At 41.6% G+C, this 71,835-nt stretch overlaps 5 protein-coding genes across 6 annotated transcripts in view; 2 read left to right on the plus strand and 3 right to left on the minus strand.

Annotated features, from left to right (window-relative positions):
- Window positions 1–5,086: 5,086 nt before the first annotated feature.
- FAM187A (family with sequence similarity 187 member A) lies at window positions 5,087–6,649 on the minus strand. The gene has a single exon (XM_072113636.1). The coding sequence runs from the start codon at window positions 6,568–6,570 to the stop codon at window positions 5,305–5,307; it is 1,266 nt and encodes a 421-aa protein (XP_071969737.1). The 5' UTR covers window positions 6,571–6,649; the 3' UTR covers window positions 5,087–5,304.
- A 2,181-nt stretch (window positions 6,650–8,830) lies between these two features.
- On the minus strand, window positions 8,831–17,955 carry DNAAF19 (dynein axonemal assembly factor 19). The gene is made up of 4 exons (XM_072111220.1): window positions 17,591–17,955; window positions 15,455–15,599; window positions 13,576–13,708; window positions 8,831–9,391 (listed from the first exon to the last, which is right to left on the minus strand). The coding sequence occupies exons 1-4, from the start codon at window positions 17,607–17,609 to the stop codon at window positions 8,984–8,986; spliced, it is 705 nt and encodes a 234-aa protein (XP_071967321.1). The 5' UTR covers window positions 17,610–17,955; the 3' UTR covers window positions 8,831–8,983.
- On the plus strand, window positions 17,848–35,357 carry EFTUD2 (elongation factor Tu GTP binding domain containing 2). Its single transcript, XM_072111219.1, has 28 exons — window positions 17,848–18,006; window positions 19,187–19,308; window positions 20,584–20,749; window positions 21,210–21,288; window positions 21,369–21,444; window positions 21,572–21,637; window positions 22,004–22,039; window positions 22,303–22,393; window positions 22,652–22,734; window positions 23,424–23,590; window positions 23,681–23,805; window positions 25,817–25,880; window positions 26,016–26,106; window positions 26,189–26,324; window positions 28,601–28,728; window positions 29,157–29,350; window positions 29,433–29,544; window positions 29,704–29,844; window positions 30,050–30,151; window positions 30,261–30,343; window positions 30,434–30,520; window positions 30,602–30,728; window positions 31,702–31,789; window positions 31,875–31,993; window positions 32,566–32,660; window positions 32,751–32,904; window positions 32,998–33,105; window positions 35,003–35,357. Exons 2-28 carry the CDS (start codon window positions 19,198–19,200, stop codon window positions 35,096–35,098), a joined length of 2,925 nt encoding a protein of 974 aa, XP_071967320.1. The 5' UTR covers window positions 17,848–18,006; window positions 19,187–19,197; the 3' UTR covers window positions 35,099–35,357.
- A 2,602-nt stretch (window positions 35,358–37,959) lies between these two features.
- Window positions 37,960–45,852, minus strand: HIGD1B (HIG1 hypoxia inducible domain family member 1B). Of its 2 annotated transcripts, none has more exons than XM_072111222.1 (4): window positions 45,730–45,852; window positions 45,373–45,477; window positions 43,941–44,075; window positions 37,960–38,835 (listed from the first exon to the last, which is right to left on the minus strand). In XM_072111222.1, the coding sequence occupies exons 2-4, from the start codon at window positions 45,467–45,469 to the stop codon at window positions 38,741–38,743; spliced, it is 327 nt and encodes a 108-aa protein (XP_071967323.1). In that variant the 5' UTR covers window positions 45,470–45,477; window positions 45,730–45,852; the 3' UTR covers window positions 37,960–38,740. The 2 variants fall into 2 exon arrangements, with proteins under 2 accessions (XP_071967323.1, XP_071967322.1); XM_072111221.1 differs by having other exon boundaries at window positions 45,373–45,522; window positions 45,730–45,839.
- A 25,461-nt stretch (window positions 45,853–71,313) lies between these two features.
- GJC1 (gap junction protein gamma 1) overlaps window positions 71,314–71,835 on the plus strand; it is a 24,825-nt gene continuing 24,303 nt past the window's right edge. Inside the window, exon 1 of the mRNA XM_072111223.1 lies at window positions 71,314–71,497. The gene's annotated coding sequence lies outside the window, so the exon portion shown is untranslated. The remainder of the gene's footprint in view (window positions 71,498–71,835) is intronic.

The following is a 71,835-nucleotide window of genomic DNA, read 5'->3' on the forward strand; positions in this document are numbered from 1 at the left end:
GCCTCCCTATAAAGGAATGTCCAGAGCAGAGTCCACCTTTAAAGAAATGTCCACAACAGAGCTTCCTCTCTTTACCCCAATGAATGAAATGTCCTTAGCAGAGCTTCCCCCCTCCCCATTAATGAAATGCCCCCTTGAAAAAATACCTTTATACTTACCCCTGGCTTCTCTCCGACAGTTCTGTCATCTTCTCTTCCCATCCATGCACACATACTATGATGTCACGCAGCTGCGACGCTACCACATCATAGTGTGTGCACGTGGCCAGGAGGAGAAGAAGATGGAGGTAAGTGTAGAGTTTTTTGTTATAAGTGTAGGCTCCCCGATGGTTGAGGACTGCTGCTTTAGAGGGCATTTTTTTATAGGTTGAGATTTCATATAAAGGAGGGAATTCTAGAAGGACATTTCATACCCTACCTGAGAGGGCAAGTAGTTTAATGGGGTGAAATCTGCTGACAGATTTCCTTTTAATATCTGTTTGCACCACAAGTCCTATTTAGGAGTCTCACATTTGTGAGGTCACCAGGTACATATTAGACCACATCACCCATTTAAGTCAGCCAGTGGTACTCTACACCAACAATTTTACCTGAAAAGTAATCTCCACTCATGACGTTTTCACAAAAGGTTGTTGTCATCAGCTGGCGAGACAAAGAATAGTAGATAGTAACTGGCGTATGGCCAAAGAGACCAAGCTGTCTAATCCTATTCTAACAGACCCTTTGCAAGGTATAAATATTTTAGGACTCTCTAGTGTCAGTATTACCCAGTGAATTCATGTTTTGCTATCAAGTAACCATTAATAAAGCAGTGAATCTAAGGTAATTCTAGGCCACTGACATTATTTCCCGTTTCAAAAACAAAAGAGAGAAAACTAAGCTATGGTGAATAGATAAAATATGCATTATGTATGGAACAGCCAACACCCACGAAATCCACATGCATTAAATATTATGGAAATGAGAACAAGCAGAAGGGTATGAGTCAGGTCTCAGGAGAACCTTGACATCTCACTAAATATCTTCTGCTCAATAGTCAACAGGAGACAACGTCCAAGATTTACCCAACGTCTTGTCTGCCTATATCCACATGTCGTACAGCATCACCTTGATTCTAATTCCTATCTGGTGTCTTCTGTCACTCTAAAGAATAAGGCTTTGCTATAAGTAAAAGTGAACTTCTGAACTCAGAACATCTGTGTTCTATTTTATCTACCTGTAGAAGCAAATCTTGTTACATGGAAATCTCATCTGACAAAATGATTGTGTAACTATATTTACCGGTAGTACTTTCATGGTGTACTGCTGAAAGTGTGGGGATCTTATGGCTTATGCTTTGCAGGGGAATGGTCAAACTGACCACAGATTCTCCCTTTAAAATGTTGCTTTTGTATGCTAGCTTCTATAAACCAAATGTGTCCTCATATGTTACCACCTCCCAGATGACCATGCTCATAAGGGGGATCCATGCTCAGTTGCTGATAGGTTTCTGGGTGGTCTCTGTAGTTAATGGGATATTAGGAAATCTGCAGCGGACTATAATCATATGAAGGATTTTGTAGGGTTCTACTTCTGAACCTTAAATAAAGATGTCTATATGTTAACTGAATTTATTCACATTCAGAAGTAGGAATTCTGAAAACTTTCTGAAATGTAAGTGTCCCGCTGGTATTTTTTTGTTTCTATGATTTTTTTAATGGTTATGAACTAACTTAGCTGAATAAGTACCGTATACTTTCGAGTATAAGCCAACCGGAGTACAAGTCGAGGCACCTAATTTTACCACAAAAAACTGTGAAAACTTATTGACTAAAGTATAAGACTAGAGTGGGAAATGCAGCAACTACTCTTTAATGAAATGTTTAGGAGCAGAGCCCCCTTAATGTCCAGCATCAAAGCCCCCCTATCCAGTAGCAGATCCCCCCCTATTCAGCAGCAGAGCCCCCTTAAAAAGGCATGTCTATGCTCTCTGCCTGGGGGCACACCATGATTGGGCACCTGATTACGTCATTGTGTGCGCACTGGAAGCCGAAGATGCAGGGAAAAGACGAGCTGCAAGGAGAAGAGGACAACGGGGGTGACCACCGGAGAGTAAGTGTATAGGTTTATTTTTTTAATACACTCGAGTATAAGCCGAATTGGGTTTTTTCAGCACATTTTTTTTTGTGTTGGAAGACTCGATTTATACTCGAGTATATATTTGTATTTATTTTTAATCTTTTAGGATGTATTAATTCCACTATATTAATTCCACCTTTTCAATATAAATTTAGATACACTGGCCCAGATTTAAAGGGGTATTCTCATAAGGGCATTTACATTTAATTAAATTCATTTGCCACATGTAAACATTTCTTCAATTGGATGTTAATTAAAAAAATGTTCCTGTGTGAAGATAATTTCCTATAAACATAGCCATGTTGTCCCTTAGAAACCAGATAGCTTCCTCGGATACGACCACGTCACAATCTGGCAGCAGTGGCCAGACTTGCGCTATAGAGTCCTGCTGGACCACCAGGATTCAGCAATTATTACCACAGGACGGCTGTAGGCACTGCAGTAACTCCCGGACATTTTATATACAAAAACAATTTGTGTATTTGTGCAATCTCTCAGGCAGAGGTGGCCGTATCCGAGGAAGCTATCGGTTTCTAAGGGATAACATGACTACATTTATGAGAAATTATCTTCACACAGGAACATTTTTTTTTAATAACATCTAATTGAAGAAATGTTTATGTATGGCAGATTAATGAAACTGAATGTGAGTGCCCAGATGAGGGAATACCCCTTTAAGGACTATTCGCCAGTATTCTGGCGTAGTTTGCAAATAAATAAATGTGCAAATTGCTTGCATATGTATTTATGTAGCGTTTTTGCTAGTATTGTGCTGCGACGCAATACCGTGTACCTAAAGGGGCGTTCCGGTGCCTATTCGCGCTGAGCGCTACATTTATGTCAGCAAGTCCAACATAATTGTGGTGTGTGCCCAATAAACTGAGTGCAATAAACTCAGTTTAAGCGCTATCAGCATGTGCACGGGCACTGCTTCAGAGTCCATCCAATCTCTAAGACATACATGTACATCACCATGCGGCAACAGACTGCATTTAGGGCTTAAAGATCAGACGCAACACTGAAAAATTCTTGCACGTCTTGCTTTGCAAGTGAAGCAAATGCACCAAAAAAGTTGCAAGTATAAGATAAAAAAAGCAAAACCTAAGATAAATGACTATATATAATTGTATAAAAAAACTTTTTTAAATAACACAAAGAAATCCAAAACTCTATATCAAATAACACGCCAATTCCAAACATTTTCAACAATTGCCGTGTTATGTGAAACTGTCTTTTGGTTTTTTATTACATTTAATGAAGGTTAATTTTTCATGGCATTTTGTATTACGTGACGTATTTGGGCTTTAAAAGGGTATTTTTTTGTTATAAACCCTCAGGATGGCCATCAGTATTTAATAACTAGGCAGAGTTTTGTGTTTTAATTTTTTAATTTAAGCATTAATGTTTTTTTGATTGTTACAAGCTTTTTTTGTTGATCTTTGTCTATCTGATTCTTTAAAATATTTTTGAACAATTAATTATGGTAATCTCAGCCTCTGGCATTACCTAATAGCAGGGCAAAGTTGGCGGCCTGTCGCAAGCCTCTTGGTACCTAGACTGCCTATAGGAACTCACAATGACATCAAAGGGGAGCCAAGAAAGTCACTGGGGCTCATTTACTAAGGGTCCGCGGACTGCGATTCTGTCGGGTTTCCCGAATATTTCCTTTCTGCGCTGAATAGCCCCCGGTTTTGAGCGCACGCGATCGGATTAAGGCACACCAGCCAACCCGCGGAATTTAAAAACGACATTGTGTCGCAAGATCAAGCACTTACATGCACCAGGAGGAAGAAGGTGAACTACGGGGGATCTCAACGGGGGAAGCAACACATGCAGGAAATTGGACGCACAACCTTGAATCGCGGCAGACCCGAATCCTCGTCGGACAACCCCCCGCGGGATCATGACAGTACCGGGTAAGTAAATCTGCCCCACTGTATCAAATGCCTTAGATGCAAGAATGACCCTTAAGGTTACATGAGAGGGTTATCTCTACAGGCCATGGTATCCTGAGCTAGGGCCATCATTACGATATACATGTATGGCAGTATGGGCAAACTGCATCCACATGTATATGGTGGAGTGCAGTAAAGGGTTAAATAAGCGACTAGTGGTACTACAAGAGAAATGATCAACTAATCACAAGCTGTTACAAGGCAGGGTCCCCCACTATTCTTTTTTGCACCATGGAGAAGCCCAGCAAGTGGTCCTTTGTTTCTACAGCTCCCCTTTAGTGGAAATTAACACATTTCACATCACATTGTTGCAGTAATCACTGAAGTGCCAGGTCATCCAGATGCTTATGTTCCTCTATAGGTAATAGATGGGGATTTTTACCATTGTGATTGCCAACAACAAAGGTGGTTTCGTTGGTTTCTCTCCATCTGGTTTTGTCTCTACAAGGACCCTCTAGGGAATATGTTAGTGCTGTATAAATAAATATTATTATTATTTGGCAAACTCTGTGTAGCGCTGCGTAATCTGTATGCACTATATAAATAAAGAATTATTTTTATTATCATATGTAGTAGGATTTACATTAAAGTGGTTCATCAACAAAGATTCCACATAGGAATTGGCCACTGCTATTTGGTCACTACTTCTTCAATGGACACCAATTAGACTGGCTAATATTCCCTCCCCATAAGTAAAGAAAATATAGAAAGGGCTCAATGATCCAACATAAGCAACTGAAGAAGTGTACCGCAACTTAAATTTGAGTGAAGGAACGATTTAAAGAAAACGCAATATTACTTACTAAGGACTCTGTCACTTCATCTAAAGAAAACTGGAACCGACAGTAATACTTAGGGTTAAGTGGCTTATGATGAACGGTTTGGAATACAAAAACGGAGCTTGCATTACCCAAGTTATAGGATTGTGTTAGCATTTTGCCTATAAATTGTGGTTCACTGCTGCCACCTACTGGCTGGAAAACCATCTTAACCAATTTCATTAGACAAAACCAATAAATAAGTTATTTTTTATTGTTTATTTTATTTGGATGAATATTATTATCCATAGATCTATAGTCCAGTGAAGGCTTTTTGCTCAGACCATCCATACGATAGCTCTATGCCATCTGAATTGATTATTCTGACAGCTTCATGAGGAGTGGGCAAGGTACTTGATAGGAGGAAGATGTCTTGATATTTTGATGTGAATTTTCTGTATTGTATGAGGCCACTCAGCAAGGCAACAGATGATTCAAGTTCAGACAACAGCACTTCATACAATGAATCAAGATAAAAATAAGGGCAAAAATGACAAAACATATCCCAATGGTCTTCATGGCAAATACAGATTCGGGGTCTTCAAAGTGACGTCTCCTTACTGGATTTTTTTGCACAGCCAACTTGAAGCCAGCCTTCATCTTCCCCTCCAGCCAGCAATAGTAAATTCCTCTGTCATTGTATTGAACAGAGCGAAAGTTCAGATGGTTTCCATGATCAATGTAGACTCTCATAGATTTATTAATCCCAATTATATACTCGGTTCGATAAAGTCTATCTTTGTCCCTGTCCCATGCCACGGCATGTTCTGGCTTGGCTCCTGGGCAAGCAATGTTCAACTTGCTACCTATCGGATGAGTATGTAGCTGCGTTGGTACTTTGGATATAAAAGGTATATAATCTTTAAGCTTCATTATATTATGGTACAAAGTGGTGACCGCACCCAGAATGCCTTTCTTGGCCTTGTGGCATGGGCTTGTGCAGCTCCTGACTATGATCTCAGGCCTTCGAGTGGATAATTTTTTCCTAAATTTGGAGGGAACGGCTTCTGAGCCACAAGAAGTCACATCAATCTGCTTAGAGCGAAATCTGGGGTTTAAGTAGGAACTATTGACATAGCATAAGCCAATTCTTCTTTGTTCTCCTCTTACGTCACAACGATCACACACTGTCCATTCCCAAAATGTGGTGAAAGACACAAAATACTTGCTTGTCAAATCTGGTTGTGGGTGACCTTGTTGGTCTCGAAATGCCACATAGGCTTTCTTGGAATCCTGAATATCAACATTATATCCATAAAAGAAGTGTCCATCCTGCGAGCCACACATATAATTACCAGAATCTTCTATTTGCGCTTTAAAAACAATTAAGCTGAACATCCGGATACTGAACCTGAAAAGAATATCGCTTTTGCCACGAACATTTGAAACATCAAGTTGGACTGTACCATTGAAGTCTGTGAGGACTCGGGTCTTCTTATTACCCATGTTCCTCTGATAGTACCATACTACAGACTTTTCTGTCTCAGGCTTGCAATGGCAAGGAAGCTCAATGGTCATGTCTGATAGGTAAGCAGCTGTGTCAAACAATAAGAAGGCTGGGCACCGAAAAGATCTGAACATGTCATCGCTTTCAATAATCTCATAACTTCTTGATGGGACTGAATGGAGCAGAAAAGAAGCGGCTACATAAGGGAGGAGACAGCAATAGTGAGGCATCATCTACTAGAAGGGTGATAGGTGGCCAACCAAGTCTTAACATGTGAAATGAGAAGTTCTGTTCTTCTGAGATCCAGTTGCATGGAACACTCATTATGATCACATATTCCTTTGTGACCAAAAAGATTCTATCAAGCTGATTGTTCTCTTTGATCAATTCCTTTTTGTTAGACCTCATGCGCACAAACATGTTAACCTTTGTTCTTGCAGCTATCTCACATCCCATGTATTTCTATGGGTTCATACACACAGCTGGGATTTTCTTAGGCCTGTCTATGAGCCTAGGGCCCTTAGAGAAAAAGCTGCAGGGCATGTCCTATTCTATTGCAACGTGAAAAATACAGAAACAACACAGTAGTCATTGGTGTACCGCGGATCAGTTGTTAGATAACACAATCATGTGACACTCCAAGAAAAAAACAAAGAATATGGCTCAGATACTTCAAAAATATCTCACTACAGGCACCTCACAAATAAGTGTTAAATTCCACTCTAGCGCCTCCCCAGGGGAAAATCAACAATTACATATTGAAACCTTTTATAGACCAATTTCATAGCTCCCAATCGTTCCAGATTCAGCTGCTCCAGGGGGCTCACAATGAAGGGGAATTGTTGGGGGGCACACTATCATGAGGAGCTGCTCCAGGGGGAATACTATGATGGGAGAGCTTCTGCAGGGGCACACTATGATGGGGAGGTGCTGCAGGGGCACAATATGATGGGGAGGTGCTGGGGGCGTACTTTATGGGGAGCTGCTGGAGGGGGCTCACAATGAAGGGGAATTGTTGGGGGCACACTATAAAGTGGAGCTGCTGGAGGGGAGCACACAATAAAGGGGAACTGCTGGGGGGGGGGGTATTATGAAGTGGAACTGCTTTCGGGAGCAGATGATGGGGAGCTTCTGGGGGGGGCACTCTATAATGAGGAGCTTCAGAGGGGCACAGTATGATGAGGAGCTGCTGGAAGGGACCACAATGAAGGTGAGCTTCTGGAGGTGGCACACTATGATGAGGAACTGCTGAGGGGGGGGGGGGGGGGGACACTATGATGGTGAACTGCTGAGGGGGTCACACTGTGATGGGGAGCATTCTATAATGGGGGGCTGCTGGGGAAGCACACTATGATGGGAAGCTGTTGGAGGGGGCACACTATAATGGCGAGCTTCTATGGGCACACTATGATGGGGAGCTTCTGTGGGGCACACTGTGGTGGAGAGCTTCTGTGGGGCACACTGTGGTGGAGAGCTTCTGTGGGGCACACTGTGGTGGAGAGCTTCTGTGGGGCACACTGTGGTGGAGAGCTTCTGTGGGGCACACTGTGGTGGAGAGCTTCTGTGGGGCACACTGTGGTGGAGAGCTTCTGTGGGGCACACTGTGGTGGAGAGCTTCTGTGGGGAACACTATGATGGGGAGCTGTTGGGTGTGGGGCACAATGAAGGGGAACTGCTGGGGGGGCTACAATATGAGGTGAGCCTGAAAATGTGGGAGCCACAATGTGAGGGGAATATGGGGGGAAGGGAACTGAGGGGGAAATTATACTGTGGGGGTGGGGTAAAGGCGGTGCTAGGGGCAGGACAAAAAAGTGTGGCTTAGGGGGAAATATTTGCGGCGCCAAAATTGTTTTATCTGCTCCAATAGTTGTGATGTATGTAATAATTGCAACTGTGACTTTAAGCAGTAACTTATTCTGCCAAATATTTCTATGTCATTCTTATCTTGAGATTCCATTAAAAGAAGGCGAGGTGAGGAATCACAGGGCCTGGAACAATGGCTTCAGTAGCTCCAATAATAGTCAAACCCTGTTTGCATCTTCACACACAGGATTTGTCTGGGACTGCAGAAGGATATCTTGAGTTCTGTCTGGCAAATTGTGTGCCAGGGGCCATAGCACACATGCACGCAGAGAGTGCTCAGAGTGCCCCCCTGGCATGCATGCCATAAACTCACCTCTACCGGACTATGTAATAGTGAGCTACATACAGATCAATGTGGAGAAAGCTGTATGGTTTGGTGAGGACAACCCAATTTATTAGCTTTAAATATTGTCACCATGAACCAAGAGTAAGCAAAGATCTTAAAAGTTATAAGAAAATAACTTTTTTCCTATTCTTGCTATTTTCTCTTATTGTATATTTATGTGTTACCCTATTGCTATGGTGCTGATGATTGCACCTCTGTTTATCTGTTTGCTTGCTTTGAAAGCTAAAAATATTGAACATTAAATATCATAAAGAAAAGTTATAAGGAAATGGAATTGCCAAGTGTACTGGAAAGATGCTTTATTTTACAAATGTAAAGTAGAACAGGATTCAAGTTTTGTTCCCAGAATCAGGAAATTAGACCAGATTACTACAATAAATGGAAATCTGGGATGAGAAGACTAGTTAATACTCATGCCAGTTATGATAATAGATTAGTTAGTTTCTTGACTCATTGACCTTATACAGTGCCATTAATGGCTGTAGAGTTTGTTTCAATTTACCATCAGCTTTGTTTTCATCATTTACTAAAGTCTTCAGCTTCATAAACAGCCTCTGGCAGTGGTCCATCTCATCTTTGCTGAGGAAGACCAGGTTGAGGTCGAAGCGTGGAGTTTTTGCCAAACACTGCAATATCTCCATCACTTCACCCACCTGCATGTCCTGGAGATACTCATCAAATACACAGAGGAAGTCCCCCAGCAGTCCGGAGCATACTTCTGCATGGAAGATAAAGGATAATTTTTTAGCCCCAAGCTGTAAGAGGAAATTATATCTTTCCTTCTGATCTGTCCTGCGCCAATCACGGGAAAACTCTGAAGCATTTCTTGGTTCTGGTAGAGATTCCTATATTAAATATTAAGAGAGATATGGACAAATAAATGACAGGTACATTTAATGTAAATACCAGATTACAAACCTTTGCCCACACCCAAACTCACAAAAAGCTGAAATTACCCTGATTTCAAAGTAATGGATCATTACTTAGTCAATAACCAGTTTGGACTATTCATATTTCTCTTAATTTTTTCCATGGTCCTAGAATCTTATTAGTAAGGCTGCATGCACACGACTGTATGGGGGGCATATGTTCAGCCACAAGCTTGTGTCCCCCATAGACGGCAATGGCCGAACGGAGAGATACAGTACTTCACACAAGCTGGACTGTACACAGGAAAATTATACGTTCTTCCTATCGTCCTATCTTACCCTGTGTTACGGCCCATACGCCCTGCATTGTTATGGAGAGGGGAGGGGTCACCCGCCCGGCTACGGCCTGGATACGTTCGTGTGCATGCAGCCTAATGTATCGTTGGCTCCTGCAATTAACTCTTGTGCTACATCTTCAGAGCAGTGGTAAGCAATGCGACACTAAACTTTCGGCAAAATGTTCCTGTGTCCTTCTTTTTACTCTTCCTTATTTTAGCAGTTTCTGTAAAAAGAGCCACTTGTCCCCTTACACCACTGACAACTGAAAGATAAAAGAGCCTGATAATGTTCCTAATGACTTAAAAGTGTTGTCCACTTTATGCACATTCCAGCAAATAATTGATATTGTTTGAGTAATAAAAAGTTATAAAATTTTCCAATATTATTTCTGTATAAGTTCTTCATGGTTTCCAAGATCTCGGTTTGCTTTATCATCATTTTTTTCTGATAATAGCTTGATAAAGAGGCAAGGGTACCCGCGAAACATGTACCAATTGACCATTGCTTTTAACAATTGTACTTGATTTTATCAATAAAGGAAAAAACTTTTTAATAAGAAACAGAACACTAATGTTTATACTGCAGAAAGGATCTTAAACAACACAAGGAGCGCTCCAACAGATCTCCACTGTTTTCTGTACAACCTTGCAGTCTGCTTGTCATAAACACCGGTCCATGGTCATGTGATGTCACACAGGTGCACGGCTTGTTGTAACAGAGCTGTAGTCAGAGCTGTGTGATACTAACAAGCCCTACACCTGCTAATCACATGACCATGGACTGGCGTTTATGTACAGGAAGTAAACATAGAAGCTTCCTATAGAAATAAAGCAGAAAACCGTAAGGAATTGATATAGAAAGTATGTTGGAAAATTAACTTTTATTACACAAATAATATTATTTAATAATAATAATAATATTTTCTGTAATGTACTTAAAGTGGACAACCCCTTTAATGCTTTACAGTCTAATCTGGATAGTCCGATCTCCTTAGAGAGCTGAATCACAAAGGGAAATATTTTCTAGGTATGGAAAGAGTTCATCATTGGCCTTCTTATCTTTCTGAAGTGGACTGACCTTGGGAGACTTTCAGATACACTACTCAATGCAGGAGAAGAGAAATCACAGAGAAGCTGCTTTACTTAATTAAGGTCAGAAGGTAAGAGTTCTCCTTATGGAGAGATTGCCAATTATGGCCGCCTTATAGGCATGTGGAGACTTAAAACCATAGATGCTCCACTACGGGATTCTGGGAAGTGTGTTTTCCAAGGTGTTAAATGGGAAACAATGCCTCCTTTTGCTACCTTAAAAGGCAGCCCCCTAAAGCGTAACTGTAAAGCTGTAGTGATTTTACCAAATTATTATATGTGATTCCCCCTTTTGAAAACAAACAGAGTAATGCCTACTTTATGCTGCTCACCCTTTTCTTTCCAAAGTTCTACCATTTTCTGTTCTGAAAGTGTTTGAAAAAATCTCTCACTAGAGGTGAAGTGGGCGGAGACTAATTTCTGTCAGTCTATGCCCTCAAGCTGAGGCCAGTTAGCTTGCCCATGCCCAAAGATCCCATGATGCCTTGTGTTCTCTCTCAAAGTAACTTAGCATTAAATTCATTTAGTTTCCCACAAGTAAATACACTGAACACTGCACAGTGTAGATACAGGATGTATATAGTGACAGCCTGGCAGCTTCCATCACATGGAGGAGCAGGGAACATGTAATACGTGGTAGAAATCATTAGTACACCAGTTACATGCAGCCTATAGCCTGTCATGTGTGAGGGTTAATAGCTTATCTGGACAGAGCTGATACTGCCAATGACAAGGAGGGGACGGGAGCAGCAAGAATAGCAGAGACAGACATATAAAGTTCTGTAGTATCACAGACTGGACTGGAGGGACTCTTCTGTGAGCAAGGAGCAGTGGCTCCTCCCCTCCCTTGAATCCTTGGTGTAAACAACATAGGGATTCATAAGGCTCATCAGCACATGGAAAGAAAGCCGCCATTACAGTAATAAGGTAATCTGAGGGCTATAGCAAGGAAACTACTGAATATAGGTAACAAAGATAATAGGCAAAGTTGCACATCCCAAGAGCTATTGATTTGTGAAAAAAACCTTTACAGTTACTGTTTAACACCAAGTATGACCTACAACTCTAAAAACATGATGTGGGATTAAGCCAAACCAGTATATCTATTCCAGAAGGAACAGACTCCCAACTGTAGACTTACTTAATTAAAGGGGTATTCCAGGAATCAGCACAATTCATATACAAATGTGTCCTTAAAATATAAGCAGATATGTAATTATTTCTTATTTAAAATTTTTTCCCCTTAGCAGAAAGTGCTGATGACATAGACTGTAATGAAGAATTAAAATGTTAATCAGTCCGTTAATTTCTTCTGTGCACAGAAGGCACACGACAGAAGATGGCCGCTGGTCACATGTCCACATCACATGTCCTGTACCTGCCTGGGCAGGTCATGTGATCACCACTACGTTTGGCTGTATTCGGTTGGTTGCAGTGCATCCAGTATGGACAGTGTTTTGGTGATGGCAGTTACAAATCGTTACTATAGTAACAGAGCAAGAAAACCTGTTAGATCATCACTGGAAGCAGAGCATAAGAGGGAGGAGGAGTTACTGAGAACTAAAGCATCATGGGACTTGTAGTTATAGATGGCGGCCATCATGGTGATAATTCTGCCTACTTTAAAGAGGCCATAAAATTTTGTGAATCATAAAATCAAACTATTTAAGCTCCATTTTGTGACTAATGACATAGAGTTTTGTTACATTTATTTATAGCATCATAGGTTTTTGTATCAGACGTTCATATTCCCGGAATTTGATTAAAATGTTCACTTACTCTGGAAAATCTACCATCAAAATCAAGCATGGTAAACCAGGATTCATGAATCCAAACACTGTGGTTATGATAATCTTCATATATTTGTTATCCAATACCTCCTTTCTTCTAACATCAACTTTTGAAATTATGTTAATGAGATAGAAGTGCTATGGGGGGACGTTAACAGAGCATCTCCTTGCTCTGGCTTCACAGGGTGTTACACTGTCCAAGAGCATGTCTCACCCTCCCCCCTGATCCCTCAGCACTTCTTCCCTCCTTCTGCCTGCTGTAATCACAGACAGGGGGAAGTACTCCTGCACAGTGTAACAACCTGATTTCCTTTAAAGGTCTGAGAGAATGATATGTCTCTTTATACTGGAAATTTCTTCACCCAGAATGCTATAATCCAGAAAGTCTCATAAACGAGTATATATCTTCACATTAATCCAGAAGCAAAAGATAAAGATTAATTGATTGTAGACTTCAGATTGGTGGAGATCCTAAGTGTCAGACGCCAAGCAGTGTAATAAGTATATTAGAGGGATAGGTCTTCAGTATCAATATACCTCTTAAGGTTTCTGGATTCTATAATGGTCCTATAATTCATAAAATATAGTAGTCTAGAAAACACATGGTCTCAATGATGCTTGAATTATCCATCGATAGATTGTAGTGATGTCACTGTACTTGCATTGACAGGTTTCACACACAGTATGGCTCCCTCTGCATTATAGAGGAGCACATTCAATGTAAATAATACGATAATCTGGTCTTAAAAGGAGCAAATATTCACTCTCATAACTGCTAATGAAGCAAAGGTAAACCTCAGTCAGGGAACAGGGAAAATTACTGGAAGTAATGAAATGGATACAACTGGATTATAAGAGAAGATGGAGTTTCAGATAGTGTGATAAAGAAAAGAGGCGAGCGGCTGGGACAAGCAGATGTAATCAATTTCTGTTTCCGCCTCACCTGTAACACGGCACAAGCTGGCTCTTTGGACGAGCTGCTTGTCGTGGCAGTCGGGTTCCATGGCTGCTTCCTATCGCCTCCAATCTTGTCCTTCCGCTCCAAGGGTTTCAGGTTAGAAGCTGCTACAATGTCTCTGCGGAGAACAAATGAAAGTGGAATTCATAGAAGAAATGAAAAGTTTAATCTAGCAAAAAGAACATCAAACTTTTCTGGTGTCTCCAGTGAGAATTATAAATGTTAATCCTAAAATGTAAAAAAAAAAAAAAGAAGAGAAGGAAAATAACGAAAATTGGAGTAAATGTGTTGTGGAATAATTAACACATGTGGAATAGGAAATCGCCCTGTTGCTTTTGAGCGACGGGGATCTGATTTTCAATAAAACCAAAAACAGTCTAGTGTCTAGTCCTTCCTAGTGTATGTGTGTCTGAGACAAGGATATTAGATTGTAAGCCCCACTAGGGACAGGTTGCTGCACAGCACTGCAAAATAAGTTGACACTATATGAGAAATATCAAAAAGAAAAAAATAAATTCTGGGTGGTAAAAATGCACAGTGATGTACTATTTGGGCATGGTGATATGATAGAGGGGGTTATGATTTGAAGAGTGCCCTATTATGCTGCAGCCAGAAGATAAGCAATATATGGAATGTAATATAAATATAATGCACAGGTCCTATTGATAATAATGGGACTTTCCAGTCCTCATGCACCTTGGTGTGCAATTATTGTATCACTTCTACTTTACTCAGTCATTTTACATTCATCTATATTACATATGATACAGAATCTTTGTATGAGGATGAAATAGTGATTATTTCTGGTCATCATATCCCTGAAGGCTCCAGTTATAATCCTTTTCTAATCTCTCCACATGTGCTTATCACTCCATGAGTCTTATAACATTAAACTAGCTCAAATCTTCACATTGGCTCCAAACTTCTGAAGCCTCTTGTCTACTGTTCAATCAGTCTGCATAGACTGGAGACAGGCTGCATAGACGGGATGGACAGTTTTGAACAACTGCATACAGAATATGGATTTTATAGAAAGAAGTCTTATCAATGTCTACAGTTTTTCTACAGGTTGTTACTATTGAGATCATTGTACATAGAAAGTTCATTCAGAGGCAGCATTTGACCCGGGAGTATCAAGGGTCCTATCTCTATAATGTACATTTCATTTATGTACAATCAATTGAATTTATTTATATGTATGAATTTATTTGAATAAAAAATAGAGTATCTAGAGTAGAGAAGAGTGCAGGAACATTATTCCAAATCTATTCATTAATTGTATATGACATGGGAATGTACACCTCTTGAATAGACTTTGAAAGAGGTTTTGGATTTGATTTATTATGTGTTGACATATGATAGCCTGTTGACCCTCTGGCGCAGCTATGACCTCTTGCTGTATCTGGCGGCCAACTGCACAGCGTCTCATTTTTATGCCAGGGCCTGGCAAAAGCTACACTAGCATTTGCACTTTTGTGGCTTTGAAGTCCTGATAAATACCCCCCTTAGGGTGTTAAAAATTTTGAAATCTTAAACTCTGCCTTTGATGTATTACCATGGTGTAATATCATTGGCCTTAAATCACTGGATGCTTCTTCTATAACAATAAACAGGTGCACTGATATCACAAATAATATTATCCATGTAGAGTAAATGGTTGTGCTAACAATTTGAGTGCCTACGGAGTTCATAGATAGTAGTGGAGATTTCCCACTTAGCTATTTAGGGATCATTCTCCACGACAGTGCCAATTTGTGTCTTGTATGCAAGAATATGTGAGGTTCTGTGCTGAACCCTTATTGTAGACCAGGTACCATCATCAGTAATATTTATGCTAACCTGGTATCTGTCCTAAGAGACATACCTGAACTCCTCATATGATGCCACTTTCTGGTGAATGGCACGAAATTTTGCAGCATTCTCCCTTTGATACTTCTCATCTGCAGCCACAGCAATGGCCAACTCCCGTTCCAACTCCCGAAAATCAAGTACTTCTGAATTATTCATTGCTTAAAGTAAACAGAATATAAGTATTATCAATACACAAAAATCTCTGGAAAGAAAAGAAGTACAAACAAAACAATGGAATATTGCTATGAAATTCCAGTACGCTATTGGAAAACAAAGCTCTAACCTTTGGAATCCCCTCTGACTCTGAGAAATGAGGGGGTGGGGGGGGGGGGTCCTAATCAAGCAATGTGAACTCTTCATTGGCCACCTACGGTGGAGATAATGGCAACTTTTTCCTAAACAGCCATCTGGTCATAAGCAGTGTACAGTGAATGAAAATGTGTGACACTGCCACTGCAACCACTTTGTTCTTAGAAGTAGTTGCCTATCCACCAGTCATAATATGATGGCACATCTGGGTGGTAAAGGCAGGTTTTTTTTCAGAAAACCCCTGGGATCCTTGGACAGGGGTAAGAGGTGCTACACTGGACCAGCACACCGGGGAAAGGTAACTGTAGGATTTTTTAGTACTTTTACACCTCCTGAGGCCCAAATAAAATAGAAGTTGGATCCCAAACAAACCCTTTTACCCTCTCTGATCTCCTGATCCTACCCTGTGGCTCCTAGTCAATTAGTGTTGGTGGTGTTGGTGGTGAAAACATTTTTATGCATGATTGCCTGTGAACCTCCCAGGAAATACAATGAGGTCATGGGACTCTTTGACAGCAAAACCACAAGGACCGGTAAACCACACATCAGTTCACTTTTCTAGGTTTTAAGTCACAATTCTGCTTATTTACTCATTGCATGATAGGGCATGCCAAAGTTGGCTTTAACAATTAGAATAAAAAGGGTCATTTTGTCCTTCACCGTTTCTGCAGAGGTGTACCAACTGTGTGCATGACATAGGAATTTAACCCCCAGTCAGGGGAGCATCCACCAGTTTAAAGTAAAATCAAGCATGATAAGCCAGGCACACATATTCATAGATCCAGACACCAAGACTGTGGAAATCTTTTATTTGTAATCCATGGCTTCCTTGCTTCTAAAATCAACTATTAAAATTATGCTAATGAGTCTTAAGAGCTCCTGGGGGTGTTACCAGAGTCCCTCCATGCTGATATAACTTCCTCCACTAAAGTGAGATTACATAAAAGGGCATCTACTATCAGGGTAAAGGACTGTATGCAAATGAGCCTGAGGGGCTGCAGGATCCATACAGTCTTTCATCCTGGTGGTAGATGTCCTTTAAACAGAGTGAGGGGAAGTGCTGAGGGAGCAGAGGTGGGTGAGAACGGCCTGTGAAGGCAAAGAACAGAGGGGTTCTGGTAAGGACTCGCAGAATCCTTCTGGATCATTAGCATAATTTAAAAAGTTTCTTTAAGAAGGAAGGAGGTCATGGATAGTCCAGTGCCTGGATCTATGTGTAAATGCCCCTGGTTTATCATATTTGATTTTGATGTTAGATTTCTGTTAAGGGGGCAATCTGTGAGCAGATGCTTCTCTGTTACACACATTTCCTCCTTGTGCGTAGGAGTTGAGTACTATACGGTAACATTAGTATTTCAAAGTAATATTCTCCATCCATACATAACTTTTTACTCTTAAACACACTATATGACATAAAATAAAAGAGGAAGGAATAAAACTGGTGTTTAAAAAAAACACTTAGAAAAAACTATTCTTCCAAAGGAAGTATTGCGTTGCACATTTAGAGCAGTTGTACACATCGGTGAAAATCAGCATTGTGCCAGGTGTTTATATAACAGAGGACATATGGTTGCACTAGATGCAATACTTTATAATGGATTAGTGCCCCTGGCCATTATTATAATGGACTATACAAGCTATCCGGGAAAAAGGAGAGTATTGCCAAGTTTTGGAGGGCACTCATAGACTATGGTTTATGAGTATCCATGGGAAACAGATGCCAGATGAACCAATATAATAATGTGTGTGTGTGTGTATGTGTGTTTGTGTACTATCACTATATAACAGACCACGGGCATCGATCCCGTTATTATGAATGAGAATAAAATTACTTTCTCACCTTGCGGTTCCTCCATCATTTCAGCAGGAACGCTATCACCATAGTAACAAACTTCCCTCGCAGCATAGGTTAAAATTCCACCAATCACAAGCCGCGGCGTCACAGCACAGGCCTACGCTGCTTCCGTGTTTTTATAGGTGTCCCTGTCGCTGCCTATTCGAATTGTTGTGCACATGAAATCCATATTGTTTTAATTTTATTATACATACAAGATAATGAAAAGATTAAACTGGCATTGAGATTTCACAATGATTGGGTTTTTATTTCCGGCATGCTGCGGACAGCGCTCTGTGAACTTGTGGTGGAAGTGCGGGGTCCTTTGTGGCCGGTGTCGCAGGAAGTGTGTGTGAGAGCGGCGTGAGCGGGGACAACGTACTAGGAACGTGTGACACCGGGCTGTGAGCGGGAACCTGCAGGTGAGCTATACAGGCCGGGCTTCAGCTGTATGTATCCTGTATCACCTCCCGTGATCCCCGCCATTGTTCTGCTGAAGGTCCACGTTATCCGGAACATAAGACTTCTGCACAGGAGCTTTTTATTCACATTTTCTGACTACTTTACATATCTGATCCGTGTTCCCCAAAGGATTTGTATATTAGTCTATGTCCCTGCTTGCTGTCAGTGAATGAAAACATTATTGCTTACATCCAGAGGATAAAAGAATTCTTATAGACTAGGACTCTATTCATACCCGTGCTATTGATTTCAGTGTTCTCTCTTTTTCACACTGTTTCACATTTTGTGTTCACCCCCAACATTGGATCAGTTGGGGTGGGGGGTAAAGTGTGAAAAAGCCCATTGACTAGAACGGCTCAGTAAAGCATCAGGGAAAATCACTGAAGCCAGGAAGAGAAAACCAATCTGCATGTGTCCGTGAGACAAGATGGTTTAGTGAGAAATCACTGATGTGACAAAAGATGCCAATGTGGAAGAGTGCTTTGGATGGTCATCCTTTGGGAAATATGCTACATGCACTGGAGGGGTTTCCTGGACCGAACCTTTTATCACTGGACTGAACTTAGCATGTCAGTTCAGTGAAAGGAGAAATTGGCTATTGTATACCCCCGGACTGTGCAAGTACATTGTCCTTTTCTACCCTAGTCTACATGTTCTTAGGTTAATCTTACCTGGAATACCCTTTTAATATTTATGCATATACATGAAATTGTCAAGCCCCCTCTATGCCCCTAATGTTGTCCAGTATGAATGGTAAAATATCTTAGTGTTGAGCCAGTCCCACACACAACGATTGAGGACCTGTCACCTGTCCTGACATGTTTATTATGGTAAATATGTAGGCAGTTTATGTATCCTCTGTTTTTCTACCTAAAATAAATTGCTTTGTTACAAGCTTAGGACTCATTTAGACAAACGTGTTCTGGAGAGGAGGAGGCACAGTGACTGGGCGTCAATGGGGACCGGCAATCGCGGCCAGATATCAGTCCCCATTATGTTTGTGTGAATGCACACTTAGCGTATGAACTGCAAGAAAAGTTGCGACAGGACAGGAGAGCTAATTTTTGAACATTGCATTAAATAAAGGGTGCCACTTTTTTTAGCCATGTTCATTCAGACTTTATTTCTTTTCTTATTCAGAGCCTGCAGACATGGACGCTGACCAATATGATGAGTTTGGCAATTACATTGGCCCGGAACTTGACTCTGACGATGACGACGATGATGAAGACATGGGAAGAGATGACAGGGATGTAGATGTGGTAAGAACTGGTTCACTTTTTTCAACCTAGCTCCTGTGACGGGTAACAGGAATATCCCCTATTCAGACAATGGTTATGAACATCCTGCATTGTACATGGAGGAATCTGGATTCGATATCAAATTTGAGCCAAGATCTTAATAATAAATCACTTATATATCGCCATCGTATTCTGCAGTGTTTTACAGATCATGAGGTACCTATACAAAAAAATAAAACAACAGTATTGAAGGCTTTTCTTATAAGAGCTTACAATCTAAATCTTTCTATCTTTTCAGTCAATCTTTAGAAATGAAGTTCTTTGAGAAGTACTGAAAGTTTTTTATGCATGTGAAGTGACACTTATTGCAGTTATGCACTTAAAGGGAACCTACCACCACGGATCTACCTATAGAACTAGATCGGGTGGTAGGTGGATTTATAGGACGTGAGGATAGCCCTTTTAAGGGCTAATCCTCACCTCCCTGCAATTTTTGAATAACTTTTATTTGCCTAGTTACAAACGGACCTCTGGATGTTGGTAATTTACTGTACTTTAGCCCTAGGCTACAATAAACAGCTATAACAGTTATTAAATGTGTTTGCAATTAAAGCTTTATTGTTGCTCCTGGTTCTTGTGACAATCCAACATTTTTAAAATGCAATTGTCACAGAGGCTAAAAAAATTTATCTGGAGTTGCAATTATGAAATATACAGTTCTGATTGCATAAAACAAACCTACAGAACCTATCTTGTTCGTAATCCGAGGACTGCCTGTACAGTACTGTAAATTAAAGATCTGTTTGATTGCAGTATTTCTTTAAAGGGGTTTTCCCACGAACACAAGTTAGGCCTATCCACAGGAGGCCTCATCACTGAGACCCCCACAGATCCCGAAAACAAGGTGTTTGGGGTCCTAACCTACCTCCGTCGGACCCCTCGTCGCTCCGTCAGAGTAATGGAGTAGACAGCCACGCATGACCGTTCTGCTCCATTAATCTCTATGGAGCTGACGGAAATTGTCGAGCGCCGCATTTTCGTCACCACTTGTTTTTGTGATCTGTGGGGGTCTCATCACTGAGACTCCCAACGATCAGCAAGTTAGGGCCTAACTTGTGTTCATGGGAAAACCCCTTTAACTTGATTTCCTCTAAAGTGGATGCTACTCATTTGTAACACTAAATTAGAGAAAGCAATTGTGATTCAACGTGGCTGCCATAGAGCAAAGACCATACATACAAGGTTTACATGGGTTGGGTTCATTTCCCTTATCATAGTGCTCTTTTCATGTTACAGGCGGAAGATGATGACGATGATGAATACATGGGAGACCCTGATGAGGACCGCACAGGAATGGAGGTTGTTCTCCATGAAGACAAGAAATATTACCCCACTGCTGAAGAAGTCTATGGGCCTGAGGTGGAGACTATTGTGCAGGAGGAGGACACACAACCCCTTACAGGTGAAAGAAGAGATATTCATTACATTTATTCCTGCAGAGTAAAAGTACTGTTCTTGGCTAAATAATGCCAGGGAAGGGTACAAAGCTCCAAGTAATGTAAATAACTATTCATATATTATGTTAGGAGATTTATGCATGGAAGCCATAACAATAATAAAATGTATAGAATGACTGGAGCCATAATTGCAACCTCTGGTTGAGGGGAAATCTGTCTTATCTGCTAGGCTTTGGCTTATCTGAAACATTTCTATTTAATACCCATAGTTAATCAGTTATATCATGCGTGGCACTACTGTTAAATACACTTTTGACTATGATTCATTATTGACATATTGTAGATGCTTCTTGATTTTCTTGTCTAATACAGGAACATTTATGAAATTTTTATTATAATATTTCATAATCTTGGTTGTGCATCTGTTAGCTATGCCATAGACTGCTGTATATTTTTTTTTTATAGAACCTATTATTAAACCTGTGAAGGCCAAAAAATTTTCAATGATGGAGCAAGGACTGCCTGCTACAGTATATGCTATGGAGTAAGTATTGTTTACGTTCACATTTGTCTTCTTTTAAGGGGGTACATTCAAGCCCTTACATTTTCTTTAATTTCTTACAGCTTTCTGGCGGATCTCATGGATAATTCAGAACTCATTCGGAATGTGACACTTTGTGGTCATCTTCATCATGGAAAGGTGAATGTCCTGCTAAATTCATATTCTTTATACAGTTCCATTTACATGGCAGAACCCAGAGCTTCATTTTGATGCATGGCTTTCTAAGCCTGATACATTGACCATTTTCATTTTATGGTTTTTCCAGACCTGTTTCGTGGACTGCCTGATTGAGCAAACACATCCAGAAATCCGCAAAAGACATGATCAGGATGTGAGTAGATGTAATGCATGTACAACCAAGCAATGCAGGGTATCCTATGTACCATCACTGCTTTGTTTTGTTTCTCCTGATAGCCCTCATCCCTGGTGTAAAAAAAATATCATCCTATTAGAAAATTTTTAATACTGCACCAATAAGTAAGTCTGAGGTATCAATAAGTTATTTCTCTCTAACCATCTGCACATGCCCATTGTGAAGTGCTTTTCATGCAGTTGAATACAGATGTGGCTACAGAACTCCTCCACTGAGAGCGGTTGTGCAGACATACAGGCTTATGCACCTTGTAAGCTGTTAGTATAATCTCGCTTGTCCTTGTGTTCACTGCTTTAAATGGATGTCTGTCTGTTCTCTTTTTAGCTTTGTTATACCGACATCCTTTTCACAGAACAGGAGGTAAGCATGCAGTAATCACATATACAAAGCATTCAACTTGCAGTTGAAGGAACACTCCAGTAAAAGCTAATTCATTGAATAGTACATTGTGCAGGGTCTGAAGGGTGGAGCATGATTCATTTTCATTGTATTCTTAGAACCTAGAGTCATGCTCCTCACTTGAGGCCCTGTAAAATGTATAATTCAATAAATCACCTGTGACCTAGAGTGTTCCCTAATTACAATAACTAATAAGTGCTGTAATTTATATTCTCTTCTTCCAGAGAGGTGTTGGTATGAAGAGTACACCGGTTACTGTTGTCCTTCCCGACACAAAGGAGAAATCCTATCTGTTTAATATCATGGATACTCCAGGTACGGTTTAAGTGATGAATGACTATATATAAGTTGTTATGAACACCTTGGGTTATTTTACCACTCATTTCGGATATATCTTTTGAAAAAGCAGTGGTGGTTTTTAGGTTACCGCTATGATGTTTGTACTTGAGAAGTATAATGAAGCTCTATTAAACAAGTTGGGTTTCACTTTTCTTTAACCACACATATAATTTACATTACCAGACAGGAATGATGCTATACAGCTTCAGTATAACTGATCTTGCCATCTTGCAGGTCACGTGAACTTTTCAGATGAAGTCACAGCTGGGTTTCGGATATCTGATGGAGTTGTTTTGTTCATTGATGCTGCTGAGGGGGTAAGAATGCAATTTTATACTACTGGTTTTGTGCTAAAATATATAAGAACCGGTTGAGGGCATGTTATTCTGATGACCCTTTAAGCCCTTGCCACTAATGGCATTTTGCCACTTTACATTTGTCTTTGCACCCATCCTTTCAAAAGCCATAACTTTTATTTTTCAGTTTGCAATTGTGCTTCCTAGTGGCACCATTTAGTTTTCCATGCTGTGTACTAAGACACTCCATGTGGACTCACTGTGCATTCCAAAAGCCTTAATTATGCCATATTGTGCTCCAATACTCTGCAACCTCTTCAGATTGCATCCAGCTTGTGTCTCTGTGAGCTACATGATCTGAGACACAAGCAGTCAAAGATATTGTCAAATATGTGAGCTGCAGCTAAAGCTGCAGTTCCTCCATAATTCTATTATTCTACTTTAAGCAATTGGCAACTGTCCGTCAATTATTAGGCTTATTTTCTTGTGTGAAAATGACGGGATATAAATCGATACAGGGAAAAATGCTTAAAGGTATTGTCTAGGTTTTTTTTAAGGACAGATATATAGGTGTTTTTTTTTTTTTTAAGTCTGGAAAACCCTTTTAAAAATGTTAACAGTATAAATTTGTTTTTAAATATTTTTGTAACGTTCTTTCTTTAAATTCTTAGGTTGTTCATCTTCTATTCTTTTATTCCCACCACTGATAGGTAATGCTGAACACTGAGCGTCTAATCAAACACGCTGTGCAAGAACGCTTGGCTGTTACAGTCTGCATTAACAAAATAGACCGATTAATTCTTGAGCTAAAGCTGCCACCCACAGATGCGTATTACAAGCTGAGACACATTGTAGATGAAGTTAACGGATTGCTCAGGTACAGAGCGTTTTGTTTGTTGCATAATGTGGTAGTAGTAACCTAATTCAGCTAGAGGTAGAGCTATAATGTTACTGTGTTTCTTTGTAGCATGTATTCTACAGATGAGAACCTGGTCTTATCCCCACTTCTGGGCAACGTCTGCTTTGCAAGTTCACAGTATAGCATCTGCTTCACTCTGGGCTCATTTGCGAAGATCTACGCAGACACATATGGTATGTTAAGTATTCTCTAGCAAAAAAATACTTTAAAGTAGGTTATTTGCGTTCCAGTCTTAAGAAAAGAAGGCACTGATGCCATATGAAATAAATTAAGTAATAATTTCTTATATTTTCATATTAAAGCTGTGCGAATACAGGCGGTCCCCTACTTAAGAACACTTGACTTGCATAAGACCCCTAGTTACAAATGGACCACTGGATAGTGGTAATTTACTGTACTTTAGTCCTAGGCTACAATAAACAGCTGTAACAGTTATCAGAGGTGTCTGTAATGAAGCTTTATTGTTAATCCTGGTTCTAATGACAATCCAACATTTTTAAAATTGCCACAGAGACGAAAAATTGGCTTGGGTTACAATGATAAAATATACAGTTCCGACTTACATAGAAATTCAACTTAAGAACAAACCTACAGACCCTATCTTGTATGTAACCCGGGGACTGCCTGTAATTCAATTAAATTGTCTGTTCAGTGAAATGCAATTCTGATTTGGCCCAGATTACTAAAATCCATGTTGGTTTTGCACAATTAAAACATTAGAACATCCACTTGATATTTGGGTGGCATTGCTACAACACAGGACATGTATAAGAGATACTGAAAATGTCAGGGAGTATTTATACCCTCCAAGACTCTGCACTGTAATGCTGAAGCCACTCTGCTCTGTTTTTGGGAGAAGTCTGATCTTTTAATGCAGATTTGGGAAATGCTCAGCTAAAAAGCTATACAGGCGGTCCCCTACTTAAGGACACCCGACTTACAGACAACCTATAGTTACAGACGGACCCCTCTGCCCACTGTGACCTCTGGTGAAGCTCTCTGGAAGCTTTACCATAGTCCCAGACTGCAATGATCAGCTGTAAGGTGTCTGTAATGAAGCTTTATTGATAATTCTTGGTCCAATTACAGCAAAAATTTTGAAACTCCAATTGTCACTGGGGCAAAAGAAAAAAATTTGTCTAGAACTTCAATTATAAAATATACAGTTTTGACTTACATACAAATTCAACTTAAGAACAAACCTCCGGACCCTATCTTGTATGTAAACCGGGAACTGCCTGTACAGACAGAGGACCCTATCCGTGTGTACAGAACTCATCCCAGGGTCTGGGGACATTTATAACTTTAATCTGCCTACCTAATAACCTCTGCTACATGATCTAATTACATATATTACCAATTAACTGTATGTACCTAGTTGCTCACCAATTTAGCCATTTGCCTTTTTACGTTCTCCCTCCAGAGGGCCCCTAAGGTACACTGTAGAGTTGATCTATCTAGCTGCAGGCACTGTAATGACATCTTGAAACTTAATTTCAGTTTTACTTGCTGAGCAGCCTGACGTTATTAAAAATATTAAAAGCTCTTATTCTTAATGAAATTTCCTCCTCAAATGTAATTCCATTACAAAATACTTTAGAAATTTGTTATCTCTATACCTGCAACTACCATTATTACTAAAAAAAAAAAAGTTATACCCAAGATGAAGAAGAATTTGCACCTTTCTATTTCTATTCAATTTTTGTAATATTGACTGCATGTGCTTGTACAGCTAGAGACATCTAGTGGATGGATACAGAATTGTAAGACGATGTCTGAAATTAATATTAAGGTTTATTGTGAACAGAGGCAGTTCTAAAGTTGAATTTGTATGTAAGTCTGAACTGTATATTTTATAATTATAAACCCAACAACAATTTTTTGGTCTCTGTGACAATTGGATTTTAAAAATGTTGGGTTGTCGTAAGAACCAGGATTAACAATAAAACTTAATTGCAGATGCCTCTGATAACTGTTACAGATGATCATTGTAGCCCAGGGCTAAAGTATAGTAAGTTACCAACATCCAGAGGTCCGTTTGTAACTACGGGTCATCTACAAGTCGCATGTTCTTAAGTAGGGAACCACCTGTATGTGTGTATGAAAAGGATTGCTCAAACAACAATGTCAATTGTATTCCTTTCTGTGGTGGAATTATACATTCATGGATTTTCTGATCTGCAGGAGATATCAATTATCAGGAGTTTGCCAAACGATTGTGGGGTGATATCTATTTCAACCCAAAAACGTAAGTGACTCAGACTGTAAGCATGCCCCCTAAACTCTATGAAGAATGGACTGTGTAGCTCTTCTGTAGTTTATACAAATGGGACTGTGGAAGTCTGATAAAACCAAAACATTAACTTTTTTTTTCTACTTTCAGTCGTAAGTTTACAAAGAAAGCCCCAACAAGTAGCTCCCAGCGGAGTTTTGTGGAGTTTGTCTTGGAGCCCCTGTATAAGATCTTGGCTCAGGTAAGCACTTGTTTTATTCTAGTTATTTTCTTCAGCAGAAAGCTTTTGTTATTAGATAGTTATGATTTTGTTCCTTTTATAGGTGGTAGGTGATGTAGACACTACTCTGCCTCAGACACTCGAAGAGCTAGGCATCCATCTTACCAAGGAGGAACTAAAGCTTAATATCCGTCCACTACTGAGGCTTGTATGCAATCGCTTCTTTGGAGAATTTACAGGTAATGGTTTAACCCAGTCTGTATACTGGACCAACTTACGCCAGGTCCTGGGACAGGCTAGAAGTGGAGAAGGACTGGCCATCTCTGCTGTTTTGCACAGCCTGACAAATCTGCTCTAGTGTATAATCTGTCTAATATGTGTCTGACTATCTATCATCTACAAATTATCTATCATCTTTATATCATTATTTATCATTATTTATCTATCATCTACAAATTAGATGAAGTTTAGAACACCAAAACTTTAACAAAAAAAAAAAATGAGTGTCTTATATGAATTTTTGCTCTTAAAGTTGCATTGGGTCTTATTTTCAGGAGAGGTCTTATTTTTCCATGAACAAGAATTCACATATATTGATGAACAAAAAAAATCGCCTTATATGCTGTAGTCCAGCCATCACATCAGTATAACCATCTGAATCCCATCAAAGTCTTGTGACTTTATTTCCATGTACAATAATCTATGGTACATTTACCAATTACGGAATTCGTAAACAAAAAGCAACATTTATTTTTTTAATATGAAGACCATTATGTCGACAACTTCTCTAACTTCCTTATAACTCTCCAAACTCAGAATTTTATGCTGAATTTCCTGTGGATCCATTTATATTCGAACCACTGGCCCCAATATCTCATGTTTAGTAATAACACTTTACTTAAATGAGCCCTTCTTGTGCAAGTAGCTGCCCGTAGTGCATTAGCAGCGCAGCTGTTGTGATTTTATCCTATGAATTCTTCACCCATGTCACAACCACTTGCAGAATGTAAATTATTTTCCAATACTAATGCACGGCGTGTAGAGAGCTGTAACAATCACTGCCGCAAAGTCTTATTTAGGGGGAAAAATGCAGTCTATTAAATAAGTACATAAATATTGAAGATGACAGAACCAACAATAAATCAATTACATTGTACTGCAACTTTATTATAGATTTATCAGGAGAACTGTTTAACATCTAAAATAGATATATAAACTATCCTATATAACAGTGATGGCTAACCTTTTAGAGCCTCAGTGCCCAAACTTCAACCAAAAGCCACTTATTTATTGCAAAGTGCCAGCACAGCAATTTAAGCAGTACTTTATTTCTCCTTATTCATTAGAGAAAGAAGCTTCACTTTATTTTTCTGCTGCTTTTTTCCTCAGTGAGCAGTGTATTTGAAAGCTTTCAGAGATTTGTCCACCACAGGCAGAAAAGGCTAATTCTTTCTATACCTAAAACATATTTTTTTCCTTAAATAATTATCTCTCTGGGATGATTAGCCTATGCAATACACAAACATATTGATTATTTTCTGAAAGTAGAAAACCCCTTTAAGTCATTAGACACTTATAAGCTTCCTTTAGATCTCAGCTTGTTGGTGGAAACGGGATAGAAAGCTGATTTACACAGACTGCTTAGATACGGAAGAAAGGCAGAGATAGAGATGAGCGAGCACTAAAATGCTTGAGTGCTCGTTACTCGAGTCAAACTTTTCCCGATGCTCGAGTACTTGTTTCGAATAACGAACCCCATTGAAGTCAATGGGAGACTGGAGCATTTTTCCAGGGGACCAATAAAATTTGTCATTTTATTGAGAAATAAGGAAGTCAGTCCTGTTTCTTCGTTTTGTTTTTTTTTTTTTTTATTCAATGGAATATTCGTGGAACTTCAAAAAGGAGAATGACCCGTGTTAAACATCTTTAATGTGTTCTTCACACATATTGTTCTTCACATACTATTTTAAAGAACACCTTTGTGTACTCATGTCTTTTGATAAGTTAGCAGATGTACGGAAACATCTGCAATGTGTTCTTCACTGTGTTAACTGTGTTCTTCACTTAAATGATCCTTAAATGATCCTGTGTTCTTCACTGTATTTCCTTAAGTGAAAGCTCGTTCTCGAGTAGGCGAAATACTCGTCCGAGCAACAAGCCGTTTCGAGTACGCTAATACTCATACTCATTTCTACACAGGAACATATTTCTTTCATAGAATTACAACTTTGTAATGTATTTTATGTTGTAAACACCATTGATCCATGCATTTGTTTGTTGAAAGTTTTCTTGTGCTTACTGTACCCATTGCCAGTTATCATTGGTATTTTGAAATATTACAGATATTACAGATATTTGTACACAGATACTTTGTGCCCAACTAATCGGATAGCCATATAGTAGCATGTAAAACAGTGTAGCTGGTTGTTTTTCAGTGCTCTTGACTTGTCTTCCACATTTTGTTGTGATTTACAATTGGGTATAATCCATTCCACATCGTCCTCTTGTTTTGCAGGTTTCGTGGACATGTGTGTCCAGCACATTCCATCTCCAAAGGCTGGGGCAAGAGCCAAAATTGAACACACATATACAGGGGGAGTAGATTCTGAGCTAGGAGAGGAGATGAGCCAGTGTGATCCTGAAGTGCGTAAATCTTCATTGTTTTATGAAATATTAAGTGTTTCATAGAAATTGTATATGTGAGGGACGCTTTAGGCCCCTTGCACACTAGCGAATATGATGCGTCCAATTCGCATGACACTCGCATTATGTGCTTGCTGGAACGTTTGGCCTAATCACTGACAACCGGAACTGATTTCACATAGTAGGTTCAGTTCCGGTTTCTCAGTGTTCAGGCCGAACGTTCCAGCCAGCACGCGCTGCGATTGTCATTTGAATTGGACACATCATACTCGCTAGTGTGCAAGGGCCTTATATTTATTGATATGTAGATAGTCTATTAGTTGCAACTCTTGAATATAAAATATTACACTTGTATGTTTAAACCTTGAGGCATATACAGTATATTAGATTAATTTAACATTGAATTGTTGGTTCTTGTCTCTTTTCAGGGACCGCTAATGTGTCACACAACCAAGATGTACAGCACAGATGATGGAGTGCAGTTTCATGCCTTTGGTCGTGTGCTGAGTGGGACTATTCACGCCGGGCAGCCAGTTAAAGTCCTCGGTGAAAATTATACTTTAGAAGATGAGGAGGATTCTCAGGTCTGCACAGTAGGAAGACTGTGGGTGTCTGTGGCTAGGTAAGTGATGACATCTTTTATTGCTAATTATTGATATTTGCCATTTCTTGTTCAATTCGAATGGGTTTTCTGCTCTGAATAGGTATCATATTGAAGTAAACCGAGTGCCAGCTGGAAACTGGGTACTTATTGAGGGCGTGGATCAGCCCATAGTAAAGACGGCCACCATCACAGAGCCAAGGGGCAACGAGGAGGTAAACGCATAATGGTCAAAATGCATTTAGTACTTTAAAACACTTTGGGAGGCTCTGATCTTGAATGGGGTATATCTGCTATTAAAAATAGTTTATGCTGGTTATAGGAATTAATCAGAAACCTGGAAAGATGTTATAGATTATAACTTGATCTTCTAGGCTCAGATCTTCCGACCACTGAAGTTCAACACCACATCTGTCATTAAGATTGCTGTGGAACCGGTTAACCCTTCAGAACTGCCCAAGATGTTAGATGGACTTAGGAAAGTTAACAAGAGCTATCCTTCTCTCACCACCAAGGTAACTTCCCAATCTACATATTATGTATGCAAGGAAAGCTATACAGAGATCATTCTTCTTTTTTGGAACCCTAGTAATATTTAGGTTACAATTTTTTTTTTTTTTTATTGATGATGCATTGTCTTTTTTATTTAAACTTCTTTCTTGTGGTGTATTGGATCCTGATTGTGGATCTACGTTGTAATGATGTTTTGCGTCATTGTAGGTTGAGGAGTCTGGGGAGCATGTCATTCTTGGCACCGGAGAGTTGTACCTTGACTGTGTTATGCATGACCTCCGCAAAATGTATTCAGAGATTGATATTAAGGTGAGTTCAGATTCTTGTACTTGTTATATGGTAACAGATTCTGACATAATTCTATGTCCCCGACAGCCTTATAGGTATATTCTTACTGTACCCCTCCATAATCTTTCAGGTGGCAGATCCTGTGGTGACGTTTTGTGAGACTGTTGTGGAAACCTCATCACTGAAATGTTTTGCTGAGACCCCTAATAAGAAGTAAGTTCATATCTATAAATGCCAATTGGAAATATATCCATGTTCACTGGTTAACTATTAATTATCTAACCTTGAACATCCTGTCTGCAGGAATAAAATCACAATGATTGCTGAGCCATTGGAAAAAGGTCTGGCTGAAGACATTGAAAATGAAGTGGTGCAGATCTCATGGAACAGGTATGATTCTAAAGCTTGATTTTAATGTGATATTGTTTTCAGTGTTGTCTTTTAAATTTTAGCTTTTATTCCGATTTACAGGAAAAAATTAGGAGAATTTTTTCAGACAAAATACGACTGGGATCTTTTGGCTGCCCGTTCTATTTGGGCTTTTGGACCTGACACCACTGGTCCTAACATCTTGGTAGATGACACATTGCCATCTGAGGTAATTACCTAGTTATCTGTTGAAGTCCATTGTTTTTCAAATAAATCTACCATTGAAATCAAGTATGGATAAACCAGGTTCACTTACTCATATATTTAGGCACCGTGACTGTGGTAATGTTTTTATATTTGTTGTCCATGGCCTCCTTCCTTCTACAATTATGCTAATGTGACACAATGGCTTTGTGAGCTTCACGGGCTGTCTCCCTCTGTCCCCCTGACATGCTTGAGGTATGCAAAGTAGTGACAGAAATCTAAATTATAGTGGTCAGTCAGTTCGGCTGGCTAGAGTGGAATCTCCTTTGTATTGGAGAGATGGGCTCCCCCACTACTCTCTTGGCTGATTGTTCTACAGGCTAGCATACCAGCTAGCCTGTATTGGAGGTGTCTGGTTGCTCCCATCTTTGTGATGGGTGTTTGTTGTTTTTTAATTTGTTTTTAACGCATATCAATAAAATTTTCATTTTATACCATATATAGTATTTTATTTTAGGCCCTATAACACCAGAATCTATATGGGTTTTGTATGGTTATTCACTTTGTTGTACTGGTGTGGGGGCCGCATAAATTAGGGCAGATACGCAACTGACACAGTAGCAATCGTATGTTCTTTCTATATTATGAAAGGTTGACATCTCTCTACCAGCTACAGGAAAACTGGGGACTCTGGAGCATTTGCACGTCATTAAGAGAAGACATGGCTTAATTAAATCTACATAAGTGTGGTCTTATGGAAACCACTGTAAGATATCCACTTCCTAATTATAAGCAGGGTTTCAGAGGGCAGAATAAACTTTGTTACAGATTCCCTTGAAAGTGATAGTTTGGTCTAAAATAAACACATACTGGGCCTTATAAAGAGATTGTCAATACTTGTACAATAACTATATACCCGATGTAACAATTGTACAGCTTGTTATGGCTAGTGCCATATACAGGGGGGTTGTTTATAACCTTTCTTTATATTTCTACAGGTGGATAAAGCATTGCTGAGCTCGGTGAAGGACAGCATTGTACAGGGATTCCAGTGGGGGACAAGGGAGGGTCCACTTTGTGATGAGTGTTAGTATTTAACATGCTAAGGAAAAACAGTCTGGCCCTTTATTGTTTATGACATGTTTCACATATTTATTTTGTTTCCATTTAGTAATCAGAAATGTGAAGTTTAAAATCCTAGATGCAGTCATCGCTCAGGAACCATTGCATCGAGGAGGTGGGCAGATAATTCCAACAGCCCGTAGAGTAGTATACTCTGCTTTCCTGATGGTAAGGTTATCTCATGTTGATGGTTTGTTAGTATCTGTATATACTGTAATTGACATAATAAAATAAGCCATCAAAAGATTTTAGAAACCTTTTTATAGATTTGACTGCATGGTAAAAGTGGGGTGCACCTAAAAATTAGACTTAAACTTTGGCACATTGTTTATTATAAGGTTAGATTACATTAATGATTAATATGGTCCAGTTTCAAACTTTATCTTTGCATTGTTTGACCTAATTACATATGCCCAGGTAAATGTAGAAGATCCTTGTTTAACACAGTGTGCCATATGTAATACAATGGGGATAAAGAGGCACCAACATCCCAAAGTGGTTATGCTCTTCTTGACCCCAGTGACGTTGGGCGAATCTCTGGGATACGGTGTACTGGGTCCCAATGGGTATTGGGATAAAGGCCATTTTGGTAGTTCATCAACACTTTTCCTGTTTCTTCTCCATATTGTTTACGTTGGGATTCTAACACAAAGACATGTACCTGTGTAAGAGTAATAGTTTTCTTTTTCCAGTATAATGTTAATTTATAACAGTCTTACTTGTCTTGTACCACTTTACAGGCCACTCCTCGTCTCATGGAACCATATTATTTTGTGGAAGTTCAAGCACCTGCAGACTGTGTCTCTGCTGTGTATACTGTTCTGGCTAGAAGAAGGTTAGTGTTACTTTACCACTCATTATATTTTGTATACAGATGTCATAATATTTTATGGACATCTGTTTCACATATTTCTGTGTCCTGCAGAGGCCATGTCACACAAGATGCTCCTATTCCCGGTTCACCACTCTATACCATAAAAGCCTTCATCCCAGCAATAGACTCGTTTGGTTTTGAGACAGATCTACGCACTCACACACAAGGACAGGCTTTCTCCTTGTCTGTCTTTCATCACTGGCAGGTAATAAAAGAGTGGAGAGGTCTGTGTCTTATCAATAGGCAACACATTTCTTCAGTATCAGTTATTAAATTGGCTTCTCCTCTTTTTTTACAGATTGTTCCAGGAGATCCATTGGATAAAAGTATCATAATAAGACCTCTGGAGCCCCAACCAGCACCCCACCTTGCCAGAGAATTTATGATCAAAACAAGACGTAGGAAGGTATGGTAAACCTTAACAGGAGAAGTGATTTGTGAGGGTTTATAAACATGCACAACCCTGAAATGGGTATTACAACTATAATAAGTAAATAAATATGACTACGTAGATCACTTGTAACTAGTTAACTCCTTCATGCTCTGCTTCATACATGTATGGAGGTTTTGTCAAGAGGGCTCCCGGGCTGAGCCGTCTTCATATAGAGATGGGGTTTGCAGCAAAAACCCACTGTTAATACCCGCGGTCGGGTATTAACCCTTTCAATGCCACCGGCGGTATTTAAAAGACATCCTTGTTGCGATCGTCGCTCTTCCAATCCTCATTGGGGGCTGGCGATCAGTTGCCATGACATCCTCTGGTCTGTCAATGTCTAATTTCTGCAGATTCGTTAGAATGAGCCAATGCCTCATTGTAATGAATACTGTGCAAAAATGTCATATACTACAATACAGTATTGCAGTGTATGGTAGGAACTATCTGTGGGTTACTGTAACACCCGTCTCCCTAGAACTGATATAACACGCAATAAACAGCAAAATTCACAAACACGTTAGGTATGGCCGCATTTTAAAATGTCCAATCTAACCGGGTTATTGCCGATGGTGAACCCCATAACAGAAAATGGTGCCAAAATGTCCGTAACGCTACTTTTACACCAGTTTACATCACATAAAAGGTTGCACAGTCCTCAAAATGGTAGCAATAGAATAATAAAGTCACTGAGAAGTAAACTTTGTTACGCCAAAAATAAGCACTCACGCAGCTCTGTACACAAAAAAAATTATGGATTTTTGAAGGTGGAGAGAAAATCTGCCATCAAAATCAAATTATTTTTGATATCCATGGCCTCCTTCCTTCTAAAATCAACAATTAAAATTATGTTAATGAGCCAAGAGGATTCAGGGGGCGCCTCAGTGCTGTAGTTTTACAGACTTGCACTTTTTCCCCTTCTCCCCGCTCCCTCAGCCGCCGCTGCCCCCCTTCTTTTCTGCCTGCTTTAATCTCGCACAGTGAGAGGGGAAAGTGCTGATGCATAGTGTAATGGCCTGTGAAGCTACAGCATAATTTCATTTTAGAAGGAAGGAGGCTATTGTTTACCGAGAAATATAAGATGATTACCACAGTCATGGTGCCTGAATCGATGAGTAGGTGTCCCTGGTTTATCATGCTTGATTTTTAGGGTAGATATCCTTTCAGAGATATACAGGGGTCTCAACAATAGGACCACTAATGAGGTACAGCATATCAAGATGTATTCTATTGCTTGTGCTAAAATACCCCTTTGAATTAATATCATCCTTCGTTTAACTGGCAATCGCATGGATTCCAAGCAGCATGGATATTTTATCTTTGAAGAACACCTGTATGCAAAATCCATGCCTTTGTCAGCATTCTGAACACTGCCACTAGTTTATAAAACTTAACTTTACATTACTTGGCTCCTTGCTAGCAGTGTGTGGTGAGTCCCAGGTGGAAGCCGCAGCCTGTGTGTCTTTTTTTTTATCTTGCGTTCTTACTCTCCTCCACACCACCGTCCGGAGGGAGCTGGATGAGTGTTGGAGGAGAGAGAGTATGCATGAGAAGACTGAGACACAGGCTGCTGCAGCTGCCCCTTTGCACTGGGACTCCCTACATGCTGCTGGCAGGGAGCCAGGTAATGTGAAATAAAATTTTTACAAAGTAGTTGCAGTATTCAGAATACTGACAAAGGAATGTCTATAATCAGCATAGCATAGGCTATTGGAACTTTTCACCAGATAAAAATTTCATTCCTGGTAATAGGTTAGGTTAAGGAATCAAAGCAAATTCTTTTTTTTTTTTTTTTTTTTCATTTAACAAGTCTAAGTAAAACCGTGCTAGTGCATCTGTCTATAGATTATTATCTGGTCTTTTATTGCAGGGGCTAAGTGAAGACGTAAGCATCAGCAAATTTTTCGATGACCCTATGTTGCTGGAATTGGCCAAACAGGATGTGGTGCTGAATTATCCAATGTGAAGTCAACGAGATGCCGGTGTCATGAGGTCCTTCTGTTAAGTTTGTTTTTACCGTCTTCTACTGGTATGGTAGCAGGACAGGTCATCACCTTGCTGCACCCGCGTGCCATTGTCTTGGGGACGATGTGAATTTTATAGCGGATGTTTTTCCCAACTATTTGAGTCCATTGACATGGTAAAGAATATTTGACTCTTTACCTGAGGAGAATTCTTGTGATGTGTACATAATGTTTATTTTTTAATAAACCTTTTCATCTATATTTTCTGTTGCTTTTTTAACTTTTGCTCTTATTTTATTTGTATTTGGCCCCAGTTTGATTTGTTCAGATAAAGCTTACATAAAGCATATGTACAGTATGTAGTGTGTTTTGTGTAAGGATGTAAAAATTAGATTTTTGTGACCTTCTCTGTAATGAGAATTACAGGCTGTGCTGTGGGGTGCCTCTTCACCCAGCACAGGAGTTTTTCTGTGTTCCCGTAATGGAGGACCAGACAACATCTGAGAAGGGAAGCTGGGTAAGGTGTGGTTTCTTGATGCCCAGCTAAAATTAAGAGGTTGTGATAAGGTCAGGGGGCATTCAGGTCCAATAATTCAGAGGAAGAATTGGTTTGGGGTTGCTTCTCTGGAAAGGCAAGTACAGGTTATATGGGCTTCTGTTGATCCTGGTGTAATTAGAGACTCATACTTGATGTTAGCATAGGCAGTGGCTCAAGAGGGGAAGACTTGGGACCACATACTACCTGCTGAAGAAATCTACTAAGCTCTCACTTGGGGGTAAATTAAAAGTTAAGACTGCCAACATGAGGAGAGAAAAAGAACTGGACCGCACATCCACACATGATACAATGATCTACTGCCGCTAGGCTACATTATATAATGAACTCGAGGTTCTTAGTTACATTTTGATCATATTGTATAAGCCCACCAACCACTTTTTGGTGGGTCCCTACGCTATTGTGTCCGGCATCACATGGCGTCCACCACCGCCGCAGCACAGCCCCGGCAGGGACCAAGACCTGGTTGCCCCCCAGCACCCGTACTTGCAGGCATAGCCCCCATGGCTCCAGGTCCCCACCAGCACCGCACCACAGAAGCGGCGGACGCCATGCAATACCGCACCATGTGAACAGGAAAAAGGCTCACCATGTGTGAACAGGTGTTGAATACTCACTGTTCCATGTAGTCGTGCACTAGCTGAGAAGAAGTAGGCGGCCCCTATATGCAGTCTCCTGCTAATTTAAAAGCACCTGGGTCGAATGGGGCGGAGTGCTGGTACCAGGCAAAAAACAAAATAAATGAAGGGATAGAATATGGCGTCCACCACGGTGCTGGGGTGCAACCAGGTCTTGGTCCCTGCCAGGGCTGTGCTGCGGCGGTGGTGGACGCCATGTGATGCCGCACACACTAGCGTAGGGACCCAACAAAAAGAGGTCACCTTGAAGTGGTTGGTGGGCTTATACAATTTGATCAAAATGTAACCAAGAACCTCGAGTTCGTTATATAATGTAGCCCAGCGGCAGTAGATCATTGTATCATGTGTGGATGTGCGGTCCAGTTCTTTTTCTCTCCTCATGTTGGTTTAGTATATTCTATCCCTTCATTTATTTTGTTTTTTGCCTGGTACCAGCACTCCGCCCCATTCGACCCAGGTGCTTTTAAATTAGCAGGAGACTGCATATAGGGTCCGCCTACTTCTTCTCAGCTAGTGCCCGACTACATGGAACGGTGAGTATTCAACACCTGTTCACACATGGTGAGCCTTTTTCCTGTTCACATGGTGCGGTATTGCATGGCGTCCGCTGCTTCTGTGGTGCCGTGCTGGTGGGGACCCGGGCCTGGAGCCATGGGGGCTATGCCTGCTAGTACGGGTGCTGGGGGGCAACCAGGTCTTGGTCCCTGCCGGGGCTGTGCTGAGGCGGTGGTGGATGCCATGTGATGCCGCACACAATAGCGTAGGGACCCACCACCTTAGGTCACCTTGATCAAAATGTAACTAAGAACCTCGAGTTCATTATATAATGTAGCCTAGCGGCAGTAGATCATTGTATCATGTGTGGATGTGCGGTCCAGTTCTTTTTCTCTCCTCATGTTGGAAAAGTTAAGACTTCTCCTACCAGAAATCTAGCACTTCAAGAAACCTTTGGCCACAAGTCACTGGAAGGCACAGCTGCTGCTTGACTAATGGGAGCAGACTTTGTGAAGCAGGCAGGACTGTGGAGTCAGTAAACTAAACATCAGACTCCTCAATTTCCAGAACTCTGATTCCAGCTCCACCAAAAAGGTCTCCAACTCTTTTCTCCACAATCCTGTTTTCCTTGTCACTCTAGCAGTGCTCGAGAAATACTGGCATTCCTTCCCTTATTCATCTAATATATAGCAGAGGGGCTTCACTACTGAGCATGTACATAAAATGCAGCCACATTCATCTCCACAAAAAGGGGGATCAGGGATGCACAAGCCGCACCATCAGGCCACATGCAGCACAAATGATGGAAGCGTACATTGGTGCAGGAGGCCGGCTAGTGGTGAATGCGGCTGAGAAGTTCTCGCTGATCCCCGTCCTGCAGCTCCGTTCTGTGACTCCTGACACTGGTTGTATGTGTCAAGGTTAGGACCCAGTGCAGAGCACCCCCAGGAGTGGTAAGTACTGGTCTGCTGAACTCTACTTCTCCCAGGTCCTCTCCAGCACCTGCCGCAGCTGTACAGGAGGTGGTGAGACATTGGGAGGGCTGGGAAACCACTCATGAACGGGTAACAGATTGCCAGGGCATGTAGAAGGCTACAAACTGGGCCGCCTAACTCTTTCTTTGATTTTCTTGCATTGTATTACTGCCTATTAAACCAGTAATAATCACAAATAATTTTGTTTTTACATACTTTTTTAATACAATTTTTAGCATTTTAACATTTCAAAAAGTCATTCTATAAAAGCATTTTTAGGGACTCCTAGTTTCAAAAGGGGTGTGAACACAATGGGGGTCCTTATTCACACCACTCGAAGTCCACTTGGCATGAAGGTGGTGTAAATGGGGGAAATAGGCACAATTCTTGGCGTACAGGAAGAAACTGCACCAATTTCAAGTTTTTATACGCCAGAATACTGACGCCTTGATTCCCTCCCTCCATTGTTTATGATTATTTTAATGTAAAAAAAAAAACCTTGGAAACCAATCGTATAGGGTAATTGGCGCATTAACCATTCTGACAAACTCCTTTTAAGGTCAAATTAAACTGGACAGGAGCTACTATGCGGCCATTGAAAACATTTCTTTTTAGCTGCACTCTTTACAAAAACATCCTCACGGCACCTTTCAGCCGGCCGCACATCTCACAGTATAAACCGTAATGCGTTCTCAATCAATTGTGAGGAGGGAGTGAACTATGACTGAAGCAATTTGTCCTCCCCTATGCACCACCCATCACAAGAAGCCATTGCAAACGTGTACCAACCAACTCTGCTCCACCTGAGCTTTTTAGATGGGTTCCTGCTGATATAGGAACTGTTAGTCTTCTGTCTATGTGGTAAATAGATGGACACTATAAAATATGGGGTTTATAGGGATGTACTCTAGATGATAAGGTTTAGCTATAGAGTAAATCTTTGTAGATCTCCTTATTGAGACTGGCTGGTCATGGGACTGATTACTCCTTGGTAGAACTTCTCCCATCTTGCCTTATGGCTTCTCTCTCAGTTGCCTTTTTCTCCCTGTATTCCTTGTACATGGCATATGTAGTCCCTGTAGATACATGTAAAAAAAAAAAAAAGTTAAATACATACTTGGATGTCTAACCCATTCCTCACCTCAGCAATCTATGACATGAATTACCATTTAGGCTGCACTCATATTGTGATTCATATCAGTGATTCTTTTTGAACCCATGTTGGTTAATAAGACACATACAGATTGGTTTTCTCTTCCTGGCTTCAGTGATTTTTCACTGATGCCTTACTGAGCCATTCATTTCAATGGGCTTTTTCACACTTCAGTTTTTAATCGCCAATCAGTGATCAATTTAGAACATGTTCTTTTTGTGTTGACTTGCAAGAGTGGAAAAAACTGAAGTGTCAAAAAGCACATTGTAAGGCATCAGTGAAAAACTAATCACTGAAGCCAGGAAGAGAAAAGCAATCTGTATGTATCCATGAGTCAGAACGGGCTCAATGAGAAATCACTGATGTGGAAAAACCCGCCAATGTGAAACCCTCCATTGTCTGTACCCTGAGGAACCAAGACCTGCACACAAGTCTTTCACATCACCAGAAGTCTGAACTTTTAAATTCTTGGCCAACCTCTTTAAATCTTAACTAAACTCTCAACAATTTCATAAATCAATAGTGCAGATGATGAAAGTAATCTTTGTAATATACTTTATTAAAGAAATTTGTTCTCTGCCCTTGTCTGTAAATCAGCGTTCTGTCCTGTTTTCCAATGACAACTGAAAGATAATGGAACCTAATAAAGTGACTTAAAGTGAACCTGTCACCAGGGACCTCATTTTCAATAAAGACTTATTGCAGACGCCCATTACAGCTGCATTGCAAATGTGCATTTCTGCCTTCTCTAAGAATTTGCATTCCAATATAATTGTGTGTTATAACTTACCTTGCTCCCTGACAGAATCCTCTGTGTAGTCCCAAGGGTTGGGCTTTGTTTTGTATGCATGTCAAAAAATAACATGTGACTTGTCCGAGTTGCTGATTGCTCAGCTCCCTCCCACACTGATGTCATCTCACCAGGCTGTAAGCTCTGTGAAGGAGCAGGAGGGAGGAGCTGCACAGGAGCACAGAGGTGGGGGCTGAGAGCTGAGGAGTTTGCAGCACTGACAAGACACATGGTTTTTTTTTAAATGCATCAAAACCAAAGCCTAACCCCTGGGACTACACAGAGGATTCTGCCAGGGTGTAAGGTAAATTATAACACACAATTATATTATAATGCAAAGGATTGGAGAAGGCAGAAAGACATAGGTTGCACATTACACCTGCATTGCACATATCTGTAGTGAAAATGAGGTCCCTGGTGACAGGTTCTCTTTAAAGGGCACCTACCACCACGAATCTACCTATAAAGGTAGATCGGGTGGTAGGTGGATGTATGGGACGTGAGGATAGCCCTTTTTAGAGCTAATCCTCACGTCCCCGCTAGCGTCACATAAACTTTATTGCCCTAATATGTTAATTTAATTAAGCGGCTACCGGGGCGTGGAGTAGCCGGACATGAGGCTACACGGCACGGCTACTCCACGCCCCAGTAGCTGCTTTCCCCCGCCTACCCTGTGATCTTCGGCGCGCAGCTCCTGGCAGCTGCGCGCCCTCGTCCGAGAAGCCGGAGTTCTGCGCATGCGCAGTAACTCCGGCCAAGATGCGCGATCTCGGGAACGAGGCCGGAGTTATTGCGCATGCGCAGAACTCCGGCTTCTCGGACGAGGGCGCGCAGCTGCCAGGAGCTGCGCGCCGAAGATCACAGGGTAGGCGGGGGAAAGCAGCTACTGGGGCGTGGAGTAGCCGCGCCGTGTAGCCTCGTGTCCGGCTACTCCACGCCCCGGTAGCCGCTTAATTAAATTAACATATTAGGGCAATAAAGTTTATGTGACGCTAGCGGGGACGTGAGGATTAGCTCTAAAAAGGGCTATCCTCACGTCCCATACATCCACCTACCACCCGATCTACCTTTATAGGTAGATTCGTGGTGGTAGGTTCCCTTTAACTCTTTACTGGATAGTCTGATCTTCTGAAAAAGCTAAATCATTAAGGGAAATAAGTTCTAGGTATGGAAAGAGTTACACATTTACTGCCTTATTGTTCTAAAGGCTTTCAGATACTCTTCTCACTAGAGGAGAAAGAGCAGAAACAAGGCGCAGATGCTGCTTTCCTTAATGTGGTATATTACAAGGTTTACTATTATCACATGCTCTTTTTATTTGTGGAATAGTGATGCATTATTTTGCTTAGTTACTCTTTAATGTTTCCTGTGATGGTGCCACCTCTTTATTAGTAGATTGTCTGGGGGCTCTTCTCACCTATAGGAACTGCCCAAAGCCGGTGACCCTTATTAAAAAGTAAATGAGTGTGTGTGTGAGACAGCCCAGTTTCACAATCCTTTATAAAATATTAAAATACACATTCTTCCATTAATGTGCAGAGTAATTACATTCATTTTCTGAATGTTGCATGATGCCTTATGATGATCTTGTTTCCCCTGACTCTGCTGACACATGCTCCTTCTATGCCCTTGCTCCAGGCTCTTTAATCCCTCAATGCATAATATGGAATTTACCCTCTTCCTGGGATCATGCTTTCTGCATTTCCTGAAAGTTAACTCTTTAACTGCCAGAATCCTGAAGCATGTGGAATAGTCACATACACAAACAAGTTACATGCAGACATTCAGAAGAGAGTTTGTTTCAAATGGCGAAAAGGCTTCCACCGACCAGGGTGTAACAATGTAACAAGCCACCATAGAGTCCCATAGCCAAGTTAAGATTGCATAGTGCCTTACCTTTCACACCAACTTTTTTTTTTCAATAATGTTTAATATTTGCAATATTTATGGGGTATTTCCATCTGGGCATTCACATTTAATTTAATCCATTTGCCAACTATAAACATCTCTTCAATTGAATGTTATTAAAAAAAATATTCCTGTATGAAGAATTTCTCATAAATGTAGCCATGTTGTCCCTTAGAAACTAGAGCTTTCTCGGATGCGACCACCCCAGGAGCTATTGCGCTCTGCCTGACCACCTTGCTTCAGTGTTCATTACCACAGGACGTCTGTGCTACGTGCAGTAACTCCCGGACATTTCTGAGAAATCTTCACACAGTAAAAATTTTTTTATGACATCTAATTAAAGAAATGTATATATTTGACAGATTAATAAAACTGAATGTGAATGCCCAGACAAGATTACCCCTTTAAGGATTGTAAAAATGTTAAAGGTTATAGATCCACTACAGGATACACATAACATCATTTATAGCTATTCAATATTCAGCCTGATGCAACGTTCAGCTGAGCTCTGACCCAATGTAAACAGAGCCATACGGCACGGGGAGACGGCGGTGCGGGACAACGGGAGTGACGAAGGAGGTGAGTAAAGGTTTGATTTTTTTTAAAAATCCCTCCCCAGCCCGCCTCCAGAATTTTATAAATAATCAGACAACCCCTTTAATGACTAAAGGTGTGTTCTAGAAATACCTTTCTGCCATTTCTGTAGATTCTATTCGATTGTCATGGGTCTGCATTGTCTTTTGAGCAATAGAAAAGACTGGGTCGGTCACATAATTTTTCTTTTCTGAAGTAGCCCAGGGGTGCAATAGACCTGGTGCAGAAGCTTTGTTTGAATGAGGAAATCCTGGACCCCTGTACTTCCCCCTGATTCGCCATCTGACAGATCAGGGATGTCTTCCCTTAAACACAGGAGGGCCCTATAGAAAAATCCTAATGCCCTGGGACTGCAGAAGTGAGTACTGAAGAAACCCAATCACGTTGAAACAGTGCTGTCTACAGTTGGGAATCTGCACCTTCTGGAATAGATATACTGGTTCGGTTTTAATCCCGCATCATGTCATAAGGCTTCCCATAGGTCAGTGATGGCGAACCTTTTAGAGATCGAGTGCCCAAAATGAGACCCAAAAACCACTAGCTTTTCCCAAAGTGCCAACACTGCAATTTAGACAGCAACAAACTTATTGCTACCAGAATCTCTGAGCTCCAATCCGACCCGGTCCACACCTTCTCACTCTTCAGATAGGACCGGGCAGCACAGGATGGGGCACTTTAAAATATCAGGGCACTATTATTGGACTGCCTGAGACTGCAGGAAGAAGCCATGTCTGGCAAACTCTGTGCCTGGGAGACATCCCATGTGCCCACAGAGAGGCCTCCGAGTGCCATCTCTGGCACCAGTGCCATAGGTTTGCCACCACTGCCATAGGTCATGCTTGATGTCAAGGGAGCTGCCTTAGGGAGCTAAAAGAGGACTTGGTATTCCTTATCCCATTCTGGAAAACTTTGCATATTTTCCCATAATGGGGGGAGGCAGTCCCAGGTAAGATGTTCTGGGCCACTAACTCCGAAAGATACTTCCAGAGCAGACTCACACCCGGTCCCTTTACTGCACTGTTCTTTTTAGTGTTATGAAACTCATGAAAAGTGGAAGACTAATTCAGGCAACACTAGTTATTTACCCCTCTGCTTACATTTAGCTGAACTTGAACTTCACAGCATATAATAGAGCAGAGAAACAATCTGTATAACCTTTGTCTTAGAAGTTGGTCCTTTTCACTGGTAGACCATTATATTTTTACACATGATTTTGCAAACAAACTTTGTGCATTTCACGGCTCACAAAAAAGCAGCCCGAGGTCACTTGTTCATGACCCCTGTGTCACCGGGATGTGATCTCTGCTCACACACCGACGACAATAGAAAAAAAGACTGCCGGAGCCCCAACCTTGAGTTTCTCATCTCTTACAGTCAGTTCGTTCACAGGACTGTGTGTATGAGCCAATGAAACATATGATATCCACAAAATCAGAGGCTAGCATAGAGGCCTTATACCATAGTTACCGCAGTAGCAATGTCCACAGAAATGCTGTGACTATATAAATAAAGGCATTTGAATATATTTCTTTTCCTTAACTTAAAGTCTGCATCCTAAATAGGACATTACATGAAAGCATGATGTGTGTCCCAAACCAAAATGCCACAAAACTGGCACATATTAACTCAGCTTTTATGTGTGCGTGTAACATACCTAACAGTACCCATCACAGCAACTTGCATACGTCAATATGTTTTTCTATATGGGTGGATGATCACTGACACGGTAGACTTACCCAATGCCGTGGCTCCCACAACACATGCCTGTGCAGCTACCCGAGTATGAATAAGATGAACGGACATTTTTACATTGCCACGTTGTTTCAGTCTGTAAAGGCCATATATGACAATCAAAGCAAATCCAGCCAGCCCTGGAGAAAGGAAGAAAACAAAACCATATTACAGAGCATTGAATATTGTTCCTATAAATAGTTGCACTTTTCACTCATTGTAGATAACTACTTTCACTATTATACTACCTCTGACAGCTTTAAAACGTTATTCACTTAAGTGACTAAGGAGCTTTTACAATAGGCCAAATATGTGCAGCAATGATTCCTGGAAAAATGCATTGCCTGCTCTTAACAAACGTGTGCTGATGCTTGCTATAACTGTTGTGCAGGCAGAGGACAAGCATTCCTAATGGGGTTTAGGAGGGGGGGGGGGTAAAAAAATAAATCTTATAAAACTATAACATCGGTATTTTGTATGAAATATCATAAAGTGCCATTAGAAAGTACAATTTGCCTTGCAGAACACAAGCCCTCATACAGTATTTGGACAGTAGGGAATAAAGAACTAAACACAGAAATGGAAATGGGTATAAAGGAAATATAACCATTAAAATCAAGCATAATAAACCAGGGACACTTACTGATAGATCCAGGCACTGTGACTGTGGTAATCTTCTAATATTTGTTACTCATGGACTTCTTCCTTCTAAAATCAACTCAGCAAAAATTATGCTAATGAGCCATAAGGGCACTGGGGTGTAACAAGAGCCCCTCAACACTTCCAATTCACAGGCACTTCCCCTCCCACTGTGTGCTGAAACTTCCTCTGCTGCTCTGAGATTACATTAGTCAGAAAGAGGGGGGAAGTGCTGAGCAAGGAGGGGTTTAAGGAGACAGTGTAACAGCCTGTAAAGCTGCAGCACAGAGGAGCTGTAAAAACAAAACCCAGAGCCCTGCTGGCACATAAGCATAATTTTAAAAGTTGATTTAGAAGGAAAGTGGCCATTTGTATTGTAAAAATTTAGAAAGAGACAAATTTCAAAAATGCAGCATAAATTGTCACAATCTTGTTCTACCTCCCCACTTTAAAAGAAGAAACAGTAAGGATTTATTGCAATTTTTCTACATTTTGATAAAATTTTGAGAACTTCCTATAAACAACCTCAAATAGATGCACAAGAAAGAGTAAGCCATTGTCTAACTTTGTATGTCAGCTTGTATAGTGCACGATTTCATCAATTTGGCAGAGATTTAACTCTTGTGCCAAAATGTCTCATAAAACAAACTCAAAATCTTGTCTAGGAATAAGTGTTCCCATAGGTCTACAGTAATGGAGGATTACTCCTACTGGGACTTTAGTTAGTTTCTCTAACTCTCAGAGATTAATTATGTTTTCTAGTAAAATGGCTGAGTTTTTTTCATTAATGTTACTTACCTACTGGAACTAGAGGAGACTGCTTCATTTTACGCTGTAACTTGCTGGTTACAGATTCCTGTTCCTCAGGGACCCACTCATCCCCAGCTGTAGACATCTTGCCACCTTTATAGAGTTGAAGTTCTGTGTTACATTGTGGATGGTACAAGGCTACCAGAAGTACAAGAGATATAAACCAAATCAGATGAGATGACTACTGTTTTTAGTGAGAATATGGAGTAATATACTAGCGCATTAGTAGACAAAGTACAGGTAAAAGAGAACAAGCATGTCAATACTGCTAATGCTAACATCTACCCATTTAAATACGAGACTACATATTCCCAGCACAGAGGCAGCTATCCTTTCATTACCCACCTATTATCAGTGCATGTGAAGAGTATCCTGCCTTGTTCTCTTTCTGGGTCACTCACTAGGACTGAAAGCTGTTCTCACAGAGGTGCTTTATGTATGAAGGAGACTGGGCTTCTTTCCATGAAGAGCCTGGGAAGGGTATTCAGGGTCGCAGGCTGAGACTTTATCACACACATGAAAGAAATAATCATAAATGTTGAATTTGGCAAACACCTCTTGCCTTAACCTAGTGGCATCTTCTAAATAAGTCATAAAGGGGTTAATGATACTTAGTCCACGTAAAGTTTATTTTTCTCTTACCGTTCAGAAAACATGGCTGCTGTCTTTCAGAAACCGTGCCCCACATAGCTATGGGTTGTGAGTGGTATTGGACTTTTGCCTGTTTCTAAAAGAAAGCATCCATATTTTTCTAATCTAGGAAAAACCCTTTAATACGGTTAGCGCCTTAAACTAGTACCAATGAATCACAATTGTCCCTACGCTAGGGACCTATACCTATTCACATGTGACTTGCATACACTTGTGCGTTGGCGCTGGCTTTCAGAGCCATCTAACTAAAGGAATGAAAAAAGTATTGGTTCTGCCTAGATGAGCTAAACTTTCTCCACAGGCAGTAGGATGGATTTTGCTTCACCTCCCTAATAGTGTGGCGACTGATCGAGGTTTATTCACATTTCAAACTGGTTGTTCACAAGGTGGAGACTCTTCAGATAGATTCTGTTGACGCCATTCCCTGCATTTTGTCCTCCAGTACAGACAGAAATTCCTGGCTCAGACACCAGTCTCTGTCCAATACATCTGCTGGGACACAGAAGCTTGTGTTTGGAATGCTTTCCCTATTGTCCTCTCCCATTTTTTTTTTTTTTGCAGCTACTAGAAAGTAGAGCAGTCCTCTTCCCGAAAGGGTGCCAAGGACCTGCAGCGGTTGCCTTACATTTTGCCTGATTCGCTACAGTAAATTACCATGTGGTCAGCCGGAACCAGTCTGCACCCAGTACCTTAGACACTGGTTGCCACAGGATGTTACTGGCCTCACTTCACAGGAATTGGCCATTGACCCACCTTAACTGAGTTTAACCCAGGCCAACTTTCCGCAACTGTGGTTGAGATCCTAGGGAATGTGCCAACTCCTTTTTATTTTTCTGTTAATGTAGGCGTTATTGTCACAAGTCAAATTAGCTTTTGTGACTCATGTCTGGTCTTTGTGACTCTTCTCTCTCTCAGGCTGGCAGTGAACCACGCCCCTTTATTCGGACTGACAGCTCTGCGTCTCTTCACATCACTGCTCTAGCTTAGGGACTGTCTGCTAATATTCAACTAATGACACGTACAGGTCTATGTACAGATGGGAAATATTGGGGCTTATTTACTAAGGGTCCCGCTGCCACATTTCTGTCAGGTTTTCTGACTTTTCGGGGATCGTGCCATTGGACAGTGGATTGTGTCACACGCTATCTGATTTTGGCACATCCGCAGCGGCTTTCATGCGTCAGAAATCAGGGGGCGGGCGAGATTTAACTTTCAATTCGTGATGCGAGAACAAACACTTACATGCTCCAGGAAGAAGAAGGTGAACTCCAGCGGACCTGATCGGGGAAGCAACACATGCAGGAAATCGGACGCATGATCTTCTTGAATCGCGGCAGATGTGCATTCTGGTTGGACAATGCACTTTTGGGGATCGCGCAAGACAGCTAAGTAAATGTGCCCCATTGTGTCAATCTTTTTACACAGTGCCTTGTGTTACATTCATGACATGTGACCAGTGACATCATCGCAGGTCCTTTAGCTTTTTAAGAGTAGCAAACTATACACCATGTATGTGATTACATGAAATCACAGCAGCCTCCATGAAGGATGGAGAGGAGTAGAAGTCCATGGAGGCTGCTGTGACTTCATGGGGTCAGATACATGCATGAGGTACAGTTTGCTATTATTAAAAAGCTAAAGGACCTGAGATCATGTCACTCTAGTCACATGACATGAACTGTGAAGCATAAGGCATAAGGCATGGGGAAGATTAGATGGGAGGGGCCCGGATGAGCACAACACGCCCCTTCTGATGTCAGGTAATATAAGATAAAAGGTAATTTATGTGGATGTAAGCAAAACATTTTTTAACTAAAAGAAGGGGGTCAGTCAGTGAATAGAGCTCTATAGGAACATGTCACTGGCTGTATATGTGCAAATGTGGTGACGGGTTCCCTTTAAGGATTTTGGATCTTAAGTATTTGTACTTATACAAGTATTTAGACTCCCTCCTTTAGTGGTCATGGTGTAAGTGACAGCCGGCCTACAGAGAGGAGACACATTTGAAGGATAAATAATAGTGAGGTACGAGCAGGCGAGGAGCATTTCAGGAGTCAGTGCCCTATAATATGGTGCCCTATATGACTCTAGGAAGACATTAGTCTTGGTACCCTCCTCCTGGTTGGACCACTCTGGACCTCACACACTCCAGAATATTCCTCCTTCTGTACGGAAATGATGCTCCCTCCTCTGTGGCAGGGGAAATCATTTATTATGGGAGCACCGTGTATGTATTACAAGTCATTATGAGGGATATTGTACCTGCACAGTGCTCCCTTATCAATTATCATCTAAATATGGCCCATCATAATGAATTGTTATATATTGATAGAGCTTTTATGATAATGATAATTGATATTAACCCCATAATTTCAATATGTATATTTTCTACATTAAATATATATTATACACATTATCCCCCAATATAATGAGCCAGTTGGTGCATATTTATTACGGCTGGCAGAGAAACCATCTAAATCTCCCTTCCTCGCCACTTTTCGGGTTTCACCTCCTTTGTGTTGGCTCCACCCGTGATCAGCTATTGATGGCTTCTCCAGAGGAAAGACCAAGAAAATCAACTTCTTCCCAACCCCTTTAAGACTGAGTGACATATTCTAGTGGGGCTCCACAGGAGGCGTTACTATAGTGGTGAAGGTTTCTAGAAGGTTTTTATTGGGTTCAATATAAGATGTGAACAAATCATGATTACAAGGGGGATCCTACAGAGGCATCAATAAAAGCCCCCAGACCTGGAGAATGATAACACTACAAATACACTGTATATAGATTAATTAGATTGTACCAATTTCATCTATAAGGGATTGGATTCCCTTGTGTTGTTGGTTCCTCCCCCACACATTATGACATCGCGCATATGAAATGGACACATTAACCAATCAGGACCCAGCAATCTGTTGCTGCTTGTAATGTCACGGGATGTTAATAATAGCTTATGCATCGGAAACCTGAAAGAGTTTTAAAGTAACCAGATTTTTTGTTGTACTGCTAGTTAGAATGGATACTGTTAGTATAATTTGTAGACAGTTGCGATTTCTGTTGTTAGTCTAACAAAAAAATATAAGTATGATATTTAACAATAACAAATTTATTTAACAGTACTTGTGCTCACAGTATATGGATAAAACAGATACAATCATTAATGGAGGACTACGCGTTTCGGGGAGGATTTCCCTTTCTTCAGGTCCAAATTTTTTAGGAGTCTGTAATACATAAAAGTGGAGTTTAAAATTTCTCAGTATGGATACATTTTTAAATGTAATTTATTTTATATATTTTATTCATTTTATTTATTTTATATATGTATATAAAATGAATTACTTTTTAAAATGTATTACAGATTTCTAAAAAATTTGGACCTGAAGAAGGGGAAATTCTCCCCGAAACGCATAGTCCTTAATTATTTGTTGTATCTGTTTTATGAATATACCCTGAGCAAAAGTACTGTTAAATAAATTTGTTACTGTAAAATATCATAGTTGTATTTTTTTGTTAGACTAACAACAGAAATTGCAACTAACAATATCCATTCTAACTAGCAGCGCAACAAAAAATCTGGTTACTTTAAAACTCTTTCAGCTTCCCTCATGAACACGCCGGATTGCTTTGAGAGCGGTCCGGTGTTTGTAGTGTACAGCACAGCAGTGTTAGATATCATTGTAACACTTTCTTTAGTAAGCAGCTCCTAGTGCCCAATTTCTGGGTGGCAGGTCCTCTTTAAGTTTATGTAGCCTCAGATTGCGTTTGGGTACAATTTGATGATGTCAAATTGTCATATGTCCACAAATGCCTGTAGAGTTCATTGTGTCCATGAAACTTACTGTCTTATTTATTTAGAGGATGGAGGACGACGAGGTGATGGAGGAGACTTTGGTGGAGGAGTTTAACATCAGGGAATTGGAGGACAAGTTTTGGGATATATGGCGGAGAGGAGGAATAACATCGGAGAGGTGGAAGAGACGGTGGTGGAGGTGTTTAACATCAGGGACTTGGAGATGGAGGATGAGATTTGTAAGATGGCGGAGAGAAAGAACATCATAGAGGAGTTGAAGGAGTTGGAGAAGTTGAAGGAGGAGTTGATGCAGATAAAGGAGAAGATGCACATCGGAGAGGAGGAGACATTGGTGGAGGCATTTAACACCAGGGAGTTTGAGGAGATGGAGGACGAGTGGTGGAAGATGGCGTAAGGGAAGAACAACGGAGAGGTGGAGTAGACATTGGTGGAAGAGTTTAACATCAAGGAGTTGGATCTGTTGAAGGAGGAATTGAAGGAGATGGTGGAGAGGATGAACATCAGAGAGGTGGAGGTGAAGGAGATCGTACAGAATGGAAACATCTGGGATAAGAGTGAGGAAGAAGAGGAGGAGGAGGACAAGGATGAGGAGACAGTGGAGTAAGTATACCACAGTTCTATATAATGATACAATTAATTGGGGTGGATTTATCAGGACTCAGTACATCATGCACAACTCATAATACTCCTTCTGTTGGAATGCGAGGAGGATCTGGCCTACAGTACATATGGTGCCTGGATTAATTCTGCATATTGGGGAACATTTACTTACCCGTCCTGCGTGATCCCTGAAAGCGCATTGTCCGACCAGAATGCACTGTGCCACGATTCACTAAGATCATGCGCCCGATATCCTGCATGTGTCGCTTCCCCGCTCAGGTCCCACAGAGTTCACCTTCTTCTTCCTGGCACATGTAAATGCATTGAATGTTAAATCCCACTCTTAGTCCAAATCAGTCTGCCCGCCCCCTGATTTTTGTCGCATGAAATACGATCACGTGTGACACAATCCCCTGCTAAATCCCTGTCACAGCGGTTCAAATCCTGAAAATGTCGGGAAGTCCGCCGGAAATGCGATCCGTGGACCCTTAGTAAGTAAGCCCAATTGTGTCTAATAATGAGAATATCCTAACCCTGGATACTATGTAAGTCTATACCCGGGTGAGGATACAGCGACACTACTAAAGAAACTTCATTTCACATGACCTCTACCCCATTCAGACACTATGGAACTAAATTTATACTGATTTATTAATAAAGACTTCATTTAGCTTCTTTGTCTTATAGCGAGGAGGAAGATGAACCTGAGGAAGTAATGGAGGAGGAACAAGAGGACGAGGAGGAGGCTGGGCCAAGCGACCTGTCTATCCAGTAAGTATGTGCTGTAAAGAGGACTAAGGGGGATTTATCACAGCTTGTGGGGCTCATTTACTAAGGGTTGTGGTGCGAACTTTAGTTGGACTGTGCACCCTTTTTGAGGCTAAACTGGTTTGCACGGGTTTTTAAGAAGTATGTGCGCTGCAATTGTGTCGCATTTTGTGCTGCAACTGCCCTGGTTTCCATGCGACACAAATTGGGGGGGGGGGGCGTTACGTCGGATGGTCCGACTGATTCGGACCGAGCGCGGTATTTAACTTTTAAATTTTGTCGCAAGCCCTATGTTTAAAATGCACCACCTGAGCGGGGAAGCGACACTTTCATGATTTCAGGCGCACAATCTTGAATCGCCACACGCTGCATTAAAGAGGGACAATGCACTTTCTGTGAACTCCTGTGACCCTGTAAGTAAATGTGCTCCTGTATGTTGGAAAACAGGCAAACAAGCTTTGATTTAGTGATAATTCCTGGGACATTGCGGAGACTACTCCAGCCTCAACGCCAGTTGGGCAGTTATTGGGAGGTGCTGGTCCACGCAATGGGCTAGAGCAGTGGTGGCGAACCTATGGCACTGGTGCCAGAGGTGGCACTCGGAGCCCTCTTTGTGGGCACCCAGGCCATAACCCCAGCATGAAGCTCACCAGACAGGACTCAAAGAATCTTCCTGAAGAACCTTCCTATAATGATAGGTGAATTTGCCCTCCTCCTTTCAACTGCATTGGTGTCTTTAGGAGGCTGAAGGATTGAAAGTTGTCAAAGAACAAAGAGAAATAAATTACTGCTTAAATTGCTGTGCTGGCACTTTGCTATAAATAAGTGGCTTTTGGTTGAAGTTTGGGCACTCAGGCTCTAAAAGGTTCGCCATCACTGGGCTAGAGCAATAGGCCACTTATAGCCTGCGTCTGTTCAGGCACCGGCTATGGCGCAATTCTATGCCAGGTCAGATCAGCTAAGCACATCGCAGCTGGAACCTCCTGATAGATGCAGCAAAATTCTGGGAGCAGCATTATACTCTGGCGTATGATAAATGTGCCCCCAAATGTTCCTTATTGCTTTCCCAATGGGAGGGGGGGGGGGTATATACTTTCTGCATTGAGTTCTGCCGCTCTCAGCATCAACAGGACTTATCTACAGGATTTACCTACTTCATTTTTCCTAAAGGCCAAGACGCAGGTGGTGGACACCAAAGTGTTTTAGCAGAGGCAGCAGGAAGCAGACGTGAGTAACAACAGCTTACACTCTCCTTAGTGTAGAGGACGCTAGGGGGTGCTCTCTGCAGTGGGGTGTGTTTCACTCCTCTTATAGAGTAAATGCAGGGAGGTCTCCAGATTTATAAAACCGGTTGCCCCAGTTTCCAGTCGTAGTTTGCGCAAACTGCTTGCACTTGTAATTATGATGTGTTTGCGCCAGTTTTGTGTTGCAGCGGACAGAGTGCAGCGGCAACACAAAACTTGCAGAAACACATCATAAATACATGGGCAGTTTGCGCAAACTACGACTGGGTCAGCCAGTTTTATAAATCTGAGCCAATACTTTGCACCTAAAGTGGCATTCCGTGCCGATTCTCACCGGGCCCCACATTTATGTTGAAAATCTGCAGGTTTCCTCACCAGTGATAAATCTGGACCCTTGTGTTAATGCACGTTAAGGTGAATGGGGATGATGGTAGTAGTTGTTCTGGGCACTATATTCCTACCTTATCTTTATCCATGCAGTGACATGACTGATATTTTATCTTTATCTTTCTGCAGCAGCAGAAGCAGCAGAGCAGGACAGAGAGCATCACGGTAAATATATGACTACAATCCTCCTTGGTGGTTGAGGGTCTCCATATCAGGAACCACAAGCCACTAATTTCACCCCAATCCTCTGGTCTTGTGTCCTGCAGGTTCTTCAGATTCTTCCTGTGCTGCTGTGGTGCTGGTGCAAAAGAATAGGGGGGTTCAGTTTGTGATCACGATGTGCAATACATGAAGAGGTTAAGCCACGGAGTGGACAACATCCTCGGACACTGCTGTAATAGTCACTACTCCAGTGGACGCAAGCATCACCACCTTCCCCCAGCTCCTGCTCAGTGTGGCTAGCCCTCCAAGGAGCCATGGCTACCACGTGTTCCTGCTGGAATAACAGAATATCCGACTTAGTATGGTCAAGGCCATTTCCTTCATCCAGCACCAGCATCAAAGACAAAGTAAGTTCATGGCTGCACTTCTACTCAACACTTAGACACTTGGAGAGTTTTTCTCTTTCTCAACCCCCAAACAGCGCCTCCTGACACTTAAATACAACACGTGGCCGACAGCCGCCATTACTACATGGTCTCTCTGCATGTCTGCTGCTCTTACAGAGGTCTACACTGATACGTGTGATAACTTCCTCTGCAGGCTGTACCATAACACTAACCCCTGTTATATGAGACTTAACTTTTGGTACTTTGCTGAAGGTGACTCAGTGTCTGCCAATACAGAATTGCCTTGTCTTGTCACGGCTACATTGTGCAGAGGCTGTGGCCACATAACCAAGCCCTCAGCTATAGCTGGGGAAGGCTGCAGATCTCCTGGACTATCAGATACAGGGCGGGCTCTACACAAACACCAGAGCAGACCCTTCCTAACCTTCCCTATTAGATCGGGTAGCTGAGATTTCAGCACTCAAAAATCAAAGCCCAATTACCCTTACACCGGCAGCATTATATATGGGATACTGAATCTTTCTCTATCTTTGGTGTTAAAGCTGCACCAGCTGTGCCTCCTCTTCCTAACTCTCCTTCTCCATCCACAGTCCCAGTGGTTGGAAGCTCATGAAACCTCGCAACAAAATTATTAACTACTGGCGGCTGAAGTGATGGCGTAGCAGGCCCAGGGTCAGCCCTGGAAGTCCTGTGCAAGTGACTCCAAACTGCTCTTGGTGAAGAAGAGGTGAACCTTCAGCCGTTTATGTTAAAAAGAAAAGAACAAAAGGCAGGAGGGCGACGCCTCTTGTGATGTCGCAGCAGTAAAAGGGATTCTAGTGTAACCCCAGCAATGGACTCTCCCTCGGGTGCACTGAATTAGTGCATGTACTGGTATATTTTCTTGTTGGGTAGCAGTTCCAGCATCCCCTCACCTTTCCAAGTAATTCCAGGAATAGAGGGGAGAACCTCAGCGTGTATGGTATATAGATGAAGAAGAAGACGCTGGAAGCGCAGTCATTATAACATGGACCTCATTCTTCTTATTCACAATAAAAATGACTTTTAGTCTTTTCTTGTCTGTTTGGTAACACATTTTGGGTCACAGACCCTTTTTCTAAAACATACACAGTGATATATGATAAAACAATGTGCATCTAAATATCTTGGCACCAAACCAAGGATGCGGTACCATGGAGATACCTTTCCTTACTGGTCACATGAGAGCACAGATCATGTGTGCCGCCAAATGACCAAAAAAAGAATCCGTTCCAAATAGAGTCAGCTGACCCGTGCCCGTCCTTGTGATCCATTGACCACGTGATCGGAGCTCAGGGGACGGCTGATTGTTGTGTAAACTAACGACTAGTTGATCCTGATATATAGGGATTTTTTAAAAATTAGTAGAACTTTATTGGTGCAGGAAACAAAGAAAAGCTCACAAATGAACATTAGAAGGAGAGCGGACATCACGTGGGATCTCAGTCATGGCACTCCCATAGTTTGTGTTTGTCAAAGAGATATTCGGCCATTATGTGGGGCTCCCATTTGCTGGAGGTTGGTCAAGTGGTCACCCAGCTCCTTCATGGATTTCACCTGCTCATCATGGTAGTTCTTTTCCAAGAAATCACAAAGATGAGGATCATTCTGCTCTGTGAACAATTTGTGCAGGCCCAAAAGGGACTGGTTGAAGTTCTTCTCCAGCTGCAAAGCACATTGTAGGGCAGCAACCTCCACGCTGATTTTGAAGCTTCATAAGTTGCTCACACTCTTCATGGAATGGTGCAGGAAGTATTTTGCAAAGTTCTTCAATGCCATGTCATCACGATCAAAGTAATAGGGCATGGAGCGATACACATAGGAGACATACGGCTTCAGGTTGTCCTGGTGGTTGATGGCGGCCTCCTAGTTCTGGTGGTAGTTGTGATGGCTTTGGGCAAAACATTTCGGGTGGGCTTAGATGAGCAGCACATTTGATTTTTAACTAAGGTAAGCAGCTCCTAGTGCTAAAACAAACGCTGCAGTGTTAGAATAATAGTGTTATCGGAAACCTCCAACAACGATAACTAACACTACGGCGAGTACAATGGAAACGCCTGACCACTTGCAAAGTGGTCCGACGTAATCATGAGGGGGCGGTCCGAGGCGCTGCTTCTCTCCCGAAACGCCCCACTCGCTCCATAGGTCGGCGTCATGCAGCAGTCACCACCCCTAAACCTTCCGACAATCCCACCCCCTCTTGAATACATCGGACCACTTTGTGAGCGGTCCAGCGTTTACATTGTACTCCGCTGCTGTGTTAGATAGCGTTATCCGATATCCTGTAACACTATCATTCTAACACTGCAGTGTTTGTTTAAGCACTAGAAGCTGCTTACTTTAGTAGAAATGCAAGCACAATGTAAACAAAAGGATAATAGCAATAACAAAGGTAAGACAACAGGTCCTTAACCCCTTAGCGCTCTCTGGTGTACTTGTACTGCACGGGCTCTCGCGATTAGCACTCAGCGCAGTGCCAGTTCGGCTCTGCATCAGAGCCGAGCCAGCATCGGGGGTCATGGGGTGTCACCCGAGCCGATCGTTGCTGACACTGATAATACCCTGCAATACATCAGTATTGCAGGATATTATCATGAACAAGCAATCAGACGTGGTGGCGGCCAAGGCGATGTACAGAATGGTAAGGCAAACTCATGTCAGTAGGTCGAGACAGTCAGCACGAAAGTCAGGGACTGGGCGGAAGGTCAGGACAGGCAGCACGGGATCGGAGTCAGGAACAAAATCGAGGTCACAACGGGAACAAGCTTTCTCAATGGCAACGAGGCACTAAGATCCGGCAGGGAAGACAAGAAGGGGCTGAGAATTTATCAGAAATTGGCAGCCGGCCAGCGGCAATTAAAACTCCGGGAAGCCAGCGCGCGAACACCCTAGGAGGCGGCCACCGCTGGAGCCATCATGGGAACACGGACAGGTAAGCACAGTGCCGGGGTTCTGGGGCACGTATAGGAGTGACCCGGATTGAGGGTCACAGGAGCACCCGTGACAAAGCTGTGCACCTGTGTGACATCACATGACCATGGATTGTTTTTTAAGTAAACAGTAAAGCTTAGAATGACAGCAAGAAGTGACCTAGAAAACAGTGAGGAAATGATACAGAAAGGATATTGGAAATAAACAATATAAATTGAGCACCCTATTTTCAGACGACTTACAAACAGACCTCTCTGACTTCTACCAACTTTGCGGTTGATAGTGTAGATGGAATAACTCTATTTTTGGCTTTTATATTAGTTAGATTAGTTTATATTAGTATTTTAGCTTTATTAGTGACTTTTACCCCTACAGTGATCATATTATATTGTACAAGTATGACAAATTGAGTTTATATACAGCATAGATCCAAATATGAATGTGTTTTTGGAGAGGCGACACACAACTATCAAGCTGTTTCCAGCTGTGAGGATCCACAGGTTCCCATCGGATGTGACCACATGTTTCTTTCTCATGATCTTCTGTTTACACATGGGGTATTCTACAGTCGTCCACCACTTTCCTGTAGTCTCTGAGGGTGTGGGGACAGTAGCAGGGGGAGTTCAGAGGGACAGGGACGGATGAGATAAGAGAAGCACATCCCTAATTGATGTATTCTCTGCTTGACTGGAAAAACAAATAAAATGTAAAAAAATATTTTTAGAACTGGAACATTAGCAATTATGTAGCTTTATAACCATTGCCCTTGATAGAATCTGTATGTCAATCTGAATGTAAAAGCTTAAACTCTTAAATGCTAGGACGAGTAAATAGTTAAAAAGAAAATATAAATTGAAATAAAATTTATGACAACATTTTGGTCGCATAAATTTTCGATTGGTGATAAATCTGGGGACTGGGTAGACTAAGGCCATATTCATATTGCAGTGTACTTGCCCGGATCATATCCCGGGTGAGCACCGGGCCAGGAGAAGGAGGGAGAGGGGTAAGCACTCTTCACCCCTCCTCCATTTACTGGCAGATGAGCGTCTGCCGCTGCCAAAATGTAGGACATGTCCTATAGCAGGTGGCCGATTCGGTGACAGTGCGGTGACATACCGTGTGCTCACCCCACCATGGCCAGGAGCCGTAGAAGTCTATGGGGGCAGTGATCTGGTCCCGGATCATACGACTAGATCACTGCCCCCATGATGGCCATTTGAATGAGCCCTAAGGAAGTACTGACATTTGGCAGAGATTGATGCATTCCTGTAAATCCCTAGCTGTTTGTGGATGGACATTATCCTGTTCTAAAATTTCAGTGTGTCGTACCACAGCAGTGGCAGGATTGAAGGTCTTCAAACTTAAATCTGATACATGGGATGTCAAACAAAATCTGGATTTATTACTGACAAGGTTCACTTTCAATTTTTAAAGGTTGCTGTGGCACTATATTTCCTTCTGCTTAGGCCTCATGCACACAAACATATTAAAACGTTCATATATATAATTAGCATACGACCCAATTCATTACAATTGGCAATACGGTCATATTGCGCACCATAAGGTACCGTTGTTGAAAAAACAAATTTATAGAGCATGTCCTCTTTTCTCATGCATTTCCATTCCATACGTCCCATAGAAGTCTATAGGAACGCATAAAATACGGGTTGCAAACGCGCTGCATACGGCTGAGCATCGTATGCTGCTGTATATACATGCAATATCCAGGAAGACCAGAACCAGTGGGAGATGCATTCTGACAGCCAGCCAATAGTCAGCCATCCATCAGCCAGCCTACTCTATTTTATACGGATACGGTACGAATACAGTGCCATACATGCTAATACGTGTGAAAAACATACTGTATTTACAGACAAAATTCAACAGTATATACAGAACAGGAAAAAGCATATGACCGCGTGCATGTGGCCTAAGTGCTTTAAAATGAATGAGCATGTGTAATAAAGGTGTTTATTGAATCTGAGACTATGGGTGCTGCAGGCGCTTGTCAACAGTTTGCCCTTTTTCACTCAAACTTATGAAAACAGCCATATGCTACCCATACTGTACCATTTTCATACAGGCCACATTTATTTCAATGTCCATACGACAATACATTTAAATAGCCGTATTATTCCATGATGCTACTATGCTCAATTGATACCATTACTATTGTCCTCTTCAAGTAGCTTTATATTGGTGACCTACCACTATAGAAATAGTGATATGAAAATTACCATATCAAATTTTATAGGATGAACACTGGATTTATCATATATACCAACAGAATTACACCAGATTATGATTCTTTATACTAACTACATTGTATCACACTCAACATCATCTGTATTTTTAATCTTACCTTCAATATCTTATTGATCTTATAATATTACAAATAAAAGTTAAGTTTTAATATTGCCAAAATATGGGCAGTTTTTGCTAGTAAATATTTATATGTTATAGGGTCCGCTCATTTTTGTGTGATAAATGTACCATGAGTGGGACTCAAATATAGATCATGTCCTATTATTCCACATATTTAGATTCTGTACACTCCATTGAAGTGTATAGGAACGTATAAAAAAACGCATGGCACCTTATGCTGCCCTAAATACATGCCGTATCTAGGCATTTGGGGGTTGAGCAAGCTAGTAACATCATTTGTCAACCCACCGTATTTTATACAAATATGGTGACATATGTGATATGGATTTAAAAAAAAGCCACATATAGGCAGTCCACGGGTTACGTACAAGATAGGTTCTGTAAGTTTGTTCTTAAGTTGAATTTGTACGTAAGTCGGAACTGTATATTTTATAATTGTTGCTCCAGACAAATTATTTTGGGTCTCTGTGACAATTAGATTTAAAAAATGTTGGATTTTCATGAGAACCAGGATTAGCAATAAAGCCTTATTAAAGATGCCTTTAATAACATTTATAGCTCTTTATTATAGCCTGGGGTTAAAGTTCAGCACATTACCAATTACCAGAGGTCTGTTTGTAACTAGGGGTCATCTGTAAGTCGGGTGTTCGGCTGTAAGGGGATTCATATGGCTCTGAAATACAGGACTGGAGAAATATGTTTGTTTGAAAAGGACATTCAGGGATGTCTGGAGCATCATTGTGTGTGCATGTATTTTATTGTAACCACTTAGTTGATTTCTCTTTATAACCATCCTGCTTCTCTTAGTCCAACGATGCCCCACCCAAAAATAGCCTCTTTGAGCAATAATTTAGAACAACATGGGAAAGCACATTTATCCTTGTGACATGATCTATTGTCCATCCAGACCATACCGGCATGAGTGTAACTACCACAATAGCAGCCACAGTGGCTCTCATTTGGCCCAAGGTGTCAGGGAGGGGGTTAAGTAAGGACAAAAAGTGATGAGTGAAAGATGCTCAGCATTACTTTATGAACAACTTACACCATAGTCCCCTTCCACGCCCAAGTTTGCACCCACTGATGTCAGCTCACCAGGCTGTGAGCTCTGAAGAAGCAAGGGGGAGGAGTTTACAGGAGCATAAAGGTGGGTTTGAGAGCTGAGCAGTCTGCAGCACACACAAGTCAAGTATTGTTTTTTTGAAATGCATCCAAACCAAAGCCCAACCCCTAGGACTATGTATAGGATTCTGTTAGGGTGCAAGGTAAGTTATAATTGTAATGCAAATGCTTAGGGAAGGCAGAAATACATATTTGCACTGCGGGTGTGATGGGCTTCTTCAACCTATCTTTAGTGAAAATGAGGTCCCCTATATAAAAACTATATAGTACAAAAATAAAAAAGAGGGTTAAATCAAATGTTTTTATTGAACATTTTCCCCCCCTTTAACCCCAACAAAAATAACACAAAGGTAAGTACCGTATATACTCGTGTATAAGCCGAGTTTTTCAGCACAAAAAATGTGCTGAAAAACCTCACCTCGGCTTATACACGAGACAATTAAAAAAAAAAAAAAGAATACTCACCCTCCGGCACCTGGATCCTCAGCAGCAGCTCCCGATCCTCGGCGGCGGCTCCACTTCTCTCTTCTTTCTTCACTGGCCGGCAGTCGCGTCCATGCGATCTGCCGAGGGGCGGACCCTATGATGCAGCAGTGTCGCCGCTGATGACATCATCAGCGACGACACTGCCGCAAAATAGAGTGCACTCGCCGCCGCCGAAGAGAGAAGCCGCCGCCGCAGAGGACCTGGAGCCCTGCTACCGCCACCGCAGAGGACCTGGAGCCCCGCCACCGCAGAGGACATGGAGCCCCGCCGCCGCAGAGGACCTGGAGCCCCGCCGCCACCGCAGAGGACCGGGAGTCACCGCCGCTGAGGACCGGGAGTCGCCGCCGCAGAGCATCAAAGTTGAGTATCGTCGGTGGGTGAGTATTAAGTCTATTTATTTTTAAATACTTTTAATGCTTGGGGCAGGCTGTATACTACTGGGGGAAGGCTGTATAATACTTGGGGAAGGCTGTATACTACATGGGGGCAGGCAGGCTGTATACTACATGGGGGCAGGCAGGCTGGCTGTATACTACTTGGGGGCAGGCTGGCTGTATACTACTTGGGGGCAGGCTGGCTGTATACTACTTGGGGGCAGGCTGGCTGTATACTACACCCTCGGCTTATACACGAGTCAATAGGTTTTCCCAGTTTTTGGTGGTAAAATTAGGGGTCTCGGCTTATACTCGGGTCGGCTTATACTCGAGTATATACGGTAAGTACAGAATACTGCCGCAGGCAGGAATGTTATGAAGTATTTCAGGCATATCTTATAATAATGTAAGCAATACAAAATAATTTCAGTTTTTACACTTTGCCCTTACAATATTTAATACAAAATAATTTCAGAAAAGAGGGTTTTTTATTTTAACATTTCATCTGGACTATGCAGACTTAAAGGGGTATTCTCATCAGGGCATTTACATTTAATTAAATTCATTTACCATATGTAAACATTTCTTCAATTGGATGTTAATAAAAAAAATGTTCCTGTGTGAAGATAATTTTCTATAAATGTAGTGATATGGTCCCTTAGAAACCAGATAGCTTCCTCGGATATGACCACGTCACACTCTGGCAGCGGTGGCCAGACATGCGCTATTGAGCCCTGCCGGACCACCAGGATTCAGCAATCATTACCACAGGACGGCTGTGAGACATGCAGTAACTCCTGGACATTTCATATACAAAAACTTTTTGTTTTTTTGTGCAATCTCTCCAGTAGAGGTGGCCGTATCCGAGGAAGCCATCTCGTTTCTAAGGGACCAAATGACCACATTTATGAGAAATTATCTTCACACAGGAGCATTTTTTTTAATAACATCCAATTGAAGAAATGTTTATATATGGCAGATTAATGAAACTGAATGTGAGTGTCCAGATGAGAATGCCCCTTTAAGCAAGCCATGGGGCAGATGAAATTTCCTCCTGCAGTGTTGGAAAGGGGTACAATGAGTTCACCAAAATATCTTTTTTTGAGGGCCCACCTATTATGTAAATGACAATAACGCATGCTCAGTTCTTTATGCACCTGAAGCAGGGGCGTAACTACAGTGGTAGCACCCATAGCAGCTGCTGTGGGCCCTGCAGGGGCCCCGCACCCTATCTACCTCACTAAACAATGGAGGAGGTGCACCATTATATACAGGGTATATGGCCCGGTATGTAAGTGTGTAAATGCACTGTGTATATGGTATGTATATTAATCATTTGTGTATCTATTGTATGTGTTATAATATGATGTATATTTATTATGTGTGTGTATTTGATGTGTATATATTTTATGTATCAATGTATATATCAGTGCATAAATATGTATGTGAGAGTGTATGAATGTGTGTATTAATGTATGTGATTGTATAGACATGTGCAGCATCCCCCACTGGGGCCTAACCTTTTCTGGTGGGCCTGGAGGCAGCCGGGGCCCATAATACCGGAGTGGCTAGCTATTGCGGCCTAGGGCGCGCTGTTGTCATGGTACTTGGTATGGGGACCGGAGAGCTGACCTACAGCCTGGCAGGTCTCCTGCAGGAGGTGTGTGCAAGAAATAAGGAGGGAGAGGCTGATGTACTGGTTTCTCCCTGGAGCAACCCCTGAGTGTCTGTAGGATGGGTCCCTGGGTAATGGATGGTGGAGCCTGTGGTGGTAAGCAGCCATATCCAGGGATCAGACGGAGGCAACGTTGTGCAAATCAACTTACAGTTCTTTATTGTACAGCAGGTAACGTCCCAAAAATGGTTAACAGCAGGTTTTGGTTGCTGGAGTAGTCATGGAGAGGGGTCCGCAGGAATGGTGCACCAGCCTGATAGTAGATGCAGGCTGGGATAGTTGAGGTGGAGCTGTGTCCAAATTGTGGAAGCTGCAGCTCTGGGCTAGAGTCTCCTGACTTGCCCTAAGTGTCAGGCAGTAGGCCTGAGGCAATATCAGTTCCTGGGATTAGTATCTGTGGCACCACTGAAGGTGTGCTGCACACACTGTGCAGCAGTGTTGCATATGTAAGGCTATTGATATGTATATATTTTTTTAAGGGGAATGGGGGTCCTATCGGAAGTTTGCTATGAGGCCCAGCGTCTTCTATTTATACCCCTGGCCTGAAGTGCTTTTTTACTTCTATGCTGCTCAGATATTTCCATAATGGCAGATTATAATGGACGTCATGTAAACAGAGGTCTCTGGTTGTAGCCTTAATACAGGAGTTGTTCCAGTTGTGAGATATATGAGTGCCACAGAAATAGAATAGTGCAATATTAATGCCTCCTTTGCAGATGAGATAGCTGGTGCCCAAACATTCGTTGAGCTGACAGTCATTTCTCCAAGACTCTCTCATACAGACGTGTGAACGGCTCGGCAGTGCATGCATGTATAATGAATGGAGAGACTGCTGTGTGCTCATGTGCTCGTACAACAGTACTCATAGACGTACCCTTCTTTTTCTTGTAATTCAATGGAACCCTCTAAATAATTACTAGCATATTGCTGGTGTCATTGGTGCTCAGTAATATCCTGTCTACTTCTATTTTTTAGCACAGTGAGTTTTGGAGACTACACTCAGTGTCACAATAACATCTGCAGCTTTGCACAGACACAAGGCTTTAGGTTAAAGGTTAGTTCCTCTCCATGGGAATCTTGAAGTTTCATAAAACATAATTAGCATTTCCTGCCATGTAAAATGTAATGAATTCTGTACACAGAATTGAGGCAATCAACATAAAGTTCTCATTAAATTAAAAAAAAGCCTTGTGTACAAGCCGTACTTTTACTATAAGGGTTGTGCGTCGGTTTGGGGCACTGTGAGCGTAATGAAAAACAGAGAATAAGATGGGCTGAGGTCTGAGATGTCGCTATCTTTTATAACATTTAGATTTTTTTTTTTCTTGTCATAATGCGTTTGGGTTAATTTTTCTTCTGCATGACCCAGATTTGGCAAAGCTTATATATAGGGGCCTAACATTTTACTGATTTTGGTATACAGAGGAGTTAATGGTTAACATAATACAGGCGGTCCCCTACTTAGGGACACACGATTTACAGACGACCCCTAGTTGCAGACGGACCCCTCTGCCCACTTTGACCTGTGGTAAAGCTCTCTGGTGTTACTATAGTCCCAGACTGCAATGATCAGCTGTAAGGTGTCTGTAATGAATCTTTAGTGATAATCCTTGCCCCAATTACAGCAAAAAATTTAGAAACTGCAACTGACACTGAGGCAAAAAAATATTTTTGTCCGGAACTACAATGATAAAATATACAGTTTGACTTGCATACAAATTCGACTTAAGAACAAACAGATGGACCTTATCTTGTATGTAACCTGGGGACTGCCTGTATCTGTAAGGTATCCAGGCAGTGGTAAATGCATAAGGCTTCTTACTTATTACCTATTAGGGAATGGTGGTTATAATGCCGGAAAAATGGTGGTATAACAACATTATGGCGGTGTTCACGGAGCTGTAGTTGAAATCAGGGCACTATGTTAAAACTGAATCACATCACGCTGTTATGTGTATATTGGTTGTACGATGCAGGCAATTAGGCGGTTAACAACATGGATAACATCCTCTAACATTTTTATTACAACTAAGTGATTTATTAAACACCCTCTAGTATCTGTATGTGTATTGTATATTGTATTACATTCAATTCCATTTCATATATTATCCAGAAGCCTTATGGACATTTTGGTGCCTACTGTACAGTTATATATTTCCAGTCTGAATGATGAGTTATAATATAATAAGCACTGTTGTTTATCAGGCTGTGATATTTTTCATTGTGCATTCATTGTAAACTAGCGATTGAGAGGGTGGTGACTATCTGTCATACCTTATTAAGCTAATTGGATTTCTGGGTCCCAAGCCACCCGCTGTGCACCCATGTTGTATCTCTGATTTCCTCTGGGGCATTAACTTTTTAACAACTAGACTTGCTTAAATATCAAGAGTATAGTGGAAAATCACTACTGTAATACATAAAATGTGCATAATTAATCTGGAGCATTTACAGAAGTTTCCTGGAATTCCTGTAACTAAGAGCTTCAGTAAATAACTATTCTGCAATATCCACAGCCACCAAACATTGCAAAGTATCATCAGCAAACTTATCATTATATAAAGTTAAGGATTTTATGACTGATGTTGAGTGTTAGTTTTTTTAAGAATCTTTGATTTTATTTTAAGATGTGTTTATTGAACAGTATGTTTCTATGCACATTCTTGAGTTCATAGTAGAGTAGACTAAATAAAGTAGTCCATCAAAGCAACCTATCCATTAAAAGTGCTAAGGATTAAATATAATTCTGTATATTAATTGTCTGGTTGCCTTTAGCCTCCGTTAGGGACTGTTTACTACATCATCTGCATTTTAAATGTAAAATTTACCTATGGACAGTATGCTCCACCATGTGGAGGCTGCAGACATTGGAAACTTTATCATTTAAAGGCAACCTGCCACCAAGAATGTGATTTTTAACTGGTGACAGGTTCCAATAGCCTCTGCTATGCTGATTTTAAAAAATGCCTTTGTCAGCTTTCTGAATCATTTCAGTAATTTATTTAAGTTTAATTCACGTTACTTGGCTCCCTGCCAGCAGCATGATGAGTCACTGGGGAGGGGTGACAGGTAGGGCTGCAGCCTGTGTTAGTCTTCTCTCACCCAAACTCATGTAGTTCCCTCCCCTCCCTACCCCCTGTCATGTGCATTGAGTAGGGAAGGGAGGGGAATGTTGTGGAGGAGAGGAAGAATGCATGAGGAGTCACTGGCACACATAGGCTGCAGCTGCCCATCCCCTGGGACCCACCACCTGCTGCTGGCAGGGAGCCAGGTAATGTAAATCAAACTTGTATAAACTACTGAAATTATTCAGAATGCAGACAAAGGCTTTTTTGGAACCTGTCATCAGCTACAAATCACATTCCTTATGACATGTTAGCTTTAAGAGGGTTGCCTGGGGAATACAAATTATGCAAATAGTGGACATTATTTGTTTATAAAATGTTCAGAATGGTTTTAAACATATAAAGAAAAATATTCCCATTTACAATTATATTCCAATAATTGTATAAGCAGTCATTTCCTGTGTATGGTGCAGGATCTGGAAAGCACCCAAATAAGAGTCTCAGGTGAACATGATATTATTTTTTTTTCAACTAATTGTTTAACTCTATTACTGTGTCAAAATTGCAATTACTGGTGCTCCATCATTTTCCCCTTCATGCCACCTCCTTGCCACAGCCAGCGGCAGAGCGGGCCGGTTTGGGGCATTCCTGCCTCATGCCTGAGCTCTGAATTCTTTCAATTCACCTTTTGCATGCTATTCTATATGTATATTTTGCATGTTTTTGTGCAAATCAGGCAAGGCCTGGCTTAGTTCTGTCTGGTGGTACAGTTGCACGCCGGACAGTCTCATGATGTATCCACTGCAGCGGCGGGGAGTCAGATCTTTCATTATACGCCACTGCATGCTGGTATATGATAAATTCCCCCCATTGAGTAGTATTGTCTAGTAAACTTTTTGGGACAGATTTATCAAGTCTGAAAGTCAGAATATTTCTAGTTGCCCATGGCAACGAATTACAGCTCAGCTTTCATTTTAATAGAGCTCATGAATATTTTAAAGGGATGCTGTGATTGGTTGCCATGGGCAACTGGAAATATTCTGACTTTCAGACACTTGATAACTGCCCCTTTGTGTTCAGGTGACGGTTTGAGGCTTGATATATTTGGTTGTGCAGAGATTAGATTGGATGGGAATGGTGCTCTTGAACACTTCAAGTAAATTAACAGATTACTACCATTTTAGCCATTCCAAGTGTTTGAGTGTCCCATCTGGTGGACAGAATTTATAGAAACATCGGAACAGGATACATCTCCCTTATATGTGAATTTGCACAGTGGAGTGCAGTGAGCTATGTTGTTTCCATAGATCCAGATTTATGGAAAAAACATAGCTATCTGTGCTACAATGTTTCCGTAGCTCACTTTCACTGCTATGGGAGCTACGTAAACAGTGCAGCTAGCTCAGCGGTTCTAATAACTCTCTGGTTGCATTTCCATCTCAGACAGTAGAACATACCTTTAAGGTCAAGAGACCCCACAATGTGCTAAAGATTAGATCTATTTATTGTATATTTACTTTGAATTCTGTCATTATTCAGTCAATCAGTCTAATTGATGAAAGTGCACTAAAGGAGTTTTTGGAACTTACTGGGGCAAATTTACTTACCCGGCCCATTCGCGATCCAGCGGCGCGTTCTCTGCTCTGGATTCGGGTCCGGCCGGGATTCATGAAGGCAGTTCCTCCGCCGTCCACCAGGTGGCGCTGCTGCGCTGAAAATCATCTCCACGCGCCGGAATGCACCACCTCGGACCAGGTGAAGGTAAGCGGTCACCAAGCGACACTTTTTCGGTTTTTAAATGCGGCGGTTTTTCCGAATACGTCGGGTTTTCGTTCGGCCACGCCCCCCGATTTCCGTCGCGCGCATGCCGGCGCCGATGCGCCACAATCCGATCGCGTGCGACACAATCCCGGGGCAATTCAGGTACAATCGGTGCAAATCGGAAATATTCGGGTAACACGTCGGGAAAACGCGATTCGGGCCCTTAGTAAATGACCCCCAATGTGTTGACCAACTTTAACAGGATTTCTTGGCTAAAAATATTGACATCAAATTGATAGAATATGTCCTAAAGATCAGATTGGCAGGGATCCATCAATTCACTGGAGTTCAGCTTGTATTCATTTGAATTGGAGCTAAGATGAAAAGCCAGTACTAAGAGATCAGAAATATATGCTTCCTCTTTCCTTCTCCATTTATTATTTATTATTTAACAGCTGGTTTGCAGGGGTGCTGGGTGCTGGACCCCGCCAACTTGCCACACAATCTACACAATTGACAACATATTCTTACACCATGATTTTGGCAAACTTTTGGGCTTTGGTTGGGTAAAAAGGTAAAAGTAACTGATGCCACATAAAGCTAGTGAGGATGAATCACATGACCCTGGGAATTAGCCAGCATGAATAAAGCATAAATACAGCGGGTCATCTGATAAAATGTCATTGATGACTCACAGATAAGTACTAACCCAAGGAACAGAACTGTTTTGTGAGTGTTACAGAGGGGAAAGGACCACCAGAATGGAAAGATGTAGCTTGAAAAAACTATACATTGTTTGCCAGTATATGACAATGTATATGCTCAGTGTATACACCGGGAGCTCTCCCTGAGCAGGGCCGGATTAAGGGTGGTGGGGGCCCCTGGGAGCAAACTGGTGGGGGCCCTTCCAACAATGATTTTGGAGGTTAGTAGCCTGCCAGCCCCCCTGTAGTATATAGCCTGCCAGCCCCCCTGTAGTATATAGCCTGACACCCTACCTGTAGTATATAGCCTGACAGCCTACCTGTAGTATATAGCCTGACAGCCCCCTGTAGTATATAGCCTGCCAGCCCCCTGTAGTATATAGCCTGCCAGCCCCCTGTAGTATAAAGCCACCAGACCCCTGTAGTATAAAGCCTCCAGCCCCCTGTAGACTATAGCCGCCAGTCCCCTGTAGAAAATGGCGATCTTGGTGATCTCCCCCAGCGAAGGCAGCCATTTCTCACAGAGACACAGCTGAGCTAAGTCGCTGACTGTCCGAAACTGGTGGGGGCCCCTTAAAAAGTGAAAGTGGTGGGGGCCCGGGGGCTCGAGCCCCATGAGCCCCTCCTTTAATCCGGCCCTGTCCCTGAGTATACACTGTGGCCCACATTTATTAAAACAGTGCAAACTGCACTGTGTGCATTTTCTCTGTGTAGTGTGCAGAGGGCGCCAAATTCAGAAATTATGGCACACATTCTTCATGAATCTGGTACTCCCTGCACTGCTCCATCATAATTCAACTTTCGGTGCCTATATATACAGGATAAGAGTAAAAGTACTGAGCTATGGCCATATATACATGATAGGGGTAGTAGTACTGAGCTGTGCCCATGTATACAGGATAGGGGTAATAGTACTGAACTATACCCATTTATACAGGATAGGAGTAGTAGTACTAATCTGTGCCTATATATCCAGGATAAAGTAGTACTGTAAAGTAGTAGTACTGATCTATGCCAAAAGAGTGAATGAGTTGCAAAGACAGAAACTGCACACACACAGAAGGGCAGACACACACACACAAAAACACATGCTTACCTCACAAATGTGCTGCGACTCCCCTCAGCAGTGCTCCACGAACAGGACCTGTGGATGACTCATCTCACAGGTCCTGAATGGTCAATAGTAACACATGTGTTTCAGGAGCTGGCACACATGTATTACCATGGAGAGGAGGGCAGCGCTAGTCCCTCCTTACAACTCTGAAAATTCCTCAGTGAGCCTCTAAAAGTCCCTGGGCCCTGGAGGCACCGCTCTCCCTGACTCTCCGCCTCTCCCCACTAGCTATGCTCTGCCTCCTTCCTTCTTAGTATAATAGAATAGCATAGCAATAGTAGAATAGAATAGAGTAGAATAGAATAGCAGTATAATACATGAGCGATCACACCCCTCAAGGTTCAAACACCTGAGAAAATAGTAGCAAAAATGTAATTAAAGATGTAATGTATATCATGGAATATTAAATTGTGCCACTAGGAAGTACAAATATTCATGCAGATAACAAACCCGTCATGTATCTCTGTAAGCAGAAAAATGCTTTTGGAATGTGGAAAGTGAAAAATAGACGAGCATGGCAGCAGCAAGGAAGAGAAGAGGATAGCTTTTGCATGGAACACAGAAAGGAAAGTTTATTTTTTTTTTCTAACAACAAAAAGAAAAGATGGCAGAATTTACAAAACATGGAGCATAAATTAATAAACTACAAAAAGGCAGCTCCAAAAGAGGCATTGTAAAGAGGAGGCTACAGAAAAGGGGGCATTTTAACCCCTTATAGGGAACCTGTTAAGAGGAGACCCATTTTTAGCACGTGATGGCTGTGGTGGGCGGTTTCATCTGTTTGAAAAGGACACACAGAGGTGCGTTTGGAAACTGCTCCTCTATAGCCACTCCCAGGGGACAAGTGCCTAGTCACAGAGCGCATGGCATTGAAGGCATTTCTGTAAAACCTATTTTTTTTACAAAAACACTTTGGCAGTGTATGTACTATGCTCTGTGGGGACTGGGGGTGCTAAACATGGGTCTCCTGGTGACAGGTTCCCTTTAACGTATCAGTAAGTCCCACGTCAGCTGCATAGAGAGGGCTCCTTAGATGACATCATCGAGGAGCGTCGATCTGTCTCCATGACGGCCACGGGTCTTTGTAAGACCCATGGTTCTATGTTTTCTGGCCATTTGTTACAAATTGTTCTACTTCAGTGCTGCACACAGCAACAGCTGAAAAGACAGGAGAGGAGACAACTGCTGTGGAGGAATGGGAAGAGGTAAGTACCTTTTTTTTTTAATTACACCACAACAAGGAAGAATGGGGATAAAGGGTCACAATATGAAGGGGAGCAGGGAAGGTGCAAATTGTGAGGGGATGGTGGGGGGCACAATATTAGGGGGCAAAATGTGATGGTGAGTCATGGTACACCAAGGAAGAGCGTTATAAATGGGAGGATGAGGGATAAATAAAAGGCGCCATTATATGTTAAAAGAGCATATTATGAGTATGGCTTAAAGAAAAGGGAGGGATCATTGTGGAGAAGAAAGTAGGGTATAATGGAGCTAAAATGAAGGGGGCATTATATGTAAGTTTACTACGTAAAAAAGAGGGAATTGTATGTTGGAGGTCCACATTAGTCTGTATTGTACCTGGGGTCCACAGGGGAGCATTATACAGTTTGGGGGATAATCAAAGGGGGCCCGTTTCTCTTATACGTCCTCACAGGGTGGTACCTTTATCGCCAATGAGCCATAACTTTGAATCCCTGGCACCTAGAATCTACTCTTTCATATCTATCTAGGACTGTGTTTTAAGGTGCCAGCAATCTGGAGATATTTATGTTTGTGAATATATATATATATATATATATATATATATATATATATATATATATATATATGAAAAAAATCACTCTGTTAATATCTCTGGTTCCTTTTAGGAGGTATGGACTATACTAAGTGGGGTCTACTGGGAGGTACAATATATAATGTGGGTCGTGTAACATACGTTATGGGCATATTAGGTTTGTAGGCTGAACATTTTCTATGGCACACTTGTTGCTCTGAGAGATGCCTCTGTCCCCACTATACAGTTCTCCATTAATATACAGGGAATATTTGTTAGACAGTACCTTATATATTCTGCAGAGTTTAACTGGGCCTATATTGTTAGTGTATAAAATGAATGCTGGTTGTGTACACATTGCTATGAGTATGTAGCAGAGTATTACAGCTGTGCACTTATGAGGTAACTACATGTAATGTCGTCATGAGGGGCTACTATGAGGGCTGAGAACTCTTGTAGGCAGCGCGCTGATTGGTAGAGAGGACAATGGGCGGGAAAGCTCCTCTGTCTGCTGAGGCGGGGAGCGGGCGGAGCGCAGGGACAGGGGAGTCTCCGGAGTCTCCGCAGCTGGAGATGAAGAAATGTTTGTGGGAAAGCTCCGGCGCTTCTCTGCGGACATTCTGATGGACTCCAGGTCCCATGGACACGGCTGCTGACGGGAGCGAATCCGAGTGAGTAACGGGACCTTTACATTGTACTTTCCCGAGTTGTTACACAAGTCTCCCAGCAACAAGCCCGGACACAGTGTGGGGCAGGGACCCTCCGTACTGGAGAGGGGGCACCCTGCCTGCCCTGTCTGTGTGCTGTGTACACTTCTTCCCCAGGACACCCTGCATATAGGATATAATGTATAACTCCCTGAAGATTGTCTTATTAGTATCTCTTGTAGTGTGTAGAGTGCGTACATCTACAGTATCTTATGTAGTGCAGTATACTGTTTATGGCCTCATGAATTTATTCATAGAGTAACCCCAATCCTGAAGTATTTATCTGATATACATTGATATAA

Source organism: Engystomops pustulosus, chromosome 6 (genome assembly GCF_040894005.1).
Source record: "Engystomops pustulosus chromosome 6, aEngPut4.maternal, whole genome shotgun sequence".
Classification (NCBI taxonomy): Eukaryota; Metazoa; Chordata; class Amphibia; order Anura; family Leptodactylidae; genus Engystomops; species Engystomops pustulosus.

What these genes read in the sequence shown, in the direction of transcription:
- HIGD1B (XM_072111222.1), bottom strand. Translation starts at nt 45,469, where the DNA reads ATGTCTACAGCTGGGGATGAGTGGGTCCCTGAGGAACAGGAATCTGTA. An exon ending in GTCTCCTCTAGTTCCAGTAG is followed by an intron (nt 44,076 to 45,372) that starts GTAAGTAACATT and finishes TCCTTTCTCCAG; the next exon opens with GGCTGGCTGGATTTGCTTTG. An exon ending in TGTGGGAGCCACGGCATTGG is followed by an intron (nt 38,836 to 43,940) that starts GTAAGTCTACCG and finishes ATGTATCTACAG; the next exon opens with GGACTACATATGCCATGTAC.
- EFTUD2 (XM_072111219.1), top strand. Translation starts at nt 19,198, where the DNA reads ATGGACGCTGACCAATATGATGAGTTTGGCAATTACATTGGCCCGGAA. An exon ending in GATCTACGCAGACACATATG is followed by an intron (nt 23,806 to 25,816) that starts GTATGTTAAGTA and finishes TCTGATCTGCAG; the next exon opens with GAGATATCAATTATCAGGAG. An exon ending in ATCTATTTCAACCCAAAAAC is followed by an intron (nt 25,881 to 26,015) that starts GTAAGTGACTCA and finishes TTCTACTTTCAG; the next exon opens with TCGTAAGTTTACAAAGAAAG.
- FAM187A (XM_072113636.1), bottom strand. Translation starts at nt 6,570, where the DNA reads ATGATGCCTCACTATTGCTGTCTCCTCCCTTATGTAGCCGCTTCTTTT.
- DNAAF19 (XM_072111220.1), bottom strand. An exon ending in GCATCATATGAGGAGTTCAG is followed by an intron (nt 13,709 to 15,454) that starts GTATGTCTCTTA and finishes TGTTCTCCGCAG; the next exon opens with AGACATTGTAGCAGCTTCTA. An exon ending in CAGCTTGTGCCGTGTTACAG is followed by an intron (nt 9,392 to 13,575) that starts GTGAGGCGGAAA and finishes TATTTAATATAG; the next exon opens with GAATCTCTACCAGAACCAAG.